At 45.1% G+C, this 51962-nt stretch overlaps 1 protein-coding gene across 2 annotated transcripts; it reads left to right on the top strand.

Moving 5' to 3' along the window:
• Nucleotides 1-34142: 34142 nt before the first annotated feature.
• Nucleotides 34143-50335, top strand: SALL2 (spalt like transcription factor 2). 2 transcript variants are annotated; one of them, XM_043554304.1, is made up of 3 exons: nucleotides 34143-34925; nucleotides 45710-48540; nucleotides 49000-50335. In XM_043554304.1, exons 1-3 carry the CDS (start codon nucleotides 34853-34855, stop codon nucleotides 49405-49407), a joined length of 3312 nt encoding a protein of 1103 aa, XP_043410239.1. In that variant the 5' UTR covers nucleotides 34143-34852; the 3' UTR covers nucleotides 49408-50335. The 2 variants fall into 2 exon arrangements, with proteins under 2 accessions (XP_043410239.1, XP_043410240.1); XM_043554305.1 differs by lacking the exon at nucleotides 34143-34925 and adding an exon at nucleotides 45086-45321.
• Nucleotides 50336-51962: the final 1627 nt, after the last annotated feature.

The raw sequence follows: 51962 nt of genomic DNA, 5'->3' as shown, positions 1-51962 counted from the left end.
ATGAGTATTTCATATCCATTTAGATTTGTGAGCTTGACAAGCTTTCATTAAGTTGGCTGGGGCCTAATCAATGTGGGCAAACTTGGTGCGGTATCTGTCGTTTCAATCCCTTCACACCTCCAATCTTATTCTGTTGTGATTCTGCCTCATTCTCCAGCTTGTCATAGTGGATGGTTGCTTATCCATGTGATGAATGATATCATGTTATCTATAAAACAAAGTCTCTTGGGCATAGCCAAGAGTCAGCAGTTTGGCCATGTAAATGTTCATTTCCAAAGGAAATTAGGTTCACCTAATTGATATAGGAGACAAAAAAACTAACCATTCTCCTTTGGATGATGCTGACTGACACAATTTTTCAGCATTTTGTTCACAAAACAAACAATATACTGGATATCAACTCCCTTACACTAAAACATTACTTCTGAAATCTTAGTCTTTCAAAATATTTAATAAATAAAATGACTAAACTGTGAGTTACAAAAATAAACTTAGAGCTACAGCTGATAAGCCAAAAATATTTCCAAAGGCTATTATACATCTTGCTCCTATTTTCCCAGGTGCCTAGCACAATGGTTATCATACCTGTTGTTTTAACAATTAATCAAATAACATTAATAAATGAGAATAATAAAAAATTATTTTTTAAAAATCAAATAACATTAAAATGATCTGTAAGTGTATAATAAAAATACAAATCAAAATGGAGTAATTCTGGGGCAAATATTAGTGGGGTTTTTTAATTTCTTTTAACATTTATATATTTTTGAGAGAGAGACAGAGCACAAGTGGAGGAGGAGCAGAGAGAGAGAGGGAGACACAGAATTGGAAGCAGGCTCCAGGCTCTGAGCTGTCCGCACAGAGCCCACCACGGGGCTCAAACTCACGAACTGTGAGATCATGACCTGAGCCAAAGTCGGACGCTCAACCAAATGAGCCACCCAGGTGTCCCACATTTGTTTAAAAAGTAGACTGGACTCTACTATGAATTTGTTAAATTAACGTGTATTAAGTGGAGCATAGGATGGTGGATGGTAATTTGTAGTACAACAGACTACAAGAGGATTGAAATAGAGAACTTTATCACTCACAGGTCCTGGAAGAATTACCCAGCATGCCTCAAGGAGTCACATGGGAGGTCAAGGCAGAAAACAAACAAAGGCAGGACCTGGGGCACAGGTCTTTTTTCAGGTCAGTAGGTGGAATGTTTTGGGGTTCCTAAACTAAAGCCAGATTATTCAAACCAAAAGAGCAGGATTTTAGTAAGCCACAGAGGAGTCTTATTTAAAGGATACATAAGGGGGAATTCCTGGGTGACTTAGGTAGTTGACCATTGGACTTTGGCTCAGGTCATGATCTCATGGTTCATGGATTCGAGCCCCATATCAGGCTCTTCACTGGTGGCACAGAGCCTCTGTCTCTCTGCCCCTCCCCAGCTCAAGTGCTCTCTCTCTCTCATTCTCTCTCTCTCTCTCTCTCTCTCTTAAAAATAAACATTTTTTAAAACTTTAAAAAATAAATGACACATAAGAGGAAGGTGCTAGGAGGCAGGGGAGACTGTCGATCACAAGGGCTGTTGGGAAAGTCATATCAGGAACTTACATTTCCTTGTGGCTCTGAGGCTGCTATCCAAGGCATGAGCTTGCAGGAAGGACTAATGTCAGTTTAAGATTCCTGTGGGCTTCTTGGCTGTTGTACAGTAGGATTAACAATGGTGCAGGCACTATGGAAAACAGTATGGGGGTTCCTAAAAAAATTATAAGTAGAATTACCAAATGACTCAGCAATTCCATTTCTGGGTACATACCCAAAAGAATTGAAAGCTGGGTCTCCAAGAGATATTTGTACACCCATGTTCATCGCTGCATTGTTCTCAATAGCCAAAAGTGTCCATTGATGGATGACTGGATAAACAAAATGTGATATACACATACATTGGAATATTATACAGCCTTTTAAAAGGAGGAAATTCTGACACATGCTACAATATGGATAAATCTTTAAGATATTATGCTAGGTGAAATAAGCCAGTCACAAAAAGACAAATACTGTATGATTTCATTTAAATGAATTCCTAGAAGAGTCAAATTCATAGAGACAGAAAGTAGAATGGTGGTTGCCGGGGGCTGAGGAGAGGGGAGAGTGGGGAGTTGTTGTTTAGTAGGTAGAGGTTCAGTTCTGCAGGATGAAAGGAGTTCCAGAGATGGTTGCACAAGAGTGTGAATATACTTAACACTACTGAACTGTATGTTTAAAAAATGGTTAAGCTGGTAGGGGCACCTGGGTAGCTCAGTCAGTTAAGCATCTGACCTAAGTTCATGTCATGATTACATGGCTAGTGGTTTTGAACCCTGCACTGGGCTTTGGGCTCTGTGCTGACCACTCAGAGACTGGATCCTGCTTTGGGTTCTGTGTCTCCATCTCTCTCTGCCCCTCTCCAGCTCGTTCTCTCTCGTGCTCTCTCTCTCTCAAAAATAAATAAACATTTTTTAAAAAATGGTTAGGCTGGTAAATGTTATATGTATTTAACCACAGTTAAAAAATAAAAATACAATAAGGAACGGGGCTGGGGAAAGATTAAGGAGAAATATAGATGAAAAAGTTAGGCCATATGTTCATTGAAGCTGACTTAACATGAGGTGTCATTTCGCTGCTCTCATTACTCAAGTATGTTTGTAAATGTCCATAATAAAAGACTTTTTGAAAGCCATAGCTATGGAAATCTCAGGAAAAAGTTTTCTGAATAGAGGGAAAGGCTAGTACAAGGCCCTGGGGTGGATAAGAGTTTGTCATGTTTGAAAGGAAAGGGATGTCATTGAAGTGTAGTGCATGGGGGAGAGAGTACACGGTTATAACACAGGTGCAGGCAAGGGTTGGAGCACAGAAAACCTTGGAAACTACGTAAGAAGTTTGGATTTAATCTACTATGATGGCCATTGTTAGTTTTCAATCGCCGTGTAACAAGTGATCACAAACTTAGCAGCTGAAAACAAAGCCCATTTATTAGCTCACGGTTTTGTAGGTCAACAATCCAAACACTACATGACTTGGTTCTCTGCTCAGTATCTCACTAGGCTAAAATCAAGGTGTCCCTGAGCTGCATTCTCATCTGGAGGTCAAGGTTCTCTTCCAGGCTCACAAGGTTGTGGCAGAATTCAGTTCCTTGCAATTATTGGACTTAGGTCCCTGTTGCCTTGTGGGCTGTCAGGTAGAGGGCACTCTGAGCTTCAAGAAGCTACCCAAATTCCTTGCCACATGGCCTCTTCCATATTTTTTTCTAAGTTGTTTAAGTTTATTTGTTTTAAGTTTATTTTGACAGAGAGGGAGAGAGAGATTCCCAAGCAGGCTCCACACTGTCAGTACAGAACTCCATGTGGGGCTTAAGCCCATGAACCATGAGATCATGACCTGAGTAGAAATCAAGAGTCAGATGCTTAACTGATTGAGCCACTGGAAGAGGCATCCCTGGCCTCTTCCATCTTTAAAGCCAAAAACAGAACTCTACCTCACCTAGAATCCTTCTCGTGTCTCAAATCTCTCTCCCAATGAAGAATTCAGTCCTTTTTAAGGACTCACCTGATTAATCTAGGCCCACAAAGGATAATCTTCCTATTTTAAGATGAATTCATTTGGGACCTTTAATTACATTTGCAAAATTCCTTCACATTAGTACCTAGAAGAAATTTTGATTGTGTTTGAATAACTGGAAGTAGGTATATACACCAGAGGGCAAAAATCTAACCCTGGAAGTCATCTTAAGCAGATGCTTAAAAGCTTCTCAACTTTCAGGGCACCTGAGTGGTGCAGTCGGTTGAGTGTCTGACTTCAACTCAGGTCATGATCTCACTGTTCTTGGGTTTGAGCCCCACATCTGGCTCGCTGCTGTCAGCCTGTCAGCGCAGAGCCCGCTTCCAATCCTCTGTCTCCCTCTCTCTGCCCCTCACCTGCTTGCACTCTCCCAAAAATAAATAAATACTAAAAAAAAAAAAAAAAAAAGCTTCTCAACTTTGATACGTGACCAAATGGATGCATTTCTAGAAATCAGCTGCAAGAGATGCCATTACCAGTCTTTGGGACACTTCAGCTTTGAAACCAGGCTGTCCCCCGCCAGTGACTGAGGCAGCGGGGACAGTAAGATCAGGCTATAGCTGCCAGACTCCAAATTAGGCAGTCTCTGCCCCAGGGCTCCCACTGGGCTGCCTGAGACTCAGAACTGCACACTGCAGTCTAAACCTCTTCCTACCCACTCTTCTTCCTCATCTCTCTGGGCCTGCTGTTCTGATTCTTAGAGTCTACTTCCTGAAGAATCTGAATTAAAATAGCCATATAGAAACCTCAATGTCATCTTCCCTTTCCTGAGAGGTCAAAGTTTACTTTCTCACTGGCAGGTCTATACTAGCCTGTTTCCTTCTTTCTTTTTTATAAAGTTCATTGATTTTGAGAGAGAGAAAGAGAACACAAGCAAGGGAAGGACAGAGAGGAAGAGAGAGAGGATTCCAAGCAAGCTCTTCACTGTCAGCGCAGAGCCCAACACAGGGTTTGAACTCGAACTGTGAGATCATGACCTGAGCTGAAACCAAGAGTCAGGTGCTTAATTGACTGAGCCACCCAGGCACCCCTAGCCTATTTCTTTCCTTTTTTTTTTAATTTTTTTTTTAATTTTTGAAAGAGCGCACAAGTGAGAGGTAGAGAGAGAGAGGAAGAGAGAGTACAGAGCCTAAAGCAGGGCTTGAGCTCACACAGTGAAATCATGACCTGAGCCTAAGTTGGATGCTTAACAAACTGAGCCACCCAGGCACCTCTGGCCTACTTCTTTTTTTTTTTTTTTTAATTTTTTTTTCAACGTTTTTATTTATTTTTGGGACAGAGAGAGACAGAGCATGAACGGGGGAGGGGCAGAGAGAGAGGGAGACACAGAATCGGAAACAGGCTCCAGGCTCTGAGCCATCAGCCCAGAGCCCGACACGGGGCTCGAACTCACAGACTGAGAGATCGTGACCTGGCTGAAGTCGGATGCTTAACCGACTGCGCCACCCAGGCGCCCCACCTCTGGCCTACTTCTTGAAGAGAGATCCCAGTGGTACCCCTAGGACTGTCATACCAGGCATGTACTCCATTTTGCAATCTTGGGATGCCCTGCTTACCAATTTACCATCCATTATCCACACAAGACTAGAATTGTCAGTGTAACTCTCCTATCATTGCCTCTGTAAGTAGGCAGAGATTTGTCTGGTTTGTTCACCACTGAATCTCCAGCACTAAGAAGAGTACCTACCTGGAGGGGCGCTTGGCTGGCTCAGTCAGTATACCATATGACTCTTGATCTCAGAGTCTTGAGTTCAAGCCCCATGTTGGGCATTGGGCTTACTTCAGTAAGTACTTGTTGAATTAGTGAATGAATATAAGTAAATCTCTTGCCCCTTCACTTTATAAAAGGAGACAGTTAGCACCCCTGCCCTTCTTGCACCTCCCAACTTCTGTCATCTGTACTAAGTGTCAAAATCAATAATATTTCTATTTTATTCCATAACCATTAGTAGACTTGCCTTACTCTGTTTATGGTGATTCCAAATATAGAAAACCATTACAAATCATTTACCTAAAGGATGTTACATTATGACTGTGTAAATATTGTTCATACAGCCAGTTAAGAATGCTATGACTCTACACATTTTAATTGGCTACCTTTCATGTTTTCTTGCTCTCCATTTCTTTATCCTCAAGTTTTGACAAACTCCTAATCATCATTTCTATTCTAAGGAATTCTGTTTTTCCTCTAGAGAACTCCCTTTGAGACCTCTGCCCTCCATCTCAGGCTGTACTGGTTGCTCTCATTGGCTGCCACAACTGTCATCCTGGGTATTTCTTATAGATTGGATCCTTTGTTATCTGACATCTGTGTCTTAATCTTTTTTGTTTGTTTTTCATGTTCATTTTTATAGAATGGATTTTTTTGAGGGGGAGAAAGAGCACAAGCGGGGGGAGGGGGTGGCAGAGAGAGAGGGAGGGAGGATCCCAAACAGGCTCCACACTGACGTCAGTGAGCCCAATGTGGGCCTTGAACTCATGAACCATGAGATTATGACCTGAGCCAAAGTCAGATGCTTAACCAACTAAGCCACCCAGGAGCCCCTATAGAATGAATCTTAAAATAACTTTCTAAGAAACACTACATGGACTGTAAAGCTTCTGGATCCTAACATCTAAAAGTGTCCTTGAGGCACCTGGCTAGCTCAGTTGGTGAAGCCAGTGACTCTTGATCTCAGGGTGGTGAGTTCAAAACCCACGTTGGGTGAGACCTTACTTCAAAAAAAAAAAACAAAAAATATCCTTCTTCTGCCCTTTTACTTAATTAAATATTTGGATAAGTATGGAATTCTTAGCTGAAAATCACTGCTGTCTTTGATGACCTTGTTTTAGCTGTCATCCAGCATCCACTCTTGCTAACCAAAACTCCGATGCTAGTCTAATTCTCGTTTCTTTGTTGGCAAACTCTCTGGAGGCTTTTACAATCTCTTTTATATCTTCAGTATTCTGAAATTTCACAGCGTGTCTAAACCTTATTTCATTCCTCCTGCTCTGACTTTCGTGAACACTGATTTTGAAATTTTGTCTCCCTTCAGCTCTGAGAAAGTGTACATTATTGTATCCTTGATAATTTCCTCCCCCCTAATTTTCTTATTCTCTCTAGAATGCCTATTAATCAAATGTTGGACTTCCAGGATTCATTCTCTCTTTCTTTTACAATCTTATTTCTCATCTGTGACTTTTTATTCTTTCTCCTGGGTGATTCGCTTGAGTTTATCTTCCCCTTCCAATAAAATTTTCATTTCACCAAGCATATTTTCATTTTCAAGAACTACCTCTTTTTAAAAAATATTTTATTTTATTTTATTAAGTTTATTTATTTATCTTTGAGAGAGAGTGCCTGCATACTTGTGACTGGTGGAGAGGCAGAGAGAGGGAGAGAGAGAATTCCAAGCAGGTGCCTCACCATCAGCACAGAGCCCAACTCAGTGCTTGAACTCACAAACCGTGAGACCGTGACCTGAGCCAAAACCAAGAGTCCAATGGTTAACAGACTGAGCCACTCAGGTGCCCCTAAATTGCCAATTATTTTTTAATACTTTTCTGTTTTATAGAATCTCTATTTCCTTCAGGGTCATGTTTTTCTATTTCATTAATCTTTTTCTGCATAACTTACTTTTTTTTTAATGTTTGATTTGTTTTTGACAGAGCGCAAGCAGGGGAGGGACAGAGAGAGAGAGAGAAAAACAGAAAATCTGAGAGCAGCAGGCCTAATGTGGGGCTCTAACTCACGAACTGCAAGATCATAACTTGAGCCGAAGTTGGAGGCTTATGCGACTGAGCCCCCCAGGCGCCCCATAACTTGCCCTTCTTTACCCCTGCCAACCTTACTTTGTCCCACAATCATGAACATATCCATCCTTTAGTTCTTCCCTCTTTTATTTTGCTTTTAGCAATGTCTCTCACATTTGTGCATATTAAATAACAAGAGTAGTACATGTTCATTGTAACATGTTTAAAAGCACAAAAGAGGGTTTTTTTTTAAATAAATTTAGCCCCTTTGGGGTGCCTGGATGGCTCAGTAGGTTAAGTGTCCGACTCTAGATCTCAGGCTTAGGTCATGATCTCACAGTTTGTGAGTTCAAGCCCTGCAACAGGCTCTGTGCCGGTAGCTCAGGGTCTGCTTGGGGTTCTGTCTCCTTCTCTCTGTCCGCCCCCCCCCCCGCCTCCCCCACACAACTTGTGCATGCATTCTCTCTCTGTGTCTCTCTCTTTCTCTTTCTCAAAATAAAAAATAAACTTTAAAAAATAAAAATAAGGAGTGCCTGGGTGGCTCAGTCAGTTAGGCATTTGACTCTGGATTTCCACTCAGGCCATGATCTCATGGTTTGTGAGACAGAGTCCCGAGTCTGGCCCTGCACTGACAGCAGGGTGCTTGCTTGGGATTCTCTTTCTCCCTTTCTCTGTACCCTTCAGCAGCACTCTCTCTCTCTCTCTCTCTCTCTCTCTCTCTCTCTCTCAAATAAATAAACAAGGATAAATAAATAAACATTTAAAAACAGTATTTACATTTTTTTCATAAATTAATTAAAAAATTAAAAATAGGGGCGCCTGGGTGGCGCAGTCGGTTAAGCGTCCGACTTCAGCCAGGTCACGATCTCGCGGTCCGTGAGTTCGAGCCCGGCGTCAGGCTCTGGGCTGATGGCTCGGAGCCTGGAGCCTGGAGCCTGGAGCCTGGAGCCTGGAGCCTGGAGCCTGTTTCTGATTCTGTGTCTCCCTCTCTCTCTGACCCTCCCCCGTTCATGCTCTGTCTCTCTCTGTCCCAAAAATAAATAAACGTTGAAAAAAAATTTTTTTAATTAAAAAAAAAAAAATAGGGGCTCCTGGGTGGCTTATCCATTAAGTGTCCATCTTCAGCTCAGGTCACGATTTCACGGTTTGTGAATTCGAACCCCGCGTCGAGTTCTGCACTGACAATGCAGACCCTGCTTCAGATTCTCTGTCTCCCTCTCTCTCTCTGCCCCTCCCCCCTCAAAAATAAACATCTTTTAAATAAATAAATAAATAAATAAATAAATAAATAAATAAATAAATAAATCTTAACTAATTAATCCCCCTCTCGTCTTATTCCCTGATATAACTATGTTAAAGGCTTGTGGTAGCCTTCCTTAACTTTATGTTTCTAGAAATGTATAGAAATACCAATAAGCATGTATAGATTTTTGTTTTCCTTTTCAAATTTGCTATCAGACTATATACATTATTCTACAGTTTGTTTTCCCCCTCTCCACATTACAATGTGTAATGCACCTTCCTGCAGGTCAATATGTATTGATCCAACTCACTGTTTCTGAATAGCTGCACAAAATCCCTCCGAATGGGTTTCCATAATTTATTTAATCATTCATCTTTGGTGGGTATTTAGATTGCTTTGAGTTTTTGTCACTAAGAACAAAGCTAAAATCAATATCCAAATGCATTTATCTTTAGATATTAGTACTTTTTAAAAGAAAATAGATTTTAGGGGTCCCTGGCAGGCTCAGTTGGTAGAACATGCAACTCTTGATCTTGGGGATGTGAGTCTGAGCCCCACGTTGGGTGTAGAGATTACTTAAAAATAAAACCATAGGGGCGCCTGGGTGGCTCAAGCAGCTGAGCATCTGACTCTTGATTTCGCTCAGCTCAGGTTCATGGGATGGAGCTGTATGTCAGGCTCTGCACTGACAGCTCAGAGCCTGCTTGGCATTCTCTCACTCCCTTTCTCTCAGCCCCTCCCCTGCATTCTCATTCTCTCTCTCTCTCGCTCTCGCTCTCTCTCCCTCTCTCTCTCTCTCAAAATAAATAAATAAACCTTAAAAAATAATAAATAAAATCTTTAAGAAATAAATTTTAGAAGTTTGAATTTTTAACATCAAAGAGGACACAAAGTTTTGATTTTCTTTTAAACACCTTTATTACATTTATTTTTAGCTACTTTCTAATTACATCAGAGGAAAGCTGTTACATTCATTCTCTAAAGTAACACTCTTGTCAAAGTAGCTTGCATAAAACACTCATATAAGCATCGTTATATTGGTTTGGGTGAGGTTGGAGGCGGGTAATTGAAAGACATTTGGCATATATAACATTGTGTCAATTTTAGGTGTACAACAAATTGATTTGAGGGGCACCTGGGTGGCTCAGTAGGAAGAGCATGTGACTCTTGATCGCGGGGCTGTGAGTTCTAGCCCCACATTGGGTAGAGAGATTACTAAAAAATAACTTTTTAAAATATATTGATTTGACACATTTATATACTATATGACTGCCATTGCAGTGATAATTAGCACCTCTATCCTGTCACATAATTACCATTTCTTTTTAGTGGTTAGAATAATTAAGATCTAGTCTCTTAGCAAGTTTGATTACTATAATACAATATTGTTTGCGTACTGTTAATATTAGAAGATAGTAATGTGTTATTTCTCCAAAAGCTATACCAATTAATGCTCCTGACTCGTTGTGTTGAATAAAGTTAATATAATATATATTCCACATTATATGTCAACTATATATATATAATATAATGTGTGTTTGTATATGTATGTATGAATGCCCATTCTCACCTATACTAGATCATATCAACTAAGTTTTGCCAATCTGTTAGCTCATCTTTGTTTTAATTTCTCTGATTAGTAAAGAAATTGGGTATCCTTTATTAGGTTTATTTACCATTCAGAATTGTTCTTCTATCATTTGTCTGTTTATATCACTTACCTATTTTCTACTGAATTGTTGACTTTTTCCTCTCAATTCATAAGAGATCTTTATATGTTAAAAAGTCATCTGCTGATATGAGTAACATATTTTCTTCCAACTGTACCATTTGTTTGTGTTTATTCTGTCTTTGCATTCCAAAATTTTTATTTAAGTGCAGTAATGTTTCTCCTTATGGATTCTGGGCTTCTGTTTTGCTTGAGAAGTTCACTGCAACCCCAAGATTTTCTAATATCCTAAATTTTCTTCTAACATTTTATAGTTTTGTTTTGTTTGTTTATATTTTTATTCCATCTGAAATTTATTTTCACATATAGTACAAGAATCTAGATTTATCTTTCCTCTAACAGAAAATCATTTGGTACTCAAAGGACAATAGAAAGTGAGCCAAACCAACAGCAAAGACTCTGCCCTACTTAGCCTGAAATTTTCAAACGAACTCATGGGTCCTAAATTTTTCCTTACCAATTTCCTTGTGGGAACTCTAGTAACCAAAAGACCATACAATGTAGGGATGATAGAATGAACATTTTAAATATTACACTGAGGTACAAAGGAATTGATTCTAAAAGCCGAAAGCTCTTTGGAGGAGATAAAACACAGGGTGGCCATCTTCCTACCTCTCTTACCTTTTCCTGCCCCTTCCAGAGTATGGTCACCACCAAATGTTTCTGGAATGCTGGGGATGCTCGGTAGATGTATTGGGTATCTTTCCTCATCCTTCTGGACCAGAGTTTTAGTACCTTGCGGTGACAGGTAGAATGGAACAAGTTAGGGAATCTGCACTTTGTAAGATTTATGCTAATTATGTCCTCTCTGGATTAATTTTCCTGTTCTCTCAGTACTCCGTGTGGTCTTTTCAACATGTCTTCACATCTTCTGCGAAGCCACAAAGACAGGTGTTCAAAGCAGCACAGCTAGAGGGGATGAGGCAGCTGGAGGGATATCAGAGAAGGGACTGTGCCACTTGGGGTAGGTCCACCCCTGCAAACCCCTCTCTGTGAGCTGCCCTCCCTCAGATGAGAGGATGCTGGAAACCCAGACACTCAGAGTCATTCACGGCCATGCCCTTGAGAATTTTATTAAAGCAGCAGGCGAGAAAATGGGCTCAGCATATCCCTGGGGGTGTAACTGCGCGCACCAGGCTCACAAGCCTCCCTCTGACCTTCTCTTCCAACTTAGTAGCCTGAGCCAAAAAAGGGTCAAATCCCAGGAAAGTATTTAGCACTAGCTTGCTCTCCCAACAGGACAGGGCAATCAGGACAAGCACTAATGGTCCCAAAGGGAGCTCATGATAAGGCCATCTCCCCTCTCCCTCTACAAATATCCAGGACAAATGGTGAGAATAAGGATCAGGGGCTAGGACCAAGGAACAATGAGGCACTCCAGGTTCTGAGTGAGAGGGGAGAGTCCAAACCAGCTAGATTGAGCAAGACATCACAGTGGGAATCAGGGGAGGGGCGTGGGGCAGAACAAGCAGACACCCTCGAGGAGAGGGTGCAGAGACTATTCTTCCAAGCAAATTGGATGTTTCCCCACACAGACCATGAGCACATCCCTCCAGATGGTAATACCAAGAATAGTATCGGTGCGGGGGCAAACCTCTGGGTCGAAATGGTATTAAGAGACTTAGAAGAAAGGGGGCTCCTGGGTGGCTCAATCGGTTGAGTGCCAGACTCCTGGTTTCGGCTCAGGTCATGAGATCATTGTTCATGGGTTCGAGCCCCACATCAGGCTCCATGCTGGCAGTGTGGGAGCCTGCTTGGGATTCTCCCTCTTTCCCTCTCCAACTGCCCCTCCCCCGCTTGCTCTCTGTCTCTCTCAAAATAAATAAACTTTAAAAAAAAAGAGAGAGAAAGAGAGAGACTTACAAGATGCTGAAGTGGCACTTGTAAAACTCACGCTTCCTTACCCATCTCACAGTTGGGCCCTCACAGAGGTCCCCTGTGCTGGGGCACATGCTGTGGGTATAGGTCTTGTTCTTCTTACAGTTCTTCTCAGTGGGCAGCCCTGGAACCTTCTCCATCACATCACAGCAATATTTGTATTCACCAGAGACCTTTGCTTTGAGCCTGTCAGCATGATGACAGAGGAGGCTGTGGGCCCCAGAGAAGCCAGGATGGCCCAGCAAGAGGAATGTCCATGTCAGAAGCACATTTTCTGTTACAAAAAAGGGAAAGGTAGTGAAAGAGAAACCTGTCTCCTAAACCAGAAATCTAAATCTTCATGTGCTCAAAGCCCACCCCCCTCCCTGCAGGATTACAGACGCTCTCTACTTGTCTCCAAGAACACTCGGTCCCCTGCACTTATCCCAGAAAATCATTTTAAGTAATCTTTCTCCCAACATGCGACTTTCTCCTCTTCTCTCCAGTTCCTCCCATCCCACTGCTAGGGCCCAGTACATTTTTTTTTTTAAGTTTGTTTGAGAGAGAAAGAGACAGAGAGAGAGAGAGAGAGAGAGAGAGAGAGAGAGAGAGAGAGAGAATCCCAAGCAGGCTCCATGCTGTCAGCACAGAGCTCAATTCCACAAACCTTGAGATCATGACCTGAGCTGAAATCAAGAGTCAGATGCGTAACCAACTGAGCTAACCACACACCCCTCTTAATTATCCTTCTTAAAACTACACTTATTAAAGAAATTGGGGTAGAGGGTTCTGTCACTCAAAGAGGTGGGCACCCCCCTGGTTCTTTACAGTCTTTTATAGGAGAGCAAAACTGAACCCCAAGGGATATTTGGTTCTCCCTCAAACAGTAAACTAATTTATATAGTGTTCTATAGTGATGCCTTTAAAAGTTTAATATGCATATAAATCTCTGGAGATCTTGTTAAAATGCAGGTTGCGGTTCAGTAACTTGGAATGGGACCTGAAATTTTCATTTCTAACAAGCTACTGGGTAACTTTGATGCTGTTGGTCCAAAGGCCACACTTCAAATAACAGGGCTTTGGAGTTTACAAAGACCTCTTACTTATACAAGATTATTATCCTATCTGTGAGGTAAGACAGTTATTCTGGTAACCCAGTTTTTATTGACCGTTCAAAAAAGTTAAATTAATTGCCCAAATCATACAACATCATGGAGCCAAACTCAAACCTTAGAACTTTTTGGGCCAAGGAAAAGTGTCTGCTCTGATCCAATTTAGTTTAATCTTCTATCCCACTATATTATCTACAAATATAAAGCCCTTCCATTGGAAACCTGCTTCATATCTGTACAAGAAGAAGAAGGAGGAGGAGGAGGAGGAGGAGAAGAAAGAAAGAAAGAAGAAAGAAGAAACAGCAGCAGCTTCACCAGCCTCTCCTTTCTCTTGTGTTTATTCTGCCTGGGGCTCCTGGGGGTCTCAGTTGTCTAAGCATCAACTTCAGTTCAGCTCAGGTCATGATCTCCCACTCTGTGAGTTTGAGCCCCGCATCAGGCTCCATGCTGACAGCTCAGAGCCTGGAGCCTGCTTCGGATTCTGTCTCCCTCTGTCTCTGCCCCTCCCCTGCTCATGCTCGCGTGCGCTCTCTCTCTCTCTCTCTCTCTCTCTCCCTCAAAAATGAATAAAAGTTTTTTAAAAATTAAAAAACAAACAACAAAAAAAAGGACCTCACTTGGTTACTCATCCACTCCTATTTTCCCACTCTTCTCTCTGGAGCCAACAAAGGGTCACCAGAGCTACCTCCACCCCTCCAGTGAAATATGTCACATACCAGGTCTCCATCCTACACATGCTCCTTTACCCAGCCCCAGGCTGATACTCCTGAAGAGTTAGGTCCTGAAGACTCTGTGGCTGGAGAGGTTCTGGAGCCTCTCTCCTCTTAGCCTGTGTTGTTACAGCACCTAACTTAGGGGGTTGGGGTTGGATGGGATGGGATGAGTAACTTGGGTACTGATTGATCCCTTCTGGATGCTACAAGACGCTGAGACTTTCTGGCCTGACACCCAAAGCAGACCTTTTTCTATGTTCCATTTAATGAATCCAAACATCAAGAGCAGAATTTTCCTGCCGAATCGCTATCCTCTACACCTGAAACTAGCTATACTGGAAAATAAATAAATAAACAAACAAACAAACAAATAAATAAATAAATAAATAAAGGTAAAGGACAGAATTTTTCTGTGGAAAGAAGACTTCACACAGTATGAAGTGTGAAGAGAACCAAAGGGAAAGAGCCTGGATGGCTGGGCCCCCAAAGCCACTTTGTCTCCACTCTCTGGACCTCTCTTTGCCAAAAGGTATATCGAGAAGGGGTCCCTGTTCCCTCTACGGAAAAGCGAGGCAGCTCTGAAGGACACAATACAGCTACAGCAGCAAAAATCCCTCCTTCAACTTTGACCCAGCACAAGCAAAAAGACAGCCTCTGCCACCTCGACTCTCCCCCAACCTCCAAGCCCCCTAGTAGCCTTGAGGTCCTCTGACTGGAGGATCTGGCAATCAGAGCGTCTGGGGAAAATATTGTTTATAGTTTTCCAGAAAAGGGAGGACAGCAAGAAAGAAGTGAGTGGGGGCTGAGAGACTCTTGGAGCAAAAGGGCAGGGCCTGAGGTCTGAGGGAGGAAAGAGGAGGCTGGTGATGTTGGCAGCCTATCTTTACTAGCCTCCCAGCTACTATGACTTAAGATGCTGACGCTCAAAGACCTCTCTTCCCTCCATCCACAGCCATGGCTTTGTTTTCCGAATGTTTGCCCTGGAACCACACTCTAGAACTCTTTGCCTGACCTCTGCAGCCTTTGTCAACCTCCTGGGGTGGCCCACTGTCTTTGTTTCTCTGCTTGTTGGCTATTACAGCCTGACCTCTCAGCCCTTGTGGGCCTCCTTCTTCCATGTTCCAGAACTTCTCATGTGATACAGAGCCCACCTGATCTACCACAAGCCAATGGGCAGGGACCATTATTCCCAGACTAACTAAAGAGCTATTTACCTAGAAATGAAAAGGTATATGAAGTGGTGGAGGAAAACCAAGGCTTGAAATATGTACGATTGTGTCATATAATTAAATAATTTGCCCATTCTAGGTACCTCATGTAAGTAGAGTCCTAAAATATTTGTCCTAAGTATTTCACTTAACATGATGTCTTTAGGATTCATCCAAGTTGTAGCATGTATCAGAATTTCATTCCTTTTTAAGGTTGTATAATATTCCGTTGTATGGCTATGCCACATTTTGTTTACCCCTTCATCAGTTGATGTCAATTTGTGTTGTCTCCACTCTCTGGCTGTTGTTAATAACACTGCTATCTCCTTAAAGGCCCTATGTCCAAATACAGTCATATTGGGGGTTAGAGCTTCCACATACGAATTTGGGTGGGATCCAGCTTAGCCCACAACAGGCCTGTTTACCCAGACCCAAGTGGAGCTTGGTGAGTAGTCACAGCTCCTCTCCGCAGAGAGTACTGGTTCAGCCTAGGAGTCTTCATCTCTGACCCCAGTTCCCTAGGCTCTAAGACCACGCGCCCCTTGTGTTTATAAGGCTTTCTTAAGGCAGATAAGTGTGCAATCACATAATGCACATGTCTGTTTCCTTAGTCACAAGCACATTCCAGCCTGCCTCCCCTTGCTATGCCCACTTCTGTGATGCATTTATCTTTCCCAAGTCTCTTCAGACACGTACTTCCAGTCTATATGGATCTACAGCTTATCCTGCATCTAACTGTGTCCATAATCTGAACATTTTACTAGGTTAAAATTAACCTAGAACTTCATTTTTTTTTTAAGTTTATTTATTTGTTTTGAGAGAGGGAAAGCATAAGCAAGGGAGGAACAGAGAGAGAGTGAGAGAATCCCAAGCAGGCTCCACTGTTGGTGCAGAGCCCAACTCGGGACACAAACTCACGAACCCTGAGATCATGACCTGAGCTGAAATCAAGAGTGATGCTTAACTGACTGAGCCACCCAGGTGCCCCAACCTAGTACAGTGTAGGGGGGGGTGCCTGGGTGGCTCAGTTGGCTAAATGTCCGACTTTGGTCTAGGTCATGACCTCACTGTTCCCTAGTTTGAGCTCAGAGCCTGGAGCCTGTTTCAGCATCTATGACTCCCTCTCTCTCTCTCTGCCCCTCCCCTACTTGTGCTCTGTCTGTATCTCTCAAAAATAAATAAACATTAAGAAAAAAAATTTTTTAATTGTTTAAACAAATAATAAAATAAGGTAAAATGAATGAATGAATGAATGAATAAATAAATAAATAAATAAAAGATAGTGTAGGGAACTAGTTAAGAGCAGATTCAGAGGATTCTAGGACAGCTGGGATTTGAATCCCAGTTCTGCCACTGACTACCTACGTAACCTTAGGCAAGTTAATCTCTCAGTGCCTCAGTTTACTCACTGGGAAAATGGATGTAAGCAATAACTTCATGAGCAGGGCTAGGAGTAAGGTGGAGCAAGAGAGGCACCCAGGGCGCAGAAGTATACCTGTGTGGCCCTGAGTCAGTGCCTCTTGAATGCTGCACCCCAGATGCCTCTCTCGCCTCATTCCTAGTCCCAGCCCTTTGTAAATGTTAAATGAGCATAACACTTAGTGCTTGGCATGGAGTAAGAGATACATAAATGTAATATAGACATTAGCTGCCGGTAGTGGTGGTGGCTGTAGTAAGTAAAAGTATCGTTATTTTTAGGAGAGTATTCTAGAGGAAGAGCAACATCGGATCATGACAAAATTGATTTCATTAAAAATTGTTGACCTTTTGCTTCATCGCACCTCTAAACGCAAGATGCATCACCAGCAGCTCTACTGGAACCACCCTTGGAAATTTAGCCCGGGTTCTCACTCTTGCTACATCTGCTCGAACCGGATGGTCTGCTCCTGAAATACAGCCTCAGTATGTGCAGCCAGGGTTTACAATGGTAGCCAGGGTTTAGGACAGTAGCAGAAGTCCTAAAGGATTCGCCAAGGTGGACTGAGTGAATTTCCCTGAATGGATTATCCCCAACATCTACCCGATGGAAGAAACAATGCTACCTTTTTACACAAAATTTTTTGAAAAGAAAAGACTTCAGGGGCATCTGGCTTGCTTAGTCAGTAGAGCATGTGCCCTTGATCTCGGGACTGTGAGTTCAAGCCCCACCTTGGGCGTGGAGCCTACTTAAAAAATATGTGGTTTGTTTTCCTTCAGTTATATAAAAGTATTCATGCTGGGGCCGGGGAGGGTGGAGGGGAGTTGGGGGGAGGCATTGAGCGTCTTGCTATAGCACTCTGCTAAATGCTGTGAACAGGGCAAAACAAGTACAACGAGTTCTCTATGCCTGAGGAGCTCCCAGTGCAGCCCAAGAAACAGGTATGGGCTCTACTCTTGATAAAAGGAAAACTATAGTGGGGGCGCCTGGGTAGTTCTGTCAGGTGAGCACCTGTCTCTTGATTTCAACTTGGGTCATGATCTCACAGTTGGTAAAATTGAGCCCCGAGTCAAGCTCTGCAATGGCAGCACGGAGCCTTCTTGGGATTCTCTCTGCCTTTCCCCAGCTTGCTGGTGTGCGTTCTCTCTCTCTCTCTCTCTCTCTCTCTCTCTCTCTCTCTCTCTCTCAAAATAAATACACAAACTTAAAAAAAAAAAAAAACAGGGAAGCCCTGACCTCCCCTCTGACTGGAATGACTATTTAGAGTGGCAAAGCTAATACACATTGTAAAGAGCAGCAAAAAAATGTTACATGTTAGATTATGGCCAGAACGCTAAAGGTACTGCAGCCTGCCACAGAGGCTGGAGTAGTCAGGAAGGGACATTAGGAGGTACAGAGGTGGCAGGGAATGTGGGACCAGGAGGAGCCTGACCAAAGAGGGAGGCAAGAGGCAGTGGGTGGTAAGGCGGAGGCCTCAGGGATGAGAGTGAATACTACTGATTGTAATAGCAATTTGAGACCACTAAGAGATGTGGGACAGATGAGGGATGTGATGCAAGTGACATTTAAGAAACAGTTTGCAGGATGGACTAGGGAGTGAAGGTGGTGGTGAAGGGTAGTCTGAAAGTGAGTAAATGGGGGTCGGAGGGTTAGAAGCGATTCTCCAGAGTGCAGTGCTAACAAGCTAGACTAGGGAGAGCCTGTGGCAAGCAGAATATTTCCACAGGATTTGATGAAATATAAATAAGAGAAGTATTTTAATAGAAGGATTGATCTTTTTTGTTGTTTTGGTGTTTTTCGTGGGTTTTCTGCTTTTAAGAAGAAGGACAGTGGAAGTAAAGCCTAATTAATAGAACAGTAGGGGTGCCCGGGTGCCTCAGTTGGTTAAGTGTTTGACTTCACCTCAGGTCATGATCTCACGGGTTCGAGCCCCATATGGGGGTGGGGGCCTCTGCTGTCAGCACAGAGCCCCCTTCAGATCCTCTGTCTCCCTCTCTGCCCCTCCCACCCCCCTCTCTCAAAAATTAAATAAACATATAATAGAACAGGCGTATCTTCTACTGAACAGGAGTATCTTCTACCTTCTACTGGGAGGTAAAGTTGAGGGACAGAGCTACTTTAAGAAAGAAGATAAGTGTGGCTTAGATATGCTGATATGTGGGCGGGAATCATTGTTTGAGATCAGTCCCCATCAGAGAGACTCTGAATCAAGACTTTTGTCCAGCTTGGCACCCATTATGACTAACACTGTTTCTATAATGCCACCAGGCTCTTCCAGAAAAGCATCATACATTCCTTGACTCAAGATAATGCCCAGAGGGGCGCCTGGGTGGCTCAGTTAAGTATCCAACTTCTGCTCAGGTCAAGATCTCATGGCTCCTGGGTTCGAGCCCCACTTCAGGCTCTGTGCTGACAGGTCAGAGCCTGGAGCCTGCTTCCAATTCTGTGTCTCCCTCTCTCTCTGTCCCTCCTCTGCTCACACTCTGTCTCTCTGTCTCTGTCTCTGTCTGTCTCTCTCTCAAAAATAAATAAACATTAAAAATTTTTTTTTAAAAAAAAACAGAAAACATAGTACCCAGAGCTTTGCTAAAAGGGAAGTAGTGTCACCAACTAGACCCCAAGATCTGACCTTTGTTGCCCACCCGTTTTTACTCACCCACCGTTGTCTCACATTTTTTCCTTAAGCTCTTCTTTTCAGCTTATCTCTTAACTCAGGCAAATGGAAACAGAAGCCACCTCTCAAATGATAGCAATTGCCCTGGCAAGACCTCCAGCCAGCCCAAACCACCTAGACCAGTTTGACTGTAACCCCCAAAACTCCTGCTTATGCAGAGGGCCAGTGGAGTGACCCCTAGAATGACCAACATTCTACTACCATTACTTTATGATAATACTAAAATCTCCACCCTTGTAGAAGCACAAATCTCATTTATGTACCATACGATGTATATATAGACATGTTTCTGTAAGGCATATGCACAGCCTTATACCTTCCTCTACATAGGATGACAGGTTGATAAGTTTCCTTATCTGAATATTCATAAGGGCACCTGGGTGGCCTAATTGGTTGATTTACCAACTCTTGGTTTTTTTTTTTTTGTTTTTTTGTTTTTTTTTTTTAATTTTTTTTTCAACGTTTATTTATTTTTGGGACAGAGAGACAGAGCATGAACGGGGGAGGGGCAGAGAGAGAGGGAGACACAGAATCGGAAACAGGCTCCAGGCTCTGAGCCATCAGCCCAGAGCCCGACGCGGGGCTCGAACTCACGGACCGCGAGATCGTGACCTGGCAGAAGTCGGACGCTTAACCGACTGCGCCACCCAGGCGCCCCCCAACTCTTGGTTTTGACTCAGGTCATGTTCTCACAGTTCATGGGATCAAGGTCCACTCTGGGCTCTGGGCTGAGCCTGGAGCCTACTTAAGATTCTCTTTTCCTCCCTCTCTCTCTGCCACCCCTCCACACATGTGTGTGCTTGTGTGTGCACATGTGCTCTCTCTAAACATTTTAAAAACTCTCTCTCCCTCCCTCTGCCCCTCTCCCCTGCTCACCCCCTCCCTCTCTCTCAAAAATAAAAATAAATATTAAATAAATAAATATTCATCCTAACCCTAAATAAAAGGAACCCCTTCACCCTTGCTCATGGAGTCATGGCTTTCGAATTTATTCCCCATGATCTCCTTATTTGCTGCAAATAAGGTTTTCTTTGTACAACAACTCCACCCGGTGTATCTGTGACTCACCAGGGAGTGAACTCATGTTGATTCAGTTATAATCCTGTGTCTTCAGTATTGATTCAGATTACATTGACTTAACTAATTAATAATGATAATAATAAATTACCCTGAGAGATGTGCTTACTTAATGGGTCAATGTGCATAGGAACCAGTAAGCCCACAGCTCTTGTGAAAAATTGGAGTTAAAGGGCTCAGAAGATGTTAACTAACTGGGATTTAAGTAAAATTAAAAGGAAAAAGTAAATAAATGAATAAATAACAAACACAGAAAAAATAAATTAAGAGGAGCTGTGGAATTACACCAAGTGAAATTTGAATCCAAGAAACCCACTCACTAATCACTATGTGACCTTGGGAAAATTACATGAATTCTCACAGTCTCTGCTATAAAGAGTAAATAAAATTTCTCAGGAAGGAAGGAAGGAAGGAAGGAAGGAAGGAAGGAAGGAAGGAAGGAAAAAGAAAGAAAGAAAGAAAGAAAGAAAGAAAGAGAAAGAAAAAAGAAAAGAAAAAAGAAAGAAAAGAAAGAAAAGAAAGAGAACAAAAGAAAAAGAAAAAAAGAAAAGAACTCAGAAGGTTGGGCCACTCGGCCAGTAGAGCATGCCACTCTATCTCAGAGTTGTAAGTTCGAGCCCCACGTTGGGTGTACAAATTACTTAAAAATAAAATCTTAACAAAAAAAAACTCAAGATGGAATTTTATTTTTTTTAATTTTTTAATGATTATTTTTTGAGAGAGAGAGAGACGGAGCACGAGCAGGGGAGTGGCAGAGAGAGGGAAACATGGAATCCAAAGCAGGCTAACAGCACAGAGCCCAACGTGGGGCTTGAATTTATGAACCATAAGATCATCACCTGAGCCAAAGTCAGACGCTTAATTGACTGAGCCACCCAGGTGCCATTTAAGATTGAATTTAAAAAATTCCAGGGGCACCTGTCTAGCTCAGTCAGTAGAGCAGGCGACTCTTGGTCTCAGGGTTGTGAATTCAGGCTCCACGTTTGAGTATAGAGATTATTTACAAATAAAATATGTAAAAATAAAAAAATAATTTAACAAAATAAAAAATAAAAATAATCCAGAAACTGGAACCTCGTTCAGTCCCCTGGCAGGTCAGGAATGGAGGGGAAGATCCATGAAGACCCAAGTCTTGAGGTACTTTCCCTTGCACAGTGAAAGGAAATATCCAGACTAACTAGAACTTCAATTTTTCTCTCTCTTACATCATAATTTCCTTCTGAAATTGCCCTGATTTTCCAGTTAAGAATATCACAGTTCCTCTGGTGTATTCGTCTTGGGAAGGCTGAGGGAAGCAAGAAGCAGGAGAAAAGAGGGATCTCCCCTTCTCTATTTCCTTCCAGCTCCTGAAGAGAAGGGGTAACAGCCTATTGCGGAAACAGGGTGGAGGATATCACTAGAGGCAGCGGAAAGAATCACTGCCTTGGAAGAAGGAGAGAAAATATATCAAAAAGACAGAACAAACATTCTGGTTTCCCTGTGTAAGCTGGAAAAAGACTACCCTCTAGAAGGCAAAGGAAAAGAAAGAGAAGAGCACCGTCCAAATAGAGGATTATGCTGAATTTGTGTGTACAACACTCTTCCGGGAAGAAGTATCTGCTATGGAGTTGGGAGACATGAGACTAGACCTGAGACTAGACCTGCAAAAACAAACAAACAAACAAACAAACAAAAAACACCTGAGTCATCACTGTAAAGATGAAATTTAATTATTTTTAAAATATACGTGAGAAGGAGCAAGAACTAAATGCATCACAGCTAAAACCTTCTTAGGAGTGGCTCCTGCATGTTAGATCTTTGCATCGTCTTCCTTTTGCAGCTACTTAATAACCTGCATTGCGGGCTCTCATTGCTCTCTTCTTGGCGGTAATTTGGCGCTTCTACCACCAGGTGGAGATGTCCCACCGCTTTTCACTTATCCACGAGAAGCGAGGCTCTCAAGAAACTGGGGGTTGGGGGGAGGGGTCAGGTTCTTTCGTTCCACTAGTTACACAAATAAGCACTTGCCTTCATGCCCAAGAGCGAAAAGAATTTGGAGGGTGAGCATAAAAGGTCAGGCAGTGGCTGCCTCTTCCTCTCTTTTTGTTTTCTTAGTTCTTTGGTTTCCATGGGGATCTGTGTTTGAGCAGCAACTCAGAAGCCATTGACTGCCCCTCAAGGCTTGGGGCTGAGCCCAGAGACAGGCTGGGACGAACAGCGGGAGCTGGAACGGGTGCAAAGGAAGAGAAGATTTATTTGGTAAATTTGGACAGCGACGGCAAAAGATGAGGACAGGTACAGGAGGAGCGATGAGGTGGAATGAGACGCTCAGAGGAATGTAAAAGGCAGTGTTTTCGTTGAAATAAAATTTGCAAACATCACTATCTTTTCAAAACCTCGTCTAAGTGTGCATTGTCTTCTCACCATAGATTGTTTCAGGACACACTCTCCGAGCCCTGGATATTACCAGGTCCTCTCCCGTCTTTATCCAAAAACATGACTGCAGACAAGTGCCAGAACCTGCCTCATGCCCTTCTCTTGAGTCCTATTCCCAAAGCCCTCTGGAGCAAGAGACGAGACCTCCGGGGAAAGACCACGCACAGTATTCCCCAGGCAGGGTATAGCATCAGGCACATAGTAGGTTCTCAAGAATATAGTTGTTGAATGGATGATTACATAAATGAGCAATGAAAACAGGATGACCTTGACTAATCTTTCTTAGTTCTAGCTGGAGAGAAGACAAAGTAAAGACAAAGAAAAAAAATATTGTCTTTTTTTCTTATCAAATTCGTGAGGATGTAAATGTCCTCACTCACAGATCAGTTCATTCAAAGATTGATGCGGGTGTTTTGTTGTTGTTCTGCTTAAATCAGAGGTTTTCCACATTTGCATTACTAACAGTCATTTCTAAGAGTATTTGCATTTCCGTCAGCTTGGGCCAATATCCAGTATCCATTCACAGATAGCAGTCAATCTACATATGAACAGCCTCTACGGAGAGATTGGATCTACTCTCCCCTTACCCCCCAGCCCCACCCTTCCTCCTCACTTTCTCTCCCATTACCCAGTCTAATTACCACTTTTTGTAATTTTATTTATTTGGTTGCCTTTCTATTGCTTGTCACCTCCCACCGGTAACACGAAGCTCCTTGCTGCGTGCCTCACAGAGACTTCTACTTTAAATTTTAGAGTCTAAATGTTCCAGTCTTACCTTTTTTTTGAAAACTCCAATTTCAATGAATTCTTCCTGCTCCTGCTTTTAATCTTCCACTCTCCCTTCCCTTCCGCTCTCCAAATGGAAGTGACCTTTCCTTCTTCTGACTGTGGACAGGTGTGATCTGCAGCTCTCATAGAACTCGTCACTCACTACCTATCCAGGCCAGCATAATAATATTAGCCATCAAATGTAGTGAGCTTGCAAGATTGGCCGGGCACCGGCACAAATGCTTTAACTGAGTTTTGTTAAATTACTTTTTTATATGAGGAGACTGAGGCTCAGAGAAGTTAAGTGAAATGCCCAAAGTCATGCAGTTGATAAGGTGGTGAAGACACTTTAAACCCAAAGAGTCACACAGAATCCACAGATTCTTTGGAGCACAGACTTTGTTATAAGACAAATGTGTTAGAGCCTCAGTTCCGTAACTCACAACCGCATGCCTCTCACCAAATTACTAATCTCTCCAAACCTCAATTTCCTAACTGGTAAAAGGAGGACAATAATATCCACCTCACAAGATTACTGTAAGAGAGCATCCAAGGAAAGAACCTCATGTAGCCTCTTCACAAAGAAGTGGCCCATAAAGAGTCTGTTAACGTTACGTGATTACCTGTTTCATCCCTTATGCCACATTAACACTCCCTCAAGAAGGGCCTGCTTTTATTTTCTTTGCATTTATAACCTCTAGCACAGTGCTTTATATGTAGTAACTAACCACAGACATTTGTTTAACTGATGGATGGATGGATGGATGGATGGATGGATGGATTGCAGGATTTTTTACCTCAATACCAAGGGTTCATTGTCTTGCCGTTTTGAAGAATGAAGAGGTGGACACAAAATGAGCAGTAGGCAAAAGTTTATTAGAGTATAAGTTTAGAAAGTAAGAACAGTAGGAAAGCTCTCTGCAGAGAGGGGATATTCGAAAATGAATGCCCATGACTATAGGCAAGTGTCTTTGTTTTATCAGGTTCTGGCCAGCCCCGCCTTCCCTTCCCCCTCCTTCCTTCTCAGGCTCTACCTTAGTGGCTGGGTAACTCTAGGTGCTGGGTTGTCTATTCTGATTGGCTCAACTCTGTCGTGTGAGGAGTCAGACTGGTCATACTGTCCCTCATATAACATAAGGTTTATGGTCTACTTTTGTTTAGTTAGGTATTTTGACTGTCAAATCAGGGGAACCTGAGGGGGAGTAGGTGGTATCTATTACATTCTTAAGAGGAACCTTACACCAGAGGGGGTTTGCTGTAGTCAAAAGTTCCCAGCATTGTTCCAAAATATGTGTTCTTCCCCACCCAGGGACCTCAGGTCCTAACCTTTCTCTCTCTGCCTATTTTATCCTATCTTTCTCTATCATCAGTGGATGGATGGATGGTGGATGGATGGAAAGACAGAAGGAGGAAAGAATGGAGGAATGGATAATTTATTGCCTGTGGACAATCAGTCCAAATCTCCCTTCTTCTTCCCATGGAACTTCACGCAGGCTTCTACAAAATTTTCTCACATTGTATTCTATTTCTCTGTTTATCATTGTCCCTCTTCTCAAGGAGAGACAGGGTCCATGTCTTATTTACCTTTGTAACCCCAGCATCTCAATTCTCTTGTGCCTCTCTTGATGTGGTCATGAGTGTGATTTCATGTTGAGAGAAGTATATATTTTTTATTCTACTTGCACACTTCAGGCCCAGTGTCTGAAATATGAAATGCAGTTGATAAATGTTTGTTGAGAGTATAATTAATTGAAAGACTTAGCTTGGTCCTATGTCCCAAAAGGATTTCTCTGGTCTGGGCTTGAATTTAAATCCTGAGGTGATTCTGCCATCTGGAGGTAACAGAATCATAAACCTATAAGCTGCTTTGGTTTTTTACTGGACTTACTCCTGGAGGTCACAGAGATCAGCAGGTCTGAGGGTTGTTGATGGATTTTAATATTTTAAATTAATTTAATCCAATTAAATTTCAACACATAAATTCAATTATAATTACATTAAGGTCTACAAAAGAAAGAGACAAACAACAATGTAAAGAATGCAGTCATTCTTGGGGCGCCTGGGTGGCGCAGTCGGTTAAGCGTCCGACTTCAGCCAGGTCACGATCTCGCGGTCCGGGAGTTCGAGCCCCGCGTCAGGCTCTGGGCTGATGGCTCAGAGCCTGGAGCTTGTTTCCAATTCTGTGTCTCCCTCTCTCTCTGCCCCTCTCCCGTTCATGCTCTGTCTCTCTCTGTCCCAAAAATAAATAAATGTTGAAAAAAAATTAAAAAAAAAAAAAAGAATGCAGTCATTCAAACTCTGGCATTCCACTCAATGAGCCCAGAGTGAGTCTCAGGTGTCTTGTCCCTTTCTAATATGAGTGTGATTTTATATTAAAAGTGCATATTAGGGGCACCTGGATGGCTCAATCAGTTGAGTGTTAGGCTTTAGCTCAAGTCACGATCTCAGAGTTCGTAAGTTAGCCCCGCATCGGGCTCTGTGCTAACAGCTCAGAACCTGGAGGCTGCTTCAGATTCTGTGTCTCCCTCTCTCTCTGCCCCTCCCCTGTTTGTGCTCTCTCTCTCTCTCAAAAATAAATAAACACTAAAAATTTTTAAATAATTAAATAAAAGTGCATATTAGGGACGCCTGGGTGGCTCAGTCGGTTGAGCGTCCAACTCTTGATTTCAGCTCAGGTCATGATCCCAGGGTCTAAGTATTGAGCCCCAAGTCAGGCTCCATGCTGAGTGTGAAGTCTGCTTAAGATTCCCTCTCTCTCTCACTCTCTCTCTCTCTCTCAAAAAAAAAAATCTAAAAAAAAATAAATAGAAGTGTAGGGACACCTGGCTGGCTTAGTCAGTAGAACATGCAACTCTTAATTATGAGGTGATGAGTTCAAGCTCCACATTGGGCACAGAGATAGATAGATAGATAGATAGATAGATAAAAATTTTTTTTAGGTGCATGTTTTTTATTCTACCTACCCCCTAAATTCAGGCCACCTACATCATTCTATAGTCAGCCACAGAAACCATCATCAGTCAAACTAGTCTCTGGTATATTCTTCCTCAGGGTTTTTTCAGCTTTGACTCTAAGTGATTTTTGTCCTAAGCAATGGCTTTAGGGGTGCTTGGTGGCTAAGTCGGGGTTAAGTGTCCAACTTTTGGTTTCGGCTCAGGCCATGATCTCACGGTTCGTGGGTTCGAGCCCCATGTCAGGTTCTTCACTGACAGCACGGAGCCTGCTCGTGATTCTCTCTCCCTCTCTCTATGTGCCCCACCCCATCTCTCTCTCTCAAAATAAATAAATAAATAAACTTTTTTTAAAATGATGCTCTAGCAACTGACTCCCATTGATTATTTTGTTGTAAAACTGTATGTAGAAATTGTTGCAATAGATACATTTTGTTGATTGATGTAGATCCATATAAAACAAAGAGGTTAAAGCTAGGTGAGAAAATCATCAGATTCCTCCAATAAAAATGGAAATGTCTGTCATATTAGCTCTAGAAGTGAAGTAGGCTTTCAAAAGAAGTTTCTGTAGGGCAGAAAGGACATGAAGGTATGTTCACATACATCATGCTCACCTAGCATAGAGTGGATAACCAGTGGGCATCAGAGAACAGCCAAACTATAATTTCATATAGGGGCACCTGGCTGACTCAGTCAGTAGAGCATATGCCTCTTGATCTTAGGGTTGTGGGTTTGAGCCCCACACTGGCTGTAGAGATTACTTAAAAATAAAGTATTTGAAAAAAAAATAAAACTAAATAATAAAAATAAATAAAAAATATTTTTAAAAATTCATATAAATGTTTTTTATAAAAATTGTATTATCTTTATGTGTATATATATGCACATATTTATATATAAATATTTAAAATATGTATTATAAATATATAAATATGTTTAGGCTCCACACCCAGCACAGAGCCCAACACAGGGCTTGAACTCATGACCCTGAGATTAAGACCTGAGCTGGCATCAAGAATTGGACACTTTAACCAACTAAGCCACCTAGGCACCCCTGTATTCTATATATTTTTAATGCTTTTATTTTAAATAGATATTAAATTTAAAAGGGGTTTCATAGTACCATAATGGTAATGACACATTTTTGTTTGTTTTCCAAGATATTTAATTATGTCATGTGACTTTATTGAGTTTATTCCTAAGGCCAGTTTCAGATATCTTGGTGAGGAGGGAGGGATGTGTTCCTTCTTTCATTTCAAGAAAAAAGTCAATACTAGGATTTCAAGCTGACTGAATAAAGATGGACAACTTGGAAATGGTGTGTGCATGAGAAGGATGGCAAGGTTTGTAGTATAAAGATAGGGATAGGTGATGGAAAAAATAACCCCTTGAGTAACAGGCCTATTGCTCCCAATCTCCCTCTTTACCCTCTCTTTCCTTTCAGACTTCTATCCAATTTTTTGGAAACACACACACACACACACACACACACACACACACACACAGGTAACATTTTCCTCTTGACCAAAAGATGGGAATAGAGGTCATTGAACCACACGGGGTAAAGTAATCTCATGGTGAAGAATTTGGTAATGAAATTCCTCCTCCATCATCCTCAATTTCTCCTCCAAATCCACTGACCCCTCTCCTCCTAGTCTTTGTGTATCCATATATTTTTACATCTCTCTCTATACACACACACACACACACACACACACACACACACACATACAAATAGATTCCATTGAATTAAGTGGAATGTAGAATGAAGAAATGTACCAACTGGGTGGCTGAGTCGGTAAGGTGTCCATCCAACTCTTGATTTTGGCTCCCGTCATGACCTCAGGGTTTGTGGATTTGAGCCCCACATTGGACTCTGTGCTGATAGTGCAGAGCCTGCTTGGGATTCTTTCTCTCTCTCTCTCTCTCTCTCTCTCTCTCTCTCTCTCTCTCTCTCTCCTCTCTCTCTCTCTCTCTTTCTCTCCCCACCACCAGCCCATGGTGCAATGGAAAGGGAACTTCTCTGAGCTATGATCTGGTCTGGAGAAACTCTTGAAAAGTCACTTAACCTCCCTTGGTCTTAGTTTCCCTATCTGAAAAGTTAGACATTTAGAGATGATCCCTCTGGCCCCTTCCATTCCCAAAGTCCTTGAGAGTCTACTAGCTCCTTTTCTTCAAGGTTCTTCCTGAAGGCTCTGAGCTTGTTTCTATCATAGGTTGTCAATTCTCTCTATTTTCTGAGGTACTTCACTCCCTATGTGCTATTCTTCCAAAGACTGGCCTCTACAACTTAACTATTTCTTTCCCATCCATCTGATTTGTTTTCCTTTTTCACGGCCTGGGATTATCTTTTTTTTTTTTTCTTTCTTTCTCATCATGTTCCCCCTTCATCCTACTGTTTTTACCTGATCTCCACCCTTTGTTGCTTTTCTTTCAAATATCCAACCTCAACTTTAAAAAATTGTTCCTATAATTTTTCCCCTGCAAACACACATACTCACACAATCTTCCCCACCCCCACCCTAGCCTTCTCCCACTGCCGGTCAGGCTCATGGCCCTTCCCCCACAACCTCCCTTTCCTGTTCCACTACCTCCTTCTCTTCACAAACTCCCATTTCCCCTTTATTTAACATGAGTAACATGGAGAAATGAAGGAAAGAATAAATCCTGTCCTTCCTCTTATGAATGTTTAAATTCCTGCCGTCCACTGCAGAATAAACTCTGAAAAGAAACACCAGACAAGCCTCAGTCTGAATGACCCTCCTTGATCTTCACTCCCTCCCTTTGCCCCTAAAACACCATGGCAACTGCCACCTGAAAGAGGCCAGGCGGAAATCATCTAATAAGACCAGGGATTGTTTGCCCATGCTTTCTTATTTAGTCAATTTTTGCAAAGGGCACTTTCCCCGTACTCTTTATTGCCTGACTCCCTGAATGCTAGCAAGACCAAAAAAAAAAAAAAAAAATCTGGTAGTGTAGGTAGTTATGGGAACTGAAATTTGTTGTAGATATTTCCTTGTCGGTCTGGAAATCTTGTTTAGGAGTTAGACATTTGAGTCATCCCCCAGGTCTGCAGCCGGAAAGTGAGGTCTATAAGAGAGGCAGAAATCAGTGGGTTGGCAATAAAGTGTCACTGGGACCAAAAAACAGGCCATGCCAATCAGGCATTGCTGGGGGCAATTTCAACCTGCCATTTATCAGCTCTTTATGAGCTAAGCCTCAGTTTCCTCATGTGTAAATTGAGGTGTTCTGCATGTCTAAGATGATAATTACATAATGCTTTCTTTACAAAGTTATTTTAAGGGTTAAATGAGATTATATAGTCAAAGGGTATGGCACACAGAATGCGCCTAAACTATGATTACCCTTATCAATAGAAACATCCCATGCCTTTGTAGATTCCGAACTTAGTTCTCCTGCAATTAACATCAGATTCCTTCCTCCTCGTAGGACCCTAAGTCTTCTGGAGGGAGAGGAACTGCCTCCACGATGCCTCCTCTTCTACAAATTAGGAAAAAGGAGGGGTGCTCAGAGCAGCGTGTTGTCCTGACAGAAGAGGCCTTGAATAAAATGCCAAAAAAAAATGTGCTGGGCCCCGATATGACTATAGTTGTATTTTTAGGACAAAAGCCACTCTGAGTTTAGAAACACTTTTAAATGACTTAAAAGCACATTAACCCTGGGGTGCCTGGGTGGCTCAGTTGGTTAAATGGCAGACTTTGGCTCAGGTCATAATCTCAAGGCTCATGAGTTCCAGCCCCACATGGGGCTCTCTGCTGTCAGCACAGAGCCCACTTCAGATCTTCTGTCTCCCTCTTTCTCTGCCCCTCCCCTTTTTATTAAAAATTTAAAAATTAAAAATAAAAAAAAAAATCAGCAAACATTTGGCCACCAGGAGTTACTACATGTGAAAGGTGTGTTATCTATTCTGGCCACAGGCTGGGCTCCCTTCCCATGTACATGAATTTCCTGCAACACTGCAGTTGCCTAGGAATCTAGAGCTCAAGGTTTAGAAACCACCAAACACAAATGCCTTTGCAAAAGAATCATTTAAGAGTTTATTGAAAACTCTTAGGCCCCACCCCTAGAGATTCAGTAGATCTAGGAGAGAGAGGAGGAATGTGAATTCGGTAACTCCCCGTGTGACGGGTAAGCAAAAGGGATGGTGAATCCCGCGGGGTGTATAAAGCTCTGGAAATTAGCATTCCTCACTGGCTCCTCGTCTTTCTCTTCCAAGGATCTCATTCCGATCACCTTTCCTTTGTTCCTCACAGTTCAGGGCTTCTTTAACGGGGGTGTCGTGCGGACATCACAAACCAAAACGTGTTGGAAAATCTCTGAGAGTCCAACATAATGACTGGTTTTCTTTAAAAAGCAACAACTCATCTTTGCTTTTTGAGGACTGAATTTTGATGCTAACAATACCTTCACATCTGTTTGTATTAAGTCAGAGGCAACCTGTGCTCACAAATGAAAGATGCAGGGATTAGGCTCAAGTGGTCTGGCTTGATAATTGGCTCTGGGATGTAAACACCACAACAGTACTTTAAGCTATTCCTGAGGAGAGAAAAAAAAAAATATTAGGCTAACAGCCAATAGAAAAGCCAACACAGAAAATGTTGATAAAATTAGAAAATAGCATAAGAAGGAGCCACAGAGCCAAAATAAAGAGCCCGTCTTCACCACCAGCTCGCCCCATCCAGAATACTCCCCCAGAGCCTCCCAGGCTCCTACACATGGGGAGGAACTGGGGGTAGAGTGCCAGAAGAAGTCCCTTTTTCCTATCCTTCTTTATCTTCAATGCCCTTGAGTGCCTCTTCAATTTCTTGGGAATGCAAGCGCTCAGTTTACAAGGTCAAAAGACCATGAAATGTTTTCCAAAAATCAAATCGTCATTTGAACAATGAAAAGTGTTTTAATATTCTCTTCTGCTATTAAGTCAGTCTCTCTGTCTCTGTGTGTGTGTCTCTCTCACTCTTTTTCTCTCTCTCATTTCTCTCTCCTCCTTTCATTTTCTCGCTCTTTCTCTCCCTCCCTGTCCCCCCTTCCCCTCCCCTCTCCACTTCACCACACACAGAAACCCCTTTTCAAAGGGGCTTTTTTCCAACTCAGTGAAGTAAAGTCTTTGCCCCTTTGTGGGGAAGGCTCATTAACATTCCCACAGCAGCATCTCTTCAAGGATTTTACTTTTGTAACTCTGTGGGGAGGTCAAGAGGCCACAGAGGAGAGGTAAAAGGAAAAAAATGGTAAATGGGGGAGGGCGGAAGAAAGGAGAGGAGGGGAAAGAGTCCTTCCTTTCACAATAAGGCCAGCAAAAAGGAGGGAGGGAAAAAACTAGGAAAAGACAAGACAGGCAAGACCCAGGAAGGACACAAATGTTGGACCCCCAATTCTGCCCTCAGACATCATAGACTCTTGCGAAGACCAGGAAGCTATATTATTTCTCTTGTTTCTTCCCCACCCCACCCCATCCCCCAAAATGGAAGTAAATGATGGAAACAGTAGGCTGAGAGAGACAGGATCCAATCTATTCCACTGAGGAATTAGAAGCTTCCCTGGTCTCAGGGTCCCCATTTCCCCTACAATAGCCTGGTGATAACTGCACCTGCCGCACAGAGAAGTTAACAGGATGAATTAGACAATGTCAGCAAGACTTCCAAGAGCGGAACATGAGGGAGCCACCCAGGGTCCTGACCCCTAAGAACCGGGAATATAATGGAGATTTGGTGAACGCCAAAGCAGAGATCAGAGGGCTTCCCAAACCCCTTCAGATGTGGGTACCTGCCTCCTCATTTCTCACCAGCAACCTTCCAGCCATCTGTTGTCTCTCTCTCCCTTTCTTAGCATTGTCACCCAGCCTGGACCTGGGTAAGGGAGGCAATCAGGGGAATTTTGCACCAGACACTGTGAGTGAGCTTGGTTTTATTTTTCTCTGAAGACGCAGCCATCAGAGATTTATATCACTAAACTCCAAAAGGGAAAAGAATTCTCACTTTCCTAATGGATGGTGTTTCAGACACTCTCTCATCTCAGCCAGGAGAGTAAAAGGTAAATAAGATTAGGAGAGGACTTACTGCATCATAGGGAAGAGCTGGGACACAGCTGGATAGTCTATGCCCAGTAGCACAGTTTTACTCAGACACCATGGGACACCATGGCCAGAAATTAAAGAATAACTGAATCACCCTTAATGTGCAGACTGAGAGCAGATACCTCGCTGGTTCCCAAATGATGTATTTTAGAGATGGAGAATTTTTTTGATGTTTATTTTTGAGAGAGAGAGAGAGAGAGGGAGAGAGAGAGAGAGACAGCACAAGTGGGGGGGGTGGTCAGAGAGAGGGAGACACAGAATCTGAATCAGGCTCCAGGCTCTGAGCTGTCAGCACGGAGCCCAACGTGGGGCTGGAACCCACAAACCATGAGATCATGACTTGAGCCAAAGTTGAACACTTAACCAACTGAGCCACCAGGCGCTCCTGTAGAATTTTTTTTTTAATTTAAATTCTAGTTAGTTAACATACAGTGCAATATTGGTTTCAGCAGTAGAATTCAGGGATTCATCACCTCCACACAACAGCCAGTGTTCATCACAAGTACCCAACATCCATCTAACCCATCACCCTTCCTCCATCAACCCTCAGTTTGTTCTCTGTCTTTAAGAGTGTCTTGTGGTAAGTTTCCCTCTAGAGACAGAGATATTTTTCAAGGTCAAATATGATATCCACAAGGAAATTCTTTCTGCAGAATCCTTGTCAGTTTTCAGCCTCTGTGAGAAATTACTACAGAGAGCTTACCCATTTACTGGAAAGTCCATTACACTATTAGAAATTTCCTTCATACTGAGCTGGAAGTGCCTCCTTGTAGATTCTACTCTGGAGTAGATAGAACTCATCTGTATCATCCTTTCAGATGTAGTATCCCTTCAGCACCAAGAGCTGTGATGTGGGAGAAACAAAAAAAGTCACTAGCTCTGTTGTTATTTTATTTTTTAATGTTTTTATTTTATTTTTGAGAGAGAGAGAGAGAGAGAGAGAGAGAGAGTGAGTACAAGCAGGGGAGGGGCATAGAGAGGGAGACACAGAATCTGAAGCAGGTTCCAGGCTCTGAATTGTCAGCACAGAGCCCGCCACAGGGCTCAAACTCACGGACTGTGAGATCATGACCCGAGCCGAAGTAGGACACTCAACTGACTGAGCCACCCAGGAGCCCCATTATTTTAAATGAGATTCCTTAAGACCAATCACTTTTTTTTTTTCATGCTAGGAGCCTGGTACCTTTATTGTACCTTTAACAATATAGAGAAAAAAAATGCTAGCCTGCCATCAGATGTACCTGGCTTCCAGGCCTGCCTCTGTTACATGATGGCTGTGCAACCTTGGATAGATTACTTAACCTCGCTGAGCCTCTTGCTTATCTGCGAAGAAAGTCATCTCTGGAATGCCCGGTTGGCTCAGTCGGTTGAGCATCTGACTCTTGATTTTGGCTCAGGTCATGATCTCACAGTTTTGTGGGATAGAGCTCCACATAGGGCTCTGCACTGGCAGCTTGGGAGTGTCTCTCTCTCTCTCTCAAAATAAATAAATAAACATTAAAAATGAAAATAAAGAGAATCATCTATAAGTAGGAGTGGTCAGAGCTGTAATATTCAAAATATGTCACGTATATGAAAATATCCTTTAAATTATAAAGAGCCCTCTTTATATTTAGTTTTATTATAACGACTGTCCATCTACACTCAGTCTTTTCGCCAGCCTTTCATCTCCCCAGTTTCAACTGGTGGTAGCTGACTTCTTGGCCTCATAATCAGGATATACCAGAAAGTTCTTATTTCAGCTTTACACCCCAGAAGCAGTCGCGTCATCAAACAAGGTGGCATCGAATCATGAGAGAACCAAAAAGCACTGTGGAGACCTGGGATGAAGAGTTAGAAAAACAAGCAGGGACATTTTCTGAACAGACAGCACGGGGAGAGGCCTGAGCCCTGGCAGTGAGGAGAGGGTTAAATCCTTCCCTCTGCAGTACAAAAGAAAAGAGTGTGCGGAAAGATTAGGATTTTTGCTTTTACAATGGGAGCTGCAGAAGCGTAGGGAAGAAGCTGAAGAAAAAAAAGGGGGCGTCTCCCCTTTAAAGACTTGCAGAGATTGAGAGAGAAAGAGAGAGAGAGAGAGAGAGTCAGGGACAGAGAATCAGAGGGAGCGCGGGCCAGTCTGTCTGTCTGTCTCTGGGAAGGGAGACCATCTCTGCTTCCCAGTGATTAGCACTGGGGGAGAGGCATCAGTTGGCTTCAGACCCAAGGGGAGACCAGACCAGGTCACCCCGGTTAGGACTAAGTGAGCTTTGCCCCTCCCTATCCCACCTCCACCCGGGAATGTCTCGGCGAAAGCAGCGGAAACCCCAACAGTTAATCTCGGACTGCGAAGGTCCCAGCGCGTCTGAGAACGGTGGGTGCCTGGGGAGGGGTGCGGGAGCCCTGAGTCCCAGCCCGTGTGGGTCAGGCCAGGGCAAGGGAGGGCACCCGGGCCACGGGTGAAGCCAGGGGAGGACTTGGTCATTGGGGGTTTGAAGAAGTTGGATGCAGAGAGTAGCCAGGCATTGACCTGTGCTGGGGAAGAAGCCCCGCTGCTTGGCTTTTCTCAGATTGGATTCTGTTTGTGTTTTCGTTGTTTTTCTCAGGATGAAATGGAGTTTTCAAACTGGCTCTGTCTCCCCACCCAAGAGTTTTCTCCTCAGGTCCCCCTTTGCTCACTGGTCTTTGTGTCGTTGCTAAGTAACCTCCTCAGACCTGGAGGCCAGTCTCTTAGGGGTGGGATTTTCCCCCCTTTTCTTTCTGGAGAGTTGGGTTGCAAGAGAATGAATTGGATAAACGTGAAGGTTCCCCTGAGGGAGAAGAGAAAAAAGTTTCTCATTGTTGGGCTGAGCTGAGAACAGATCAGAGCTCCCAGAGGGAGAGAGCTAATGTCGGTCAGATGTAGCCTGGCTTGGGGTGCGGATCCGTGTCACCTAGGGTAGAGGCTGGAGGAGAGGTCTGGATGAGGGACTCAGGTTTGTGCTTCAAGGGAGGCCACGCTGAAACAAAACAAAACAAAAGTATGAATTAACGTACTTGCATCTGTTTTTAAAGTAACAGATTTTCTGGGGCGTCTGGCTGGCTCAGTAGGTAGAGCATGCAACTCTTGATCTTGGGGTCGTCAGTTCCAGCCCCGCATTGAGTGTAAAGATTACTAAAGGAATTAAATAAACTTAAAATAATAAAGTAATAGATTTTCTTTGTGGGGGGGGGAGAATTTTATGTATTCCTATAATAGTCCAGTCAGAGGCAGATAGTAGAGTAACTTGGGGTATTGAGAAGTGACATTGCCCAAAGTCTCAGAAACACTTAGAGCACTTTGTCAGGACCAAAACAGGTTTCCTGATGCTCTGGGCTAGTGGGCTCACTCTACTAAATTAGAATTTTTCAAATTTGCTTGAACGTGGATCCAGGGTAGAGTCTGGGAATCTATATCTTTGCAAGTGTCCAGGTAATTCTTAGGCTCAGGCAAGTTTTGGATATACTGTATCAGTATATGGCTATGTATGTTCACACTGTGAAAGTCTGGAAGTTCTGCCCCTCAGGGATAAACTATTTAGCAAACAGTTGACTCATTGGGCAGTGCAGTGTGGTACTAAGAACAAGGGTTCTAGCAAAAAAAAAACCCAAAAAACAAAACAAAAAAAAAAACAACAAGGGTTCTGAAGCCACACTTTCAGGATTCAAATTCTGGTTAGCTGTGCAACTTGGGTTCGTTTACTTTGCCTCTCTGTGCCTGTTTCCTCATCTGTAAAATACTAGCTACCTCATTAGGTTATCATGAGGATTGGAATGAGTTAATAGGTGTAAAGCACTTGGGAAGATAAATAGCATAAATAAGTGCTCAATTTATGTGGTATCGTAGTCCCTAGCATAACTAAGTACTTAATGCATGTAAGTATTGTTATCATATGTGAGGACAGTGGCACTTCCTGCGAGGGCTGAAACCTGACCAAACCTCAGGCATCTCTTGGTGAACTTCAGTCCTTCTCTATGAGATGTGTGCATGAAAAGCTCTAGGATAATGTATTTGTAGTGACTAAAACTGAGTCATGGGTTAAATTTACCTTTCCACCTGTTGTTGTAAAAAAATGACCTGAGATGAAATCAGTGCTCCCCTGTGCTATGGAACAACTTTAACAGACATACTGTGTTTTGGGTAGAACACATTCTCCTCAAGTCACTGCTTTGCTGGGATCCCACTGTGCCCATATTTAGAGGTTCATGATGGTGGCATCCTTCCCTCCTGGGACACATTAGCCTTCCTTAATGCTGCTGCAGGCCGGATGTTTCCTCCTCCGGCTCTACAGGAGACTTCCCGTAGAGCCTCGGAGTTGCCTCTCAGTCCTGCTCCCCTGCTGGCTGGATTGTGGAACAATGCCGAACCCCTGCCCCCTCCAAGAGACAACTTCTCCTCTCCCCACACTTCCCAAGTCTGCTCACCCACTCCCCGTAGTACCACTGTTGACGAAGAGCTTGTGCAGGCGTCAAAAGAAATCTTTCACCACTGCCCTGAGTGGATTCTTAAACCCCTGAGTGCTATGGCTCCCACTTGGGGCTGTGAACACTCTGGGGCATGGGGTTGCTGCTACAGAGTCATCCCCGCAGAAACAGTGCAGGCTCACATCCGATGGCAGCAGCAAATTCCGGCTGAATTTTGCCTTTGAGCCAGAAACGTCAGAAACACAAAGGTAAGGAGTAAGAAAGCAGTAGTAATCTCTGAAGGTCTGCCTAAAGAAAGCAAAGGGCTTTCTGATCAGAATTCTCCGGGGCTACTTCCACGCGCTGGAGTGTCACCGAGTCACATCTGGAAGATGAGGTGGCTGTACCAGAGCAAACCTAAAATTCCTTCCTGCTCGTGTAAGACAGATAACTTTCCCATTCCCTCCTTTTCCATCGATACGGTTTCTATTTGCTTGCGTGATCTTCAGGCGGCTGACTTTTCCTTCTACCCCAGAAACATTTTTTTGTTCTGCATGCCCCCAAATTAGGGTAGGGAGGACTCTCTGTCCTCTGGTGTACCTGTGAAACTACGGGCTTCCTCATGAGCATCAGCAGACATTTATTTAGCAGGCTAGGGTGCAACCGAAGTTTTCAGGAGGCTTTGCCTTCTTTTGGGCAACGTTTACCATACGTGACAAGCAAATGCTCAGCCTTTGTCGCACGTGTCCAAAGCCTCATCTCTGCAGTGACCTGAGACGTCACCAAGAAATGGTCTGAAAAACCTGTTTTCTAGCCCTGTTTTTGTTCAGCTTCCCAGACCAGAACACCAAAACCTAACAGAATAGTTACTGCACATAAGTGATGAGAAGGAAATAGTCTTTTTACTTAAAAACTCTGGAGAGAGAAAAAAAAATCTCTCTCCCCTACAGAGTCTAGAAATCTGGATGAGGAACATATGAGATGTGAATAGGGAAAACGTAAACTAGTACATCTGGGAAATGAAGGAAACGATCAGAAACCCAGATATTTAGTGAGAAGGAGAAACCAGGACAACAGCCAAACAGATCTAGAGGGAGAAATGGAAGCTGGCAGACAGCAACAGCAGCAAAAGGAGAAGGAAGGCAAAAAGAGAGTTCTGAGGGCTCTGATCTCTTTATATATGGATGTAGAGAGCATAATCCCTCAGGGTATTGAGCCTAAGCCTTTCAGCCCTAGGTACCCCTGGGTCAAAAAGAAAATATTTCTGAGTAGATAGAAAGTAACTCGGGCCAGGTGCAATATGGAGCACTGGATCAGGAAGCAGGAAACCTGGGTTGTTGTTTTTTTAATTAAAAAAAATTTTAAGTTTATTTATTTTTGACAGAGACAGAGTGCGAGCATCAGCTGGGGAGGGGCAGAGAGAGAGGGAGACACAGAATCCGAAGCAGGCTCCAGGCTCTTAGCTGTCAGCACGGAGCCTGACACGGGGCTCAAACTCATGAACTGTGAGATCATGACCTGGCCCGAAGTCAGACACCCAACCGACTGAGCCACCCAGGCACCCCGGAAACCTGGGTTTTAATCCAGCTTTGACCTTGAAGCTCCATGACCTTGGATGAATCCATTCTTCCCCCGGGGCTTCAGTTATTGGTCTTTAAATAATAGCACTTCTAGGGTGCACGTGGGTGACTCAGTCAGTTGAGCATCTGACTTTGGCTCAGATCATGATCTCACAGTTCATGGGTTTGAGCCTGTGTCAGGTTCAGTACTGACAGTTCAGAGCCTGGAACCTGCTTCAGATTCTGTGTCTCCCTCTTTCTCTGCCCCTCCCCTGCTTGTGCACTGTCTCTCTTGCTCTCAAAAATAAATAAACGTTAAAAAAATTTAAATAATAGAACTTCTTGCCAATATTTCGGGAACATTTACTATTTGGCAGGTACTATGCTAGCCCTGCACATATTTCCCCTTGATTCCTCCCAACTCTATTATTATCTCCATTCAATTTGTTTTAAGTTCATTTATCTATTTATTTGAAAGACATCGCGTGCAGGGGAGGGGCAGAGAGAGAAGGAGAGAGAATCCCAAGAGGGTTCCATACCGCCAACACAGAGCCCAACCCAGGGCTCAAACCCATGAACCATAAGATCATGACCTGAGGTAAAACCAAGAGTTGGACCCCCAACTGACAGAGCCAACCAGGTGCATCTCCATTCATTTTTTTTTTTTTTGAATGTGTGGTAAAATATACATAACAAAATTTACCATTTTAACCACTTTTAAGCATATGACTCAGTGATTAAGTATATTCACAATGTTGTGCAACCATTACCACCATCCATCTCCAAAACTCTTTCATCTTTTAAAATTGAAATCCTGGGGCGCCTGGGTGGCGCAGTCGGTTGGGCGTCCGACTTCAGCCAGGTCACGATCTCGGGGTCCGGGAGTTCGAGCCCCGCGTCAGGCTCTGGGCTGACGGCTCAGAGCCTGGAGCCTGCTTCCAATTCTGTGTCTCCCTCCCTCTCTGCCCCTCCCCCGTTCATGCTCTGTCTCTCTCTGTCCCAAAAATAAATAAACGTTGAAAAATAAATAAATAAATAAATAAATAAATAAATAAATAAATAAATAAAAAAAATTGAAATCCTTGGGGCGTCTGGGTGGCTCAGTCGGTTGAGTGTCCGACTTCGGCTCAGGTCATGATCTCACAGTCTGTGAGTTCGAGCCCCATATCGGGCTCTGTGCTGACGGCTCAGAGCCTGGAGCCTGCTTCCAATTCTGTGTCTCCCTCTCTTTCTGCCCCTTCCCTGCTCATGCTCTGTCTCTCTCTGTCTCAAAAATAAATAAAAACATTATGAAAAAAAAATAAAAAATAAATAAAATAAAATAAATAAAACTGAAATCCTATACCCATTAAACAATAATTCCCCATTCCCTTCGCTCTGCAGCCCCTAGCAATCACCATCCTATTTTCTGTCCTGTAAGTTTACCAATTCCAGGTACCTCATATAAAGGAATTACACAATATTTGTCCTTTTGTGTCTTGCTTGTGTCACCATGTTTTCAAGGCTCATCCTTGTTGTAGCATCTATAAGAATTTCAGTCCCTTTTGAAGTTATACCCCCATTTTATTTTATTATTTTTTAATGTTTATTTATCTTTAGAGAGTGAGTGAGTGAGTAGGGGAGGAGGTGCAGAGAGAGCAGGCTCCTCAGTGTTGGTGCAGAGCCAAACGTGGGGCTCGAACCCACAAACTGTGAGATCATGACCTGAGCCAAAATCAAGAGTCAGACGCTTAACCGACTGAGCCACCCAAGCACACTATCCCCATTTTATTTTTATCTTTTGTTGTATTTGTTTTTTAAGTAGGCTTCCTGCCCAGCACAGAGCCCAACATGGGGCCTGAACTCACGATCATCTTGAGATCAAGACCTGAGCTGAGATCCAGAGTCTGACACTTAACAGACTGAGCCACCCAGGTGCCCCTATGTCCCTCATTTTAAAGAGAAATCCAAACCTTAGAGAAATAGAGAAACTTTCCCAAGATCACAAAGATCTTGAAAGTGCTGGGACGATAGCTCAGTCCTGTTTGATTCAGAGCTGGCACTGTTTTTGTTTTTTTTTTTTTTAAGTTCATTTATTTATTTTGAGAGAGAAATTGAGAGAGTCCCAAGCGGGGTCCGTGCTGTCAGCACAGAGCCCAATGCAGGGCTCACAAACTGTGAGATTGAGACCTGGCGCTGAGATCCAGAGTCGGACGCTTAACCACCTAAACCACCCAGGCACCCCAAAGCTGGCACTCTCAATCACTGTGCTCAGGGGTGGGGGGGGGGGAGGGCGGGGAAGATCAGATCTCTGAAGTCCTTACCAGGAGCAAAAGAGTATGAATTCTTTGCTAAATGCTGAGTCCTTTGATGTCAGAAAAATGTCTCTTAAAAAACCTTTTCGGTGTTTGATCTAAGTTATTCCTGTTTAGGAAACAAACATATTTTTCTCACTTAGCATCCCATGTACAAATTATCATACCTGTTTGCCTACGACATTGCACAGGTCACAGATGCATTACTAGGTGTGGGTGGCCTGGCAGAAGAGTGTGTGCGTGTATTTAGGAGAGAGAAGTGACAAAGAGAAGATAGGACATTCTCCCTTAGAAGTAGTCTATAGCAACAGTGCAGCAGTTACAGAATCCATTCATGTTAGCATTGGCCCAATGCTAACAGTAAGTTTAGGCAGGTGCTTACATAGTATACTTTGTTTCTTCAGTGGCTGGACAATGCTTGAACTGTGTGTAGAACAAAGCCTTTATCTTAAAATTAGAAATATAGCTCAAGGGGCGCCTGGGTGGCTCAGTCGGTTGAGCGTCCGACTTCAGCTCAGGTCACGACCTCACGGTTTGTGAGTTCGAACCCCGAGTCAGGCTCTGGGCTGATGGCTCAGACCCTGGAGCCTGCTTCCCATTCTGTGTCTCCCTCTCTCTCTGCCCCTCCCCCATTCATGCTCTGTCTCTCTCTGTCTCAAAAATAAATAAACATTAAAAAATTAAAAAAAAAAAAGAAATATAGCTCAAGATGCACATACCCTGGGAAAGGCAATGCAGTCACTTAAATTCACAGTCAGGTGTAAATCGTTATCAAAATCTGTTCATGGAAGCTGGATACGAGAGAGCTGACCTCTCTCTGCCGGCAGAGCAGAGAGGGAGCCAGACAGGAAGATTTGGCCCTGGGCACCTGGTTTTGCCTCTGTCCTAATTTGGGCCAGGTAAGATTTGTGAGCCGCAGGGTAGAAGGTTCCCTGGGAAGAGCAGTCCTCTGAAAGGTACCATGGCTCTCATCCTTCCTGTACACTGGAATCGCCTGAGGAATTTTATAAACACACTGATACCTGGATGCCACCCTCAGGGATTCTGAACTAATTGATCTGGGGTGTGGCCTGGATATTGGATGTTTCAAAGCTCTCCCAGTATTTTTAATGGGCAGCAAAGTTTGAGAACCGCTTTTTCAACTCTACCATTCTGCTGTGTACTCCGCACCTAATTTTCTTTGTTCTCCCTAGCCATTCTCTCCCAAGCCCAGAGCCGCAGTTTAGAGAGCTACCTGGTTTCCCTTTTCATTGCTATTCTGGCTCTTTATAAATTTAAACAAGCGTGTCCAGGTCTTAGTCCCTACATCCATCCCAGACTTTGCCTGTGACCCAGGATAGCTTACCTACCCTTATCTGCTATCTAGGGACACCATTACCAGCTTAGTTTATTCCTGTGTTTATGACTTCATTCGTGTCTGCCTAAGAATCCTGCCCCCCTTTTCAGGATAGGCAGTGAGTGCAAAGTGCTGAGAAATAGAGGGTTCCTCTTACAGGTGGCTGTTGATCCGTCACCTTTCAGCAGGGACTAAATTTACCTTAAAGAAGAGTGCAGGTCAAATTACCCATCAGAAAGCAAGTTTCATTAAAGAGCAAGAAAGGGGACAGTGTTTCCCAGGAGAAGATGAAAAGAAAAGGATTTCTTTTCTTGTCGGAAGACTTGACAAAACAGCAACTTGATATCAAATGTTCAATGCTAATTAACAAATGCTGGGTAGAAAGCTTCCACCTGATTCCCTCTCCCTTACTGAGGCCAGAGAGCAAATGGCAGGTAGGAGCTACACAGGGCCCTTTCTCTGGCGTTAGAGAAGCCACACAATGTTGGTGTGCTTGAGAAAGCACTGGACAGGAGTCAAAATTCTGAATGCTTGCTTCACTGAATTACTGTGTGAACTTGGGAAAGTCACTTATCCTCTCCAAGCTTCAATTTCCTGCTCTGTAAAAATAAACAACACTGCATGAACCTGTGACTTTCCATAACTGAAATAGATCCCCCCTCTCCCTCGTTGTAAGGATCAGTCCTGAAAGCACAGAGCCCATCTTTTTCAGAGCTGTCATTCGTAATATTTAGATATTCATGATTATGTAAAGTTTCAAAACGTAATTCGGTAAAATGTTTTTGATTTAAAAAGACAGCAAAATTAGGGGCGCCTGGGTGGTGCAGTCGGTTAAGCGTCCGACTTCAGCCAGGTCACGATCTCGCGGTCCGGGAGTTCGAGCCCCGCGTCAGGCTCTGGGCTGACGGCTCAGAGCCTGGAGCCTGTTTCCAATTCTGTGTCTCCCTCTCTCTCTGCCCCTCCCCCATTCATACTCTGTCTCTCTCTGTCCCCAAAGTAAATAAACGTTGAAAAAAAAATTTAAAAAGACAGCAAAATTCGTGTTGAACAGTGAAGTGGATGGTGCCAACATTAGGTCCCAAAAAGACTCCTCCAGAAAAGATTCCTTGCCATTGGCATATGCCAATATTAACCAACGTCTTACCTCAGAAATTAATAAGATGATATGGGGCATCTGGGTGGCTCACTCGGTTAAGCGTCGGACTTCGGCCCAGGTCACGATCTCATGGTTGTTGAGTTCAAGCCCCGCGTCGGGCTCAGAGCCTGGAGCCTGCTTTGGATCCTGTGTCTCCCTCTCTCTCTGCCCCTCACCCCACTCACACACACTCTCTCTCTCTCAAAAACAAATATTTTTAAAAATTAAAAAAAAGAAATTAATAAGATAGTAAGTAACATGAAAAACTGATCTAATTTTAGCAAATGTGCATTTTAGGTTATTTTCATTGTTTTGCCACTGAGAATGTAAATTCTCTAACCCATAATATTTGGGACTCCCCCCCCCCCAAATTTAAAGTCCCGTGTGTTCATATTAACATGATTTGTCAAGAGTTTTCCAAGTTTTTGTCACCACAATATTTCTCTGAGAAAGACAGCACAGCTACAATCTTACCACTTTACAAAATGAAAATGGTGGCATGATTAACCACTGTGCCTCAATTTACCAGCCAGGCAACGATAGAGCTGGGATTAGAACGTCGTGGGTTTACTGATGCCGAGGCAAACCACAAAACTAAGGACTTGGGGGGTCACTTCCTGTAAGTAGGATTAAACTCTTTCCCGAGGTGGAAACCCTATTAAGACGCATTTCAAGGTAGAAAGAGAACGCAGAGTATCTGGTCTAAGAGACATCATACCCCTACTCATCCCGTCTGACTACGAGGTGGCCTCTGCGGCGGTGAGCTAGTGTTATGTCCTTTCTAGGCATTCAAACCAGCTTGGGGCTGAAAGGGATTTCCGCCCAGAGAGGCTGCCTCGTAGCTCCCACTGCATTTTCTCCATTGTTTCAGGCATTCCCCTCCCCCCAGGTTAGAGCTAGGTGGGCCTCTGTAGGCCCCTGCAGGCCAGCGTCTCCCCGGACGCAACCGTCCTTCACAGTGGCAGTGTGCCCTGTGCTGCACGAGAAGGGCAATGGAGGAAGAAGACAGGCAGGGAAGAGCTATTAAAGAGGAGGTGCTCCGGGAATAAGCACGAAGTCTATAAATCAGGTGTGAGCCCGGTGATCTGTGGAGTAACTTGCATTGGGCTATTCTGGGGGGGAGGGGAGGGGAGGGGGTGAAGGGGCTCAATGTTCCGCAGAGAGGAGGGTCCTGAAATGACTTCCTTGGAAATTATGCCTTGCAGCCTCCCACCCTGAGAAACTTCTTTTGTGGAGGGGGATGGGGGTAGGGTGGGAATAAAGATGAGGAAGACTGGACAAAACTTGGGGTATTTAGGGGTGCGGGTTTTGATAAGGCGTGGATGTCCTGGGCTCCCCCTCCCACTCTGGCCCTCAGAACCTCTGAGATCAGACCACCCTCTCTGGAGTCCACGTTTTCCAGGCTCAGCGGATCCTTTATCCAAAGAAAAATAAGAGAAGCCTATCGCTTTGCTCTATTGAGCAGAGCTGTGTTTCCCACTGTGCCCCCTTGAGCCCGAGGGGGGTGGGGGCAGGTCTAGGCAAAGCCATCTGGAGAAGGGGGGGAGCTGGCAGAGGGCGAGGGAAGGTGGACCCCACCACGCCCCACAAGCACCTGTCACTGAGCCTCCGGAAACCTGCTAGGCTCTGGGCTCCCGCCCCACACACCCACCTCCCACTCCCCGCTCCTGCCCAGCTCCCCAGCAGCTCCTCCCCCATCTCCCCTCTCCTAGCTTTCTCGCTCCAGCTCCTCCCCTCCTCCGCGCCTCCTCGCTCCCCTCCCCCTCCTCCGCGGCTCCCTGCCCCCGCCGCCGCCGCCGCCGCCGCCGCCGCCGCCGCGGATCTCCATCTCCGCAGTCTGGGCCGCTGGGTGCAGAGGCTGCCGCACCCCGGCGGCCACCGCCGCCTCCCCCCCATCCCGATACCCATTGTCTCCCATTCTACCCTGCCCTCCACCCCCCCCCCCGTCCCTACAACCATGGCGCACGAAACCGGGAGGAGCTCTCGTCTCGGGGGGCCCTGCGGGGAGCCGGCGGAGCTTGGAGGTGCGGTAGGGCCCTGCCTGGGCAGGGGTGGGGGCGGAGGGCACGCGCGCGGGGTGAGGGACTTCTCAGCGGACGGGATAAAATGCACGATTCTCTGCGTAGGGCCCCCTGCTCACACCCATTCCTTGCGCCCGCGGGTGGCCCGGGGTTGGGGGGTGGGGGACCGGCAGGCGGAGGCAGGAGCTTGAGCGTGCCTGCTCCCCTGCCCCCATGCTGGGGTGTTTCGTGTCCGGACGGGTCACCACCGAGCTCTAGCCTTCGGCTTGGCCTGATGGTGAGCTCATCTCCCCACCCCCCACCAAGCGGTTACTGGGCTCGTTGTTAATTAGAGCCTTCGCCTGCCCATCCCAGCCGCACCACCCACGCTCTCTCCTTGTCTTCTCCCTAGGTGATGCTAGCGAGGAGGACCACCCCCAAGTCTGTGCCAAGTGCTGCGCACAATTCACTGACCCAACTGAATTCCTCGCCCACCAGAATGCGTGTTCTACTGACCCCCCTGTAATGGTGATAATTGGGGGCCAGGAGAACCCCAACAACTCTTCGACCTCTTCTGAACCCCGGGCTGAGGGCCAAACTAGCCCCCAGGTCATGGAGGCAGAGCACAACAACCCTCCGGCTTCTGGGTCCTCTGTGCCCACAGATCCCACCTGGGGCCCTGAGCGGAGAGTAGAGGAGCCTGCCGGGCACTTCCTGGTCGCTGCCACAGGTACGGCAGCGGGGGGAGGCGGGGGCCTGATCTTGGCTAGTCCCAAGCTGGGAGCGACCCCATTACCTCCAGAGTCCACCCCCGCACCCCCCCCTCCTCCTCCTCCACCTCCGCCCCCAGGTGCAGGCAGCGGCCACTTGAACATCCCTCTGATCTTGGAAGAGCTGCGGGTGCTGCAGCAGCGGCAGATCCATCAGATGCAGATGACTGAGCAAATCTGCCGCCAGGTGCTGCTGCTTGGCTCCTTAGGCCAGACAGTGGGCACCCCTGCCAGTCCCTCCGAGTTACCTGGGGCAGGGACTGCCTCCTCCACCAAGCCCCTGCTTCCCCTCTTCAGCCCCATCAAGCCTGTCCAGACCACCAAGACCCTGGCACCTTCCTCCTCCTCTTCCTCCTCCTCCTCCTCCTCCTCGGGGGCAGAAACGCCCAAGCAGGCTTTCTTCCATCTTTACCATCCACTGGGGTCACAGCACCCTTTTTCTGCCGGAGGGGTTGGGCGCAGCCACAAACCCGCCCCCGCCCCCTCCCCAGCCCTGCCAGGCAGCACAGATCAGCTGATCGCCTCGCCTCACCTGGCGTTCCCAGGCACCACGGGACTCTTGGCGGCACAGTGTCTTGGGGCAGCTCGAGGCCTCGAGGCTGCTGCCTCCCCAGGGCTCCTGAAGCCAAAGAATGGAAGTGGTGAGCTGGGCTACGGGGAAGTGATGGGTCCCTTGGAGAAGCCTGGCGGACGGCACAAGTGCCGCTTCTGTGCCAAAGTATTTGGCAGTGACAGTGCCCTGCAGATCCACCTGCGCTCCCACACGGGTGAGAGGCCCTATAAGTGTAATGTCTGTGGCAACCGCTTCACCACCCGCGGCAACCTCAAAGTGCATTTTCACCGGCATCGCGAGAAGTACCCGCACGTGCAGATGAACCCTCACCCAGTGCCCGAGCACCTAGACTATGTCATTACCAGCAGCGGCCTGCCCTATGGTATGTCCGTGCCGCCGGAGAAGGCGGAGGAAGAGGTGGCCGTGCCAGGCGGGGGCGTGGAACGCAAGCCGCTGGTGGCCTCCACTACAGCACTTAGTGCCACCGAGAGCCTGACGCTGCTCTCCACCGGTGCGGGCACAGCCACGGCTCCCGCGCTCCCCGCTTTCAATAAGTTTGTGCTCATGAAGGCAGTAGAGCCAAAGAGTAAAGCCGATGAAAATACCCCTCCGGGGAGCGAGGGCTCAGCGATCGCCGGGGTGGCAGAAAGCGGCACGGCGACCCGAATGCAGCTGAGTAAGCTGGTGACTTCGCTGCCCAGCTGGGCGCTGCTCACCAACCACTTTAAGTCCACAGGTAGCTTCCCCTTCCCCTATGTGCTAGAGCCCTTGGGGGCCTCCCCCTCTGAGACCTCAAAGCTACAGCAACTGGTAGAAAAGATTGATCGGCAGGGAGCCGTGGCAGTGGCGTCTACTGCCTCGGGCGCCCCCACCACCTCCGCGCCCGCGACCTCAACCGCTGCGTCATCTGGGCCTAACCAGTGTGTCATCTGCCTCCGGGTGCTGAGCTGTCCTCGGGCCCTGCGCCTGCATTACGGCCAACACGGAGGTGAGCGGCCCTTCAAATGCAAAGTGTGTGGCAGAGCTTTCTCCACGCGGGGCAATCTGCGTGCACATTTCGTGGGCCACAAGGCCAGTCCGGCAGCCCGGGCCCAGAACTCCTGCCCCATCTGCCAGAAGAAGTTCACTAACGCCGTGACTCTGCAGCAGCATGTTCGGATGCACCTGGGGGGCCAGATCCCCAACGGTGGCACCACGCTCTCGGAAGGCGGGGGAGCTGCCCCGGAGAATGGCTCCGAGCAGTCCACAGTCTCCGGGGTGGGGACCTTCCCCCAGCAGCCGTCCCAGCAGCCATCCCCAGAAGAGGAGCTGTCTGAAGAGGAGGAAGAGGACGAGGAAGAGGAAGAAGACGTGACTGATGAAGATTCCCTGGCAGGGAGGGGCTCAGAGAGCGGAGGTGAGAAGGCGATATCAGTGCGAGGCGATTCGGAAGAGGCGTCTGGGGCAGAGGAGGAAGTGGGGACAGCGGCGGCGGCGGCCACGTCTGGGAAGGAGATGGATAGCAGTGAGAAGGTGATTCAGCAGCCTTCCCTGCCGCCCCCGCCACCACCACCCGACAGCCTGGACCAAACACGGCCCATGGAGCAGGGAGGCAGCGATGCCGCAGGAGGCATGGAAGAGGGGGGCAAACCAGAGAGGAGCTCGAGCCCACCGTCAGCGCACACCCGGGAAGGGGAAGGCGGCGGCGGCACCTCGGCGGAGGAGCTGAGCACGCAGGAGGCGATGAGAAAGGAGCCGGGAGAGAGCAGCAGCAGAAAGGCCTGTGAGGTGTGTGGGCAGACCTTTCCCGCCCAGGCAGCCCTGGAGGAGCATCAGAAGACCCACCCCAAGGAGGGGCCGCTCTTCACTTGTGTGTTCTGCAGGCAGAGCTTTCTCGAGCGGGCTGTCCTCAAGAAGCATATGCTGCTGGCTCACCACCAGGTACAACCCTTTGCTCCCCACGGCCCTCAGAATATTGCTGCTCTTTCCTTGGTCCCAGGCTGTTCACCGTCCATCACATCCCCGGGGCTCTCCCCCTTTCCCCGAAAAGATGACCCCACCATCCCATGAGCCTGTTTTCCTGCTCATGACCCAGGGAGCAGAAACCGAGAGTTCGGTAGAAGCACCTCCACAGGATTTACGAGCCCTTATTTGTCTTTTTTCTCTGAGTCCTTCTGTGGTACATCCCCCGTGGCTTCTCTCTAGTCCCTGAGCTTGGAAATGGCTGTGCTTGCCAGGGGGATGGCCCCCTGATGAATTTTTTCTTCCCTCTTCACTCACTGTACCTGAGGAAAATAGTTTCTCTGCAGCTTTCACATTCCCAAGGGGATCCCCCTCCAGCTTCCCTGGGGTGACCCCTCTCCCCCCTCTCCTTTCTTCCTCTCCCTTTCCCTTTGGCAGGTGCACCTGAGCACCCACATTTGGAACTGCAGCCCAGCCCGAAGGGGCCGGCAGCTGTCCCTGGAGGGCCCAGTGCCACTCCTCTCTGGTGACCAGGTCAACCTGCAGGACTTCCTGTCCCAGGATGTTCCTGCCCAACTGGTGAGGGTAGGTCCCCTGTCTTTCTGGAACCAGTACACAGCTTTCCTGTCAAGGGACCTGCCCACCCAGCCCCGGAGTTCTGGCTCCACCTCCACTACCAGTTTAGGTCTGGCACCACCAGTGCTGTTTGGCCCAGGAACTATGGCTGGGAACGTGCCTCCAGCAATGGGATCCAGAGAGGCCAAGGAGAAGAGAGCCCCCCTCTTCCTATTTCGGTCTCCTGCATCCAAGGCAGTGCCTGAGAAGCCCGTCAGAGAAGAAAAGTAGCAAACTGTACATTTCTTCTTTTCCCTGCTCTGGAAGGTGCCAGCAATGAAGATACAACAATATCTGTATCTGGCGGCTCAGCCCTAAGGGGTAGGGAGAAACGAAGAGCATATAGGACATTCTTCCCAGTAAACTCCCATTCAGGCAAAGGTGTTGGCTGGTCAGTTTGCCAAGACACCTCCAGCTTCTCCTGTTCCTTCATCATGGCCTGTCAAAGTTAGGAAACGAGCAGATGTCTTAGCAGCAGGTCTCTCGTGGGATCTTTTGGGAAATGTGAAGTTCATGTCTTTAACAAGCATTATTGGTGAGGGTCATTGAAGGAGGAATGATGGAGAGTTGAAGAGCGTTGCTAAAGCATAGGGCTTGCTGGGAACACGTGAGGTTAAGAAAGGGGCATGATGTGAGGGAGGGGACCTCGAATTCTCGATTGGATGGGTCTCACGAATGTTCTTTTGGACTGTTAGTGACTTAGTGTGCAGCAATGCACCTCAGGTCATAGGGGATTTCCTAGCACTAGTGTGCTTCTAGTTTTAGATGACTCCCTACTTTGTACCCTGGCCCCTTGTATTTTCCTTGTCTTCCTTTCTCAAGGCCTGTTTCCTCCCCATTTTGCCTGTCTATGGACCAGGGCTTATGTCTTTGCCACCGTCTGGTTCTTAGAGTCCCAGACCTTGGGAGATGAGCTCTAGGTGGTTTTCTCCCTGCCTCTCCGTCTTGTAATGAGATGTAGTATTTACTCTTAACATAGGATCATTTGGAACAGGAGTCCTGAGGGGGAGAGAGTGAGGGTTCTGCTATTGATTGACTTGAATGATGGTTTCTCCTCCAAAGGTATAGGCTCCAGAGCTTCCTAACATAGTAAAATGTGAAGAGCAGACAAGGGAGATATTAGTGTCTTTCCCTTTTCATTAAAAGTGTTTTAACCAAATATTTGTGTGTTTTTCCTTATTTCATGACTAAATAGCCAGCTGGGGTGTGATACGGGCATTCCCTAACATTGAGATTCCCTTCCCACCTACATCTCCTGCCAAAGCTGAACATATGGTGTTGAAATATTTAATTTATTCAGTCTTGTCCTAAAACAACCTCCAGTGAATGTAATTTCCCTGTGGAAATGGAGTTTATGTTCTCAAAAAGTAAAGGATTTGTCCGTTGTGTGCAGTCATTGTCTAGATTCTTTTCTTTGCCTAGAACTTTCCACCATCAGGCTTTGTGGGGTTTTTGTTTTGTTTTGTTTTGTTTTGTTTTGTTTTGTTTGGAGGTTGGAAGCTGTTTCTTTATTGGTCCTTCCTGAGCCCCAGGGTAGCCTAGCTGACATCATTTAATCTGCAGAACCAAGATGAATTAATCTTTATGATCCTTGAGATCTGATGTTATAAACAGAAATAAAAAATGATTCAACACTAATAATTTTTACTGACGGGATAATTTAAAGCAGGATTCTCAGCAGAGGAAGTACATGGCGGGTGGGAGTGTGAAATGAAACATATATACATTCTTTACCTTATCTCTCCACAATGTGGTAGGGTTTAGATTTGACCCTAAGACCTTGGGTTTTGAAAAAGAACAGTCTCCAGACTGTTTTTGCGTTTGTAAGATTATAATATCACTGTATCTTAGTGCTAAGGGGATGGGGCTGGTAAAATGATTTGTCCAAAGTCACTCAGCCAATTAATGGCAGTGTTAGTGCTACCACCAGTGATCAGGGATGGTGCTTGTTTCTTGCTACATCATTTTAGACTCCCGATGTGAGGCTGGCTAGAAGACAGAAAGGAGGAGGTGAGTAAACCTTTTCTTGGCTCGATTCAAGGTAAAGAACCAACATTTGATTCCTCTTGCCCCCACCAGGGCAGTAATGGTCCTCTTTAAAAGGTCCTGGAATCTTGTGAAGTCAACTGGGGAAGAAACAGCTTCTGCCTCTTTAATTCCTAGCAAAGCTTTGTTAAGTCTTTTTCTCCTTTCAGCCTCCTTTCAGCCTACCGGTCACCAATCGTATTCTATGTACCTCCCCTACCCCCATCAGACATAGATAATGCCATTTAACTAATTAAACTAGACTTGCCCTCTCCTCACATGCCAGTTCCCATTATGGTAGCACCTGTCAGTAAGGCTTCTACTCATGGATACTTCCTCAGGCAGGTCAGCCCTGCACCTGACTGCCCACACCCCTCCTTCATCGCTCTCCTTTATTTTCCCTTCTGTCTCCTTTTTATTCTTCTTTTTACTCTCGTCTCCTGCTTTTTCTTCATTGACCTCTCTTACCTGCCAGCTTTTCTTTTTCCTTTTCTTTTTTCACCTTTAATTTATTCTGTCTCTTCTTAGAGCCTTTAGTTTCTTCATTCTTGTAGCCGCCTCCAACCCCCACCCTCAGAGGCCTCACCATTTCTCACTCTCAATTGCTTTTCATTTGATCATCGTTTTGGAAGGTGAATTAACTCTAACCTGCTGGATTGAGAATGTAAATAAATGCAGCTTGAGAAAACACTTTATATGAAATAAACAATAGTAAGTCCAGTTCCAACTGGATGGATGAAAAGCATTGCTATGAGAAGACC

This window comes from Prionailurus bengalensis, chromosome B3 (genome assembly GCF_016509475.1).
Source record: "Prionailurus bengalensis isolate Pbe53 chromosome B3, Fcat_Pben_1.1_paternal_pri, whole genome shotgun sequence".
NCBI lineage: Eukaryota > Metazoa > Chordata > Mammalia > Carnivora > Felidae > Prionailurus > Prionailurus bengalensis.
The sequence above is the reverse complement of the archived record's forward strand: the minus strand, read 5'-3'. Positions and strand labels throughout refer to the sequence as shown.

Bases quoted from the DNA above. Each gene is read 5' to 3' on its own strand.
- SALL2 (XM_043554304.1), top strand. From the start codon at position 34,853: ATGTCTCGGCGAAAGCAGCGGAAACCCCAACAGTTAATCTCGGACTGC. The intron at 34,926-45,709 runs GTGGGTGCCTGG...TCTTCTCCCTAG, and splicing joins TCCCAGCGCGTCTGAGAACG to GTGATGCTAGCGAGGAGGAC. The intron at 48,541-48,999 runs GTACAACCCTTT...TCCCTTTGGCAG, and splicing joins TGCTGCTGGCTCACCACCAG to GTGCACCTGAGCACCCACAT.